The sequence below is a fragment of the Lonchura striata genome, chromosome 3 (assembly GCF_046129695.1).
Source record: "Lonchura striata isolate bLonStr1 chromosome 3, bLonStr1.mat, whole genome shotgun sequence".
In the NCBI taxonomy this organism is placed as follows: Eukaryota; Metazoa; Chordata; class Aves; order Passeriformes; family Estrildidae; genus Lonchura; species Lonchura striata.
In genome coordinates this window covers 103,288,825-103,360,913 of record NC_134605.1, presented here as the reverse complement: position 1 = coordinate 103,360,913, position 72,089 = coordinate 103,288,825, and the positions used below count along the sequence as shown (strand labels likewise).

The 72,089-nt window shown below is 39.4% G+C and overlaps 1 long non-coding RNA gene across 2 annotated transcripts; it reads left to right on the top strand.

Annotated features, from left to right (window-relative positions):
- Positions 1-17,993: 17,993 nt before the first annotated feature.
- On the top strand, positions 17,994-55,589 carry LOC110467973 (uncharacterized). Of its 2 annotated transcripts, none has more exons than XR_002464956.2 (3): positions 17,994-18,106; positions 19,726-19,816; positions 55,550-55,589. It is a non-coding gene; the product is annotated as an uncharacterized LOC110467973 (long non-coding RNA). The 2 variants fall into 2 exon arrangements; XR_013339621.1 differs by lacking the exon at positions 55,550-55,589 and adding an exon at positions 19,911-20,107.
- Positions 55,590-72,089: the final 16,500 nt, after the last annotated feature.

The window sequence follows — 72,089 nt, the reverse complement described above, 5'->3', positions numbered from 1 at the left end:
CAGAATGACTGGCAAAGCAGGCAGTGAAGCAGTCCTATTAATGGACAAAGAGGATTAATAAAAGGCTGGATTTACCCATTGTTTATGGTAACAACCTATGTTCATTCCGCTTTTCCTGTGCATCGGCTGTTTCACCACACACTTTTCCACTGAGCAGCGGAGTAAATAAAAACTGGTCATGCTGGCTGACATCGATAAAATCAAGTTCACAGGCAGATATTTCAAACCATTTATTAGCAAGGCTATAAACTACATATGCTGTTTGATTAGGATATGATGAAAAGAATTTATTAGCAGATGTGTATTCAGCTACACTGTTTTACTGGCAGCTTTATGAGATTCTCTCCTAGGCTGACAGGTGCGGCTTGCCAGCTGCCTTGTACAGCAAACAGGGGATGGAGACCATGCCATGTGCAATGATTTAATCAGTTACCATCAACTGCTGGAAAATAAACAAGCTTTTGTGCATTTCTTTCAGTCCCATGTATATTAATTGAAACCAAATATTACAAATGACACTGAAAGAGAGTATCACTGATCAGAGGAAACTTAAATTTAATAGGACACAGCCATGTAATACACAAATATAATAAAGCACAGTCATGTAATACATAAATATTTGGTTAAAAGATAGCAGAATTTTGTTAAACTTGGCAATGGGAAGTCTTTTGAAGTCTCATTTGTCAGTTTCCATTCGTGGGACAGTCAAATCCAGTCATTTGGGTCACAGCTGGCAAAAGAAAGATGATCCTCTTGGTTTATTGTTCTGATACAAAATTGTCATTACAAATTGAAAACACAGGGCAAATAAAAGAGGGCAAATGGAGAACTTGTGTGGTTACATATTTTTAACTGTTGCGTCTGGCTGTACTTTGCTTAATAGAGGTTGCAGAATTCAAGATGTCTATATCCTGGGTCTCATTACTATTGTTTAAAATTTCTATACCACTAGTTTACAATTAAAACGTTCTTTCTCAATTCAGTTCTCATATCCAATGTTTTCAGTGCTCTAAATATGTGTAACCTGAACTAATATTATTATTAAATATCTGACAGCTGCCTTGAAAAATTTTTATTTTAAATATTTGCATGTCAAAATACAGATATAGAAGACTTTTTTCCACAGCCAAATGAGAATGTTCATACAATATAAAGAAAAAGTAATATTGCTAAACTGAAGAAAGGACATTTTACAGAAAATGCTTTAACTTTCTCTTCTGCATGTTTGTGACAAAGAATTCTCATTATTACACTGTAAGGACAAGTCAAGAAGAACTGTAAAACAGACAAAAAAATTGTCAAACTGGTTGCGTAAATCATTATAGCAGTGGTTTGTTAAAAATTATGAAAATTGAAGTCATGGAAAAATTTGAAAAAAGTGAGCTTGTCTTTGAAGAATCAGTACATTCAAATTCTTTCTCTCAACCTAAGCCTATATTCAGATTTTTGTAGATTTTCTGTCCTGGTTTAGAGTCACACTGTTGTATGGAATTAGAGGTGCTAGAGAAGGAACAGCAGCAGTAACAGAAGACTTTATTCTCAGTCTGTTTTTTGATCATAATAATTTCTCTGAAGGAGATTATTTTTGTTCTTTTCTATTTTAATGAGACAGATGAGTTTCTAGTAGTGACAGCTAGGGGATCCAGAACTGTGATAATAACTGCAGGCCCCATTAAGCAGAAATATGATGTTTTATAATGGATTATGGGGTACTCATTCACTTTCATTCACTTTTTTTCTCTTCACTCTTTTTCTCTTCATGTACCTTGGTGTATTTTGTTGCTGAAGCAAAGACCACAGCTCAGTCTTTTCGAGATTTTACCAGAAGAAGTGTACCATCAAGAGCATGTGCTCTGCAACTAATTAGAAACTAAGAGTTAATACACACCTACCCTTGCAATCAGCTTCTGGTAATGCCTCAGAGAATTTGCCTTGACTAGACTTTCCCATGCAAACAGCCTCATCATATTGCTGCTCTGTATTTTCAGTGTAAAGTCTTCCTTACAACATGCAAGTGTGGAAACACTCCTTGCACCCTTCCCATGGAGAGGCTTTCTATCTTCTCCCAAGCAACACAACAGCTTCTCTACCAGCTTGGGGTCCAGGCCATGTAAGAATGGGTTCCTCTTAGAGCCTCTGAGAGAATCTATACTAGTAAAAGAAATGATAGTGTGACCCTGAAGGTAACTTAGCATGATATGGTAATCTGGCTGTACCTCCAAAATAAGGTGGCCACACTCAGACTCAGCATGGGAAATATCTTTATCCCATACATTATCCTCAAACCACACCTGGGAATCATCAGGGAGAGTGCTAGTTATCTCGAGTCAGAATCAGGCAAGGCACCATTTAACATTACAGATAATGGAGTTTTAGTGTCTGTGCCTGTGCCCTGTTTAATTTGCTGGTAAAAATGAAACCTTAGGATACAGCTAAAAAGTCTGCAGTCTGGGTCCACAACCACAACAGACTTCAGGATGTTATAAACCCATCATAGGATACATTTATATTGCATGTCAAGCTCAGGTCAGCATTCTGGATCTGAACTCTAACTTACAGACATTGCAAAAATTTACAGCCCTAAAACAAGGTTGCAATTCCCTCAATGGCAGGGGTTTAAGTCCTTCTGGTTCCTAAGGTCCAAGGTGAGCTAGCACATGATGTTCAGGTCTATTTTGCAGGCTGAAATGATCAAGCACAATTTGAGGAAATATCTCTAACTTTTTCCCAACATCTGGGCACAAGCCAGAGTTTGCAGAAATGCCCTCTCAAGGCACCAAGGAGCAGGAGGGAGTCCTGCAGGGCTGTGCCTCACTGGCAGGAGGACTGTTCACCATTATCTGCTTACCAGGTCTTACAGTATCCACTAGGACATAAATTTAAGCCTGTGTTGCGACTATTGCAGAGTGAGAATATAATCTGTAAAGTTTTCTGACTGTTCCATTTGTTTGCAACATATCAGGTGTGTCATCCACTAGACTCATTTCCCAAGCAACCTTGATCATCCTCTCTGTCCAAAAGAGAACTCTGCCATCCATGCCCTATACCCAGTTATCTCAGGCAAAGCATGACTGTCATGCCAGAGGTATTCTGTTCTGGTTTCATTAGCAAAGTGCCTCTCCCCTACCCCATATCTAAATTTCTCCTACAGGCAGACAAAGGCTGTCTCTACAGAAGCAGATGGCTGTTTTATATGCCAAAGTATGACCAAAACCTTTCCTCCGGTGGCTTTGGGATTTTTGACAGAATGCATATTCCTTAGTGTCTACATGTATAGATATTAAGAAATCACAAAACCTATATAACTGACTGTCAAACCACTCTGCTCAAATGTCTGGAGTGCAAAATATCATCTAGTTGTAATAATTGATTGAGATAAGCACATTCACTGCATCTACACAGTTGTGGTCAATATTTCTGAGATATTTCTCGTTCTCAACACCTGCATAAAACAGAAACTTATTTTTCCTTTGTGCATCTCTGCCTTCTGCTCACCTTTCTGTTTCTACAGACTGGTGTACCTCCAGATAAATGCAGCAATAATCAGGTTCTTCTGAGTCCTTTTGGGCCTTAATGATTTTCTAAATAGAATTAGTTTCATTTTTGCTCCCCAAACACATAGAAGCACCAGACAACATTTCATCTTCAGCACAAAGCCCCACCAAAATATATTCCTAAGGTTATTTATATGGTATTTTTATATGGAGAGAAGTTATCCTCTGGAACCCTGCCAAAGATATTGCACAAGTAGGCAAGGGCCTAGAAACAACTGCTAATCTCAGAGATGGCAACATACTTTCATCTCCAGGGTCTTTGTTTAAATTCCTTGTTATAGATTATATACACCTCTGAATGTACTTTTCTTAGAGTGATGAATTTAACCACCTTGAATCTTGGCTTGCAGTCTAACTTCAGGATTGCTGCAGCACACCCTAGCTACAAATACAAGTTTATTGAAAAGAAGTAATGGGATTCAGTGCTGGAACTAGCAGTAAATTTTCAACCCCAGAATTAAAACTGTCTGGTTTTGCAAAGCTGACAGATTTAACAGTAAAATCATAAAATATTTTTCAGGCTTAAAATATGCAAAAATAAATGTGGGGCAGAAAAAAAAAGAACATGACTTGAGAAAATGTTTTCTGAAAGTCTTAGCAAAAGTGTTGCCACTCTTGCAGCTAAAACTCTTTCATTTCTAAGCACATTAATTTTGTTACAGGCCAATGCTTCTGACTTTTCTCTGTCAATTTCCTCTAGATATGTTCAGTCATTACACTTTTGGTTTTGGTGTAGGTTAACAGCATGTAGACATGTATACGTTCCCAGACCCACCTATAAGATGGCATCAAGCACACTGAATGATGTGTGATGACAAAACACACTGCTTACCCTACACTAAGTTTTTCAAACACTTCTACATGTAATTAAATTCATACTGGTCACAGAAGAATTTTCTGACCATGAAAACTTGGTGGGAACTCAGATGAGTGGTAACAGATGGAGAGTGATGAGGTTTGGTGTTAACTACACATGTAAGACAAGTCCTTGATGCTCGTCACTTCTTGAAGGGCTGGGGTTTGAGTTTTGACCCAAACCAAGGCACATTGGCAAATGCTGTTCACCTTCTCAGCAGAATAGCAAAGTGTGTGTCATGTCCAAAACATTTCTCCTGGAAAGAAAGAGTTTGGGGCTGCAGTGAAGGGCAACCTGGGAATTGCTGATAAAGCAGAGGTGTTTTTCTCCTCCCAGCAAAGATGCTAGAGTTAATTTGTTGCGGTTTTGTCTGCACAAGACCTATTATATGGGCTGTAATTTCACGGGATGGAGACTGTGAACTCCCAGGTCACTTGTAAACCGATCACTCCCCAGCCTCTCCTCCTTGTGCTTTTAAGTGTTTTGAGCCTGGTAAATTGAAACCTGAAGAAACACAGAGCTCTGATCTTTGGGACCTCTAGAGCAAACCTGGACTTTTGCTGATTTGCTCTAGGAAGTAACTGCTTACTTACCCCATAATTAACACCACAAAGCTGATCCTTGGAAGATAAAGTATGGGAGGTCAGAGACAGGATCAGGGAAAAGGGTTTCATTAGAATTGCAGCCTGATTTTCTTCTCATTTGCATCAGATTGATCCTAGAACTATTTCACTAAAGTCAGAGGTGCTAACAACTATAAAATCCGTCTGGATTAGAAGCAGGTCATTACTATCACATCTAGTGGATTTTAATCCATAAATTTAGTAAAAACAGCAACAGAAATTGCTTATTAGCTACATGACTAACCACACTTTCACTCTTATCTCACAACAGAGGCTGCATTAACACTTCCTTACAAGCTCCAATTTGCATCAAGGTTTCAGGAACATAAATAAGTCTTCCAGTTGATTGACTTCCTTTAGCCAATCAACTAGGTACAGTAGCATTCATAACATTGAATAACACCATTAAACAATCTTTATATAAAATAACTTGTTTACTAGTTTTTATTTGCATTTTGCTGCTGGGAATTTAAAGTGCTATCTTATATTAAAATGAGAAGTAGGGGAAAAATAAAGACAGAAAAAAAGAGGAAAAAAAAAAAGACAAACAGGAATTAGGAAAGTCCAAGCTCTCAACTGGTAGAAATCAGAATGGCCTCATATGTCTCTCATTTCCTTTTTCATAGGTTGATTTCAGATTGACATCCAGTTTATATTAGTGAGGAATCAATGAAAATATGTGATATAATAAGTAAAAGAATCAGTTGCCACTGCTAAACTTTCATGAACAAGAACTAAATAGGTATGATATATAAATATATATATCTATATATAGATCTCATATATTTAGACATTCCTTTACAGCATCTAGTTTTAGACTCAGATTCCTGCTTTCCACACAAATGTGGTTATACCACTATTTTTTTGTTGAAAACCATTTATACCAGAAATAAAGAATCATCATTTTGAGGTTAAACAAGACTTATTTATACTACAGGACTGGATCCCACCACATTTTAAATTTACTGGATGAATAATTTATGTGTGTCCCTCATTTTGCGTCTTTGTCACATACTGTATCCCACATTCAGTCTTTGGCATGCAAAAGTTATGCATCCCAAAGACGTTTTCCTCATAAAACCGGTTGTTTACTTTTTGTACTGCAATACCACAAGCTAATGTTCTTTCTTTTTAAGAGGGTCAGGGTCTTTGGGTCTATTTTAAAATGAAAAATGAAATAGTGCAGATCAAATAACTTCAGAACATAAATCAAACCACAAGTAATCGAAAGGGCAGATTCTAATTTCTTACCCAAAATATGTGAATACTGAAGAGGGATAAACAGTCTGTTAATTTGCCTTCTTGTTTAAGTCTTTATCTCAAATGTAATTCTAATACACAGAAACTGAACTGCCAAAAATAAGTTCTGGCTTGAAAGCAAGAAGGCATCATATTGCCAGTTATGGACACAACAGTCCTGTTTTATGACTATGCCAGGGAATATTCTGGGCACTGAAATGTTATCACTTACATGGTTAACATGTAAGAATGGTCCCTGACATGGTTTTGTTAAAATCACCCAGCATTTCCCAAACAATTTCCTGGCACGGTGCAGAAGTTAATATGGGAGAATGACCAATCAGAACAGGCAGATTGAAATAGTCCACATTTTGGAAATAAAGAAAACTTAGTAATATGTAAATGTCATGACAATGCCAGCTGGCCCTATGGTTGGAGAACAGGCACTTGGACTGTTTGCTCTGTAGTATAAACTTAGCCTGTATGACTAAGACACCTCAGCACAGGAACACTGTATTTCTGGATGCCTCATCCCAGAAACCCTACCAAGTGAAAGGAAATCTGTGAAAGAAAAGAGTAACAGAAATATCCAGAAGGAGTTTTGCCCCCACATAAAACTCCACTTTAAAAACTTAGAAAGATGTGACTTTTTAAAAGCACTTAAAATTCCAGAATGTTTTGTAGCTGACTGGGGGATAAGAGTAACAGTGGGAATACCAAAACCTTGTGCATAAATTCCTGACTGCAAATAGTAGTTGACCTGTAGACATCATATGGCTTCTACACAAATATCCTTCAGCGCTGCACAATTGTTTGGGGTACATCCAGGAATTCCCAAACCAAGTGCAGACCCTCTCTCTAGGGCTTACACAGGCTAGGCAGTGGATGGGGTGCAGAAACCCCTGTGAAGTGCATGCACACTGCATAGGGCAGTGCTGTGAAAGCGCCTGGTACAGACATGATGGGACTTGTCAGAGTGCTGAACCTTGCTTTCAGTTCAGGGACTGTATAGGCCTTTGCTCTTCAGATCTTCATTGTTCTGTGCTAATTCTCTCCTGTATGGAATCATAGAACTGTTTAGCTTGAAAAGACTGGGCTCTATCTGTTGTCCACATTTCCTCTCAAGCAAGTGTTTCTCCACCTGGGGACTCCTGGTCTCCACCCAGCTTCTCTGCTGTTGAACCTCCTCAAAAGAAATTGTACCTGTAGACCAATGTTGAGGACACTTTCCTGGATATTTAGTTCACTGACAAAGTAAGCTTTCATTTTGCTAAGGTAAACAGAGAGATTTTAACTAACTCACAAGGTTAATTAGTTGGACCATTAGTAGGAAATGTGCCTCTGGAATGAGAAAAGAATGTTTGGGGTAGATACTTTCCATAAAGAAAGTAAGATGCATCTCATGCAGAGGAAGCAAGTTTAATGTAAATTAAAATAGTACCTTTTTGTTTCCCATGTAACCCTTCCTCTAGATGTTCAATACATGATCTACTAGAAAAAAGCTGATATGCAAACAACCTACATTCACCTTCCAGAAGCTGCTGGTCTCAGAACCAATTAAATCTTCAGCAGTGTGGCTGCTGCCAGTACAACTCCTAACATGGAACAATAATGAAGGCCTGTATTCTGCCATAATTCCCACAGTCAGACCATTGTCATTCATCATGGGCTTCTGAATATTTCACTAAGCAAAGGGCATGAAGCCATAATCAGGAAGGAAGGAATGTAAGAAAATTAGAGAATCTTAAAAAGAAAACTTTATGAGTGCTATAAAGTATTCAATTCGTAGGAGTTTTTTGTGGGGTTTTGTTGGTGTTTTGTTTTGAGGGGGGTTGTTTGCTTGGGGTTTTTTTTGCCTTAAGCAGAAGAATTTAATAGGAAAAAACTATGGGGGAATGGATCTATTTTAAAAATAAAGAACAGAAAACCTGTCAGATCTTGGAATCTTTGTTGCCCCTCATTTTATGAACAAAACATGAGCAATATACTGTTGAGGACAGCTAAAGAAGGAGATTGAGTGGGAATGTTACTTGATTCAAACCTTACCATTAACAAACTCTCCACTGTCAAGAATCTGTCAAGGGAGTTCCTGTATTCAAATGGACAGCAAATTAAACATATCACTAACCTCAGGGAACCTAGGGATATCAAAACAAGGGATATTTTTAGCCAATTTGGCTACTTGGGGGTGGTAAGTGTCTGGTCTCATTAAAATCTTAAAACTGCTTCTCCCAAATGTCAAAATTGTAAAGCTGTTGACTGATGCAGCTGAGATAACCCAGGCAGTAGTATCCCAGTGCTTTAGGTGACAGTGGTCTCACCATGACAGTGCAAGGGAGCTAATTTAGCTTTCAGAGAAATTAGGAATCCTTCCAAACTGGCTTAGGATACCTTCAGAATCCACCTAATTCTCTTGACCTTCTAGCTATGTACAGTAGGTGAAGAAGTCCATTGGTCTGGTCTGGAAGCTCTGCTTTTCTCTTCAGGAATGTCCTCTTTGCTTCAGGATTTTGCGGGCTGTAGAAAAACCCAGGCCCCAATTTCTAGCTGGGTAAAAACTCATGCTATGTAAATTAGAAGAAGAAGAAAAAAAAAATAAATTAAAAAAAAATGTCATATAGTCAAAACCAGCAGTGAAAATAGACATCCATGATGGGCAGGAAGCCAACAGCAATGCTAGAAAATACAGAACAGAATATGTAAAAAAGCAGCTCTGTCATTTTGGAAATGGACATGGAGAAAATACACATCTGTGTTACGAAAAATAAGGTCAGATGTGCATGTGCACGTTTTTACGTGGAAAGAGGAATTTAATTCCTTCCCTGAGTAAAGAACTTTACTCTTCCAATATTATGACTTTTCATTGCTTGCATAGGAACAGTACAGTAAAATTTACTCTGGGCTCAATACATTCCTACCTCTACCTCTCTGGTGACTTCTCCGAGTTGATGAGGAAGAACCTTTCACAAGTCACTGTGCTATTTTAAGCTCCTTTAAATTTTGGCACATAAAACAACTACAGTGATATAATAGACCAGAGGAGCTGTTACTGCTTCTGGCCCAACCATTCTCAAAGTGCAAAGAACTGAAGGTGTCTGTACCGTGAGGAGAAGAAAGTAAGCTGGAAAGTCCATTTAGGTTAGTTATAGCAATATAGTCAAGAAAGGATCTCTTAGTAATGGGGCATTTATTTGGGATTGAGAGGATGGGTGAGGAAGGAACATGTGTGCTTCTACTTCTGCTCAACTAACCCAAATAATGTCTGGCAGAGCTGAATGTGCACAGCCCACAGCAGCCAGAGCTGGCACGGTCTCGGGCTTGTCCAGAACATGAACCTAAAAAGTTTCAGATTCAGTTCAGAGTCTCAGAATGTGTGAGGAGGCTCAAAACTACCACATCTAGACTACACTTACATAAGACTATTAAATTAATTAGTCTTGCAGCACAGTACAAAGTGTAATTCAATCCTGGTGATAGACGGGGAGATTAATCACAATTTACAGCCTTGTGAAGGCAGATACGCACACACACACACAAAAGTATGCAAAAGGAAAGAAAGGAAAAGAAAAATATTCAAGCACTCAGAGACTTTAGCTCCAGTAATAATTAAATGCATTGATGACATTTTTGAAAGATAAACTATTTCTCCCTTTTTCTCAGTTTTTTGTTGATCATAAAACTGGGGTTTGACTGCTTTCAGTTTCTAAAAAAAAGGAAGAAAAAACAAATGCAGACAACTGGGACTTTTCTTTTTTAAAAGAAACCTTGATACTTAGAATAATTTCTTTTTTTTCCTGGCTTCTTTTTTAACAATTAAAAAATGTTGACAAAATGGACTTTTCCTTAAAAAAAAACCTTCAACTGAAAATTGAAGAACCTTCAGTGCTAATATAGTCTTCTAAATTAGACATGAACATTTTTACACCAGTTTTTGGTCTTTTGATTTAGTTAGGTCTGGCTTTCTTTTTTTTTCTCAGTTTTTGATCAGAAAAAATAGCTTGAATTTCAGAAAGTGAAACTCCATTATTGTCTTGAGAACTCACAAAAACCTTTGTAGGGCATCTGAGAAGTGAATGGTGCCATTTTGGGCCTTAAGCCTTTCACATGCCATTCAACAGTGAAAAAGTTATTTAAATGGCAGATCTCCTATACTGTATAGCCTGTATATGTTATTTGAAAATCATCTTCATGACTAAAATTGGCTCTGTGTGTTATTAGTTCTTACAGAAAAGGCATGAGATCAGTACATTCTTTGAAATGCTTTTAATTTGTAGAGGGTATCTATAATTTAATTTTTATTTTATGTTTTGCAATGCTGTGCTATTTCTCCATTTTGGTTGAAAATCACATCAATAATAAGAACAGCGGATTTGAATTCTCACAGTTGTTTACCGCAGTGACAGAAATCCCCTGAACACAATTATCTCCGATGAAGATTTTCATGTCCCTCACTCAAAGCCTTCCCTAAACACAATGTGTTTTGCCCTCATTTGACTGAGAGGGCCTGAGTTTCAGAGAATAGGGCTTCAACGCTTCCTGAAAGTGTGACAGCTTCAAAGTATGTCCAATGAGACCCTAGAACCACCAGTCATTTTGGAAAAATGTTGTTGCTGTTTCTCTGATCCATTGTCTTTTTCAGAGTGGCACAACTATGTTTGCTGTGCACAATTCCCAACAAACTGATTGATGTGGAAGGCAAGCCAGGAAAATCTCTGCTCCACCCCACTTTGCGTGTTCCACAGTCAAAAATGTTCAATAACTGCCCAGATGGGGAATATATTGTTTCCTTTCTGTTCCTGTACATACTCCTTCTGCAGATTGCGTTATTATTGGGTCGCTTGCAGGCTGTTGACTTCACTCTACAGCTTGTAACCCTTTGCAGAGTCTCCCACCTACCACATTGCTCTGGAAATGCCACCAGTGAGCTCCTGCCATGAAATGTTCCTGTAAATGGGAACAAAGGCAGCATATGGATCCTTTGATTCATCCATGCTATACACACACACACACACACACACACACACACATTTTTTTACCACTCGAATGAAACTCAGGAGCGGTCCCAACATTTTGTGTGCAGCCCTGGGCTGTAATGACATTTGTGCTCTATCTTGATCGTGTTCGGGTGTTATATAACCATCATCGCTCCAGCCTACGTCTTCATTCCTTCTTAGGTTACATGACCAGCACTGCGATTAGGAACAGGTTTCAAAGTATGTCCACATACTGGTAATTTATCACACACACATTACACAAATAAATAAATAATACACACATATATATCAACTTAATTGCTGCACATGTAAGTACCTGATTTCACATAATGAATACTTAAAGGAAGCCTATACCCCAATAGATATTAATTACTCTGTCTGAACTAGAGGCCCCACTTTTCTCCTAAACATGCTACATTCAGTGGGCTATTGTATTTATGCTGTCGCTCATCACTGTGCTGGCCTAAATATATTATTTGCTAAAACAAAAGCAAAAATGAAACCCTCAAAGGAGGATTTATTTTTATGAGGGATATGGAAAAGATTGGATAGTTTTGGAAAAAGACTCAAAGAAAATACCTTTTCAGGTTTCATTTGCATTGTTTTATTTAAACTGTTTTTGTGTCAAAGGATTAAGAGTATTGCAAGTATTATCATTGGAGAAAAGAAATCCTTCTGCCCAGGTATACTTCTGGATAATTTGCATAACTCTTAGTTTACACCAGTGCAGGTAAGAGATGATTATTTTTTCCTGGTAGTGGGTTTGTGCCATCACCCAGAGCTGGGGTTCTCCACAGGAGCAGACCCTTCTCCCCAGATCAATTATGCACCACCAGTAACAACAGAGGTACCAACACTTCCTCACAGGAGGAAATTCCAGCTTTTACAGGGCCACCCTCAATTTCAGAGGCATTTTGTATGATTTAGAACCACTAAAAATTTCTGGTCCTGATCACAGCAAGAAGTGGATACAGCCTTGAAGGCTGGAGGTACATTAGATACAACAGCCCTGCTTGTGTTTTGCTCCAGTAAAAGGACGCCCTTATTCTAAGTCCCAAGTAATTGCTAAACAGTTACACTTCAGAAAATTTCCATGAAAGATATATAAGTCCCCAGAGATGTTCTGGTACAGGAGTGTTAAGTGCAGCATCCTTATATTTTAAGTAGGTGATTCTTTGCTACATAAATGTCCCAGCCTGCTGCATGCACAAAGGTAAGATGACCCTCCAGAGACATTAACAGGCTTTTTACATCCTCTGTGCCTTATTCACAGGCAGGCAGCATCCTCCCTCCCCTCTCCAGCCTGGCTTTGCTTATTTGTGTTTATGGTACACAAGGCAGTAGATAAACAAAAAGGAGTTTTAGACACTTTCTGTTCTTAGCTAAACCTTTTAGTTACACATTAGGGAACAGAAGTGTGGTACGACCCTCTGTTTATTTGTGGTTCTTTTAAGTGATGTCCAGAGACCTACATTTCATGGTTGTTTGAAAGTTTATATAACAGTGGGAAGCTGTTAAACAGCAGTTTACCTTCACTTTTTTCTTTTTTTTTCATCATGTAAAGGATTTGAAATTAACACACATTCTGCCATATTATTTTAGATATTATTCAACATTCTCCAGATTTTCTCTCTAGATTGAATTTATATTTCCTGTAAGTAATGATAAGAGCATTCATGTCAACAAATCTAAAATCTATTTGGTAACTATGCACTTTAAAATAGTCCTTGAAATTTCAAAATAAGTTGCCGTTCAGCTGTCTGTAAAAAAAAAAAAAAAAAAAAAAAAGTGATTAAAAAGAAAAATGTACACTTTTCACATTCAACCTATGAACAAGATGAAAGGTACTTCCAAAAAAAATTCTTTTCTTTTTAGTTCCTTGCATTCTATTAAGTAATACGTAATTCGATCTTTTAAATTAACTGGATATGGTTTTTTTAAATGCTTACAATGTCCTTGCACGTCTCCCAGTTCCTAAAGTTTATCATGTTCAAACACCCTTAGGATCTCTCTAGCACGACAATGCATTCAGGAAATAAACTTTTTCTTTCGTATGCCTAAAATCTCCCCTTTTTTCTTTTATAATTTTACCTTAATTCTGTTTCCTTAAGAGTCAATGGTACTTTTGCTTTGCTATAGGATCCACTTATTTTACTGCCTTATATAGCAGCAGCTCCTTCCCACACAGAACATTTCTTTCATTAAAAAAAAAAACAAAGTAAAAAAAAAATTCCTAATTAAATATATAATTTATTTAGTAACCAGGTCTTTACGCAAAGTCACTTTGGGATATTGGATATGTTGTTTTCCTTCAAATCATCTTAAACCTTCAAGCTAAGAAACATAAAACAATTTCAATGTAAATCATTTAGCATATAAATTTGATTTGGACTAAGAAATAACAGTATAAAAACTGCCAAAATTTTAATGCAAAGTATTCATTTTCTTGGCTCCTTATATTAGGATGAAAGAAAACCCACTTTTTAATTATGAATTTAAGTGTTTGAAAAATAATTTTCAGCCTGAAAGACAAGCCAGTTTTGTTGTTTTTTAAATTATTTGTGTCCAGGAATTTTTCTGGGAGAACATAGATGGAATTCATAGTAAAATAAATTTAATGTAATTCCATCATTTTTTTGGAAAGCTCACATGACAGAGTCATATCCCATTAATTCACAGTGATCACTAGAAGGCCAACTGAAAACTACAGAATAATACAAACTAGAGCCAAAAAATTTAAACGGTTCACTACACAAGACCTCATTTATTTTAGGTTAAAAAAAAAAGACATGTTGTCTTCCCCATGATAACTCTGTGCAACAACTCTAACTCAAATGACCATTCTGTAATGAAAAAAATTACCTTTTAGGGTTATGAATACTCACGGTATAATGTTATGCATTTATGTTTTTTCTGAAACACTTCTGGATGCAGATTCAGATTCTGCTACAAACATGTAAAATATTCTGCACTGCAAGGCAATGACTGAAACAAAATTTCTCTTCCAAAGTTGCTGAAAACTCCATAGCTCACAAAGACAAATTGTCTTATTATCATTATTAGTGTTTGTCAAGCTATACTATATATATTCTTTCTATATATATAGAATACTCTATTCTCTAACTCTTCCTGAAAGAAAACCTTGGTGAGTGACAGAACTGCAAATCCAATCAAACATCATGAAAACTGGCCGTAATAAACTTTGTTATAGCGAAACTCCACTTAAGGGTGCAGCAAAATGAAAATCACGGAGCACGTTTATGCTTTTTCACCAAGCAAACTGCATTTACACAGCCACTTGAAACTGCTGACAGCCAAGTTTTTTAGAGAGGGAAAGAGTCACACAGAATGTCTTAATAGGTAATATGAATAATAATCAGGATTTCTGAGAATACTCCCCAGCACTGCTCTCAATAGAGTTTAATCAAAGGGACCAACTGTAACTTTTGAACATTTAACCAAAATTCTTCTTGTAGTTAAAAGACAGATGTGGTGTGAAAGCTCAAATTCACAGTTAATAACTTCCCCCTCCTCAAACACATACAATTAAAAAAAAAAAAAAAAAAAAAGATATTTAAAAGCTATAAAGCTATAAAGCCCTGTTTAGGCCAACAAGTTGTTACATTTCTTGAGCAAGGACAATTTTCTAAGTACAATCATTTCCTTCAACAAGGTAACTCATGTAAACACCATCAGGGCCGTACTGTTTGTTCTGTGCTGCCAGATGGGGGATATAAACCATGCAGAAACAATTTCAGATTTCCACCCTGATTAGTTCATCTTGAATATTTTCACAGTGTGAATCTGGAAGTCAGAAGTTTACATAATGGTTATAAATTAGAGAGAAATCCTGCTGCCAAGAAAGTCACACTCAAGCAAACAAACTGTCTCCTTCCTAACATGTTTTAGGTGTTGCTTATCAAACACACTCTCAGCTGTAGGTGGAAAAAGACCTTGAATTCCTCGTCGGCTTTTGGACTGCTGTTTTCCCACCGCGGGCTGTTTAGCCACAGCGGTGGTTTACCCGCACCGTCCCCATCCCCATCCCGTGCCCGGTGCCTGGCCCGGCGAGCGGAGCTTGCGGCAGCCTGCAGCTCCCTCCGGGGGCCAGCGGAGAGCCCGCAGCCTCCGAAACCCCCGAGGAGCTCTGAGCCATCGGCCCGGGAGAAACTTCACTGAGCAAAACATACCCCCTGCAAGTCCCCGACTCCTTCACACCAAAGAGTTTTGCTACCAGGCAGCCGAAGGGGTGACTTGCCCTGCAGCCCCGAACTCCTCTCATCCATGCTGTGCCTTCCTGAGCTTCTTCAGAGCATAGCTTTGGCTGGGTTTTACTGTCATCCCAGAACACAAGCCTCAACCCCAGCATTACTTTAGAAAAACTCAACATAATGCCAGTTCTTATTAGGCTCGATGGTGGCTGGGGTTGAAACGAAAATAAAGATCACAGTGTGCCTATAGAGTAGATAACAAATACCCAAGACACGTTTATGCAAAGGCAACTCTCAAGGCACAGGCAGATGGAGTAGGCAAAAGGTAAAGTTTACACATTCTTTCCAATTGGCTTGGCTGAGTGCTAAAGCCACTAAAGTGTTTGCTTTTATTCAGAAATCAATCTAAAATTCGTCATGTGCGAGACATACAATTGAAATTTCTAGTTATTGTAAGTACAGGGGTCAGTTCTGCCCTCTGATACATGCACAAGTTCAGCTTCCCTTTAGGATCATCAGGGTTAATGTATATACGTGTTCGGACAGAGTTTGGTATTATCTCCGTGGAGCAGCGAATAACATTAGGTCAAACAAGCCAGTTTCATTTAATACTAAGCATGTTTAAGGATAAATGTCAGAGTTCAGTTCTGCTGACTAATGATGTAAATCAGGAACCACTGAAGCCAGACACCTATTCCGATCTTATACCAAATTTGTGTTAGGATTACTCACTGAGATAAATCAGTTCTTTACCAGGAATCCATCCTACTAACCCATGAGCAGTTCATAAACTTTGCTCAGACAAGGAAATCATGCCATGCAGGTGAGTAAATTTATTTGTGTGGTTTAACTACTTGCTAAAGTTACTTTTTTATTGCTGCTGTTGAAGTATTTTCAGCTGAACATTACTTCTCTTTTTAAACAAAGTTTTGCAGGAAATACCCATATCTTTTATTTTCTCTTTTCTTTTTTTTCTCTTTTTCCTCTTTTTTTCCCCCTCTTCATTCAACCTTTCCCACCCCCATATTTTTTTCTTTTTCTTTATTTTTTTTGTCTGTCCTTCCTTTCCCCTCCCTGAGACATACTATATGAATTTTTAAAAAAAAAGAACATGTCCAACATACTTTGCAAAGTTTTCTAACCAAAAGGTTTTGACGTTTTAATGAAAACATCACAGATTTTGAGTATTTGTTTCGTTTTCCTTGTTGTTGTGGTGTTTGTTTTGTTGTGGTGGTGGTGTTTCGTTGTTATTTTTGTTAGAGCTTTTTGGTTTGTTTTTTTTTTTGTTTGTTTTTTTTTTTTTTTTTTGTTTTTTTTTTTTTTTTTTTTGCTGCTGCTGTTATTTCGAGAAGGGCAAATTTCTATTTAATTAATTTACCTGGGAAATGAAAAGAATAGGAAAGAGTTTTCCAGGGGGCAGACAAGCAGTGGAGCCCTGGAGCGCTGCAGAATCCCACCGCACTCAGCTGTGCCGCGTTCGGTTGCGCTTTGCCGGGGGCAGTGCCTGTGCTAGTAACAGAATTATCCCCCGCGCTAAAGGACTTCGAACACTTAAAGCGCGCATTAGGAAGCACAAGCGATGCTTTCAGAAGCGTTTCTCACGACCAGCAGGCTGCTGATCGGATCCTTCGCCGCGGCGTTGGCTCCCGGCGGGCGGAGCGGGCCGGGGGCTGAGGGAGCCGCGGCCGGGCGCACCTGGCGGGCGAGGCTGCGCTGCTGCGGCCGCGGCCTCGTCCTGGCCCCGCGGCTGGAGCCGCGGCAGCTGCTGCTTGGAGCGGGGCTGCTGCCCGGAGCCTGCGAGCTGCCGGCGCTGCTGCCCTGGGCCGGGCCGCGGGCCCCCGGCCCCGCTCGCCGGCTCGCTCACGAGCTTCCCCCTCACAAGCTGTGTGATGGCGCCTCCTGCCTACCGGCGCAGGGAAGCTGCCTCTGTTGGCTCGGCCGACGAGCTTTTCCCTTACCCGCCGAGCTCCTTCCAGCGCCGCGTCCCCGCGGGACAGCAGCAGTAGCGGGGCGGCCGGGGGGCTCCGGCCCTGCCCCGCACCACGGACGGCCGCGGGCTCCGGCCCTGCCCCGCACCGGGGACGACCGGGGGGCTCCGGCCCTGCCCCAAGCCAGGGACGGCCGGAGGCTCCGGCCCTGCCCCAAGCCAGGGACGGCCGGGGGGCTCCGGCCCTGCCCCACACCGCACTACGGGCGGCGGGCTCCGGCCCTGCCCCGCACCGGGGACGGCCGGGGGGCTCCGGCCCTGCCCCGCACCGGGGACGGCCGGGGGGCTCCGGCCCTGCCCCGCACCGCACTACGGCCGGGGGGCTCCGGCCCTGCCCCACACCACGGACGGCCGGAGGCTCCGGCCCTGCCCCGCACCGCACTACGGGCGGCGGGCTCCGGCCCTGCCCCAAGCCAGGGACGGCCGGGGGGCTCCGGCCCTGCCCCGCACCACCGAGGCCGCGGGCTCCAGCCCTGCTCCGCACCGGGCGCGCCCCTGAGAGCCCCGCATGAGCTCGCTCAGGCCGTGGAGGAGGATGGACAGGACCCTCAGAACGCAAAAGAGCAGGGGAAGCACACCCTGTTCTCCCCACTGTACATTGCAGACACTTTGCAGAGATCCAGAGCTCAGTGGAGATGCCAGGTGAGCTGAACTCCGTTTGCAGGCCCGCTTTAAGGTGGGTAGACGCTCTTTGCAAGGGCTCTGCCTCCTCTTGGGTTATCACCTTCTGCTCCCTGCCTGCAGACCAAAGAAAACCCCTGGCACAGGTAACAGCTGCCACCTTGGTCACTGGCCTGTGGCTAGCATCTGGCAATTTTTGAGCTTCAGCACTGTTTGTTGTCTATGGAGCATGGACAAGTCCACAAATTGGCAGCAAGGCAGTTTTCCACAGATAGTGACCACAGAAGAAGAAAGGGAAAGTCAGGCAATGATGATGTCATTCATGCCATTCTGATTCTGTTGCACACAGGTTCAGTACAGTAAAAACAAAATTAGTTTTAAAGGAGTGGTTTTTCAGAGAATAATAAGACTTCTCTAGCATATATTTTGGTACTGTTATTTGTTAATATGTGTAAGGGGATCTTCCTTCATGTCTAACTACAATTGCTTCATTTTTTTCACTACATGTCAATGTGGCTCAACCAAAACTCAGGCCAAATAAGACAGAAAATATTAAGCATGTAGATTCTGGTCTGCCATACTTAACTGTGTAAATTTCTGATTTTCCCATTGTAAAATGTTTTTTCTTGTCAATTAAATGTCTAATATTCACAGTAAGCATGATATGAAGTGTAAATATTGCAAATATAATTAAGGCTTCTATATGTGGTTTTAAACATGAGATATAAGTTGCTTGTGCTGATTTCCTCACATAATTTCTCATGGCAATACCTTCAAGTGGATGTTGAAATAACTTTAACACTGAAACAGACATTTTAATATTCACATCTAAATGTACTGAGCTGTCTGCCCATCATATACATACATGTATATATACATATAGTGAACCACCTGTGCATTTCAGCTGTGAAGAAGATGATAGCACTTCAGTCTTTCAAAACACCCCTGAGCTATGTCAAAGAACAGTCCTGGTTCCACTCAGCTATGTTTTTCAGTCCTCTGGATGATGTCTAGCTGCTTTATGAATGCTGATGGAATTGAAATGCATAGATATACCATAACTGCAAGCGTTTGGATCAGCATATAAAACAAATGTTCTCAGAATCTCCAAGACTCGCAGTCCACAAAGCTCTGCCTTTCTTTTATAAACACGATGAACTCAAGGAAGAATGTGTAAACTTTCCCTTTACACACCTTTGCCCTTATTTTCTCTTTAGTGAAGGAAGAAACTCAGCTTAAAGCAGTTATATCTGTGGTGACTATACATCTGCAGCCTTTCAAGAGACAGTTGTTCTCTCTCAAGCTCTTCCTTCAGAGCTATAAAAAACCACAGACCATGTACTAAATGTAATTTAACTGGAGGCTTTCCCTTCAAGGTGGAAGAAGATACCTGATTCTCAACAACGATACCTCCATAGCCCATCTTTCAGGTTAGGAACATGAAACTCTGGCCAAAGTGTTGTTTCTGAGTCACTTCAATGCATGCCATGCATTTGTCACATCCTGTTTCTGGATTTCACAGACAGAGGATGTCTGTCAGGATAATTCAGGTGTGAAGTCAGCTTGTGCACTGGCATTTGCATTTCAGACAATACTTACCTCTTCTTTTAACTATTTTTTTGTTCTTTCTTTTCATTCAGAGAAGTCCTGTGGGCGTGTGGCCTACAGCCAGACTGCTGCTGTTCAGGACCTGTAATGTATTCACTGCTCTCATGACCAAAAATTGAAAAGGTAAATGTTTTTCTGAGTTTCAATTAAAGTTTCTAATATGTACAACAGGGACACCAAATATTACTTACTTTTGCTTTTCTTATTTTTTTTTCAGTGATGCAATTAGTTTCATTTTCATTTAGGAAAATAAAGAAGTGGAAGTGAAAAGGAAAAAAAGTACTGTGTTTGATAATTTCTCCATTTAAATCTTGAAAAGGCTTTGACATCAGCTAGAGAATGGAGGGGTGGTTAGAACCTCTTTCCAGGACTACTGCTTGCTGGAATCAATTTTCTGGAAGACTGGTTTCATACTGCCACACCACATCAGATTACATTCTGATTATTATATCTTTTTGACATTAAGAAAGAAAAGTATTCTGCACATTTTTTTTGTATAATTTGCAAAAATATAACAGAATTTAAGAGGCTTATTGCTGAAAACCATAAAACCACAAGAGGCAGGAATATGTTCATAAGTGTATTTCAATGTGACAGCCAAAGCTTCACCAGCTTTCTCAAAGCTATTCATGTGCTTATTGGTCAGGCTAGAACTAATTGGGCTCTTTAAAAATCAAAGGTAACCACTGAAGAGAAAACCTCTTTTTTGGCTTTTAGCTTTATCTCCAGGCTAGAAAATACCATTAAATTTCTTGGTCATTAGTACTGGCTTATGATGCCTTGCCTTTATAATTCTATATTTTTCTACTAAAAAAAAAATTAATCTTGAAAGGTTTTGACCTCAATGCAAAACAAACAAAAAAGTCTTAAGCTGAAACTGAAGGATATTTTTGCCCCCCATGCACAGAAAAAAAAAAAGTAAAGGATTTGTTTTTCAAACTGAGTATGCAATATTACAAGACATAAGGAAATCTTTTCTGAAAGGCAGAAACATATGTAACTACAATTACAATGCTTATGGTACATTATGATTCTGACGTTTAATTGGAAAACTCACTATACAAGACACTTAAAACAGAATCAAAGCAGGCTTTTTTAATCAGCAACATCTATTTCAATCTTCTTCGTCAAAGATAATGTGGGCAACTCCCTGGCTGACAGCAGTGGGACCAGGTTTGTAGCTGGTAAGCCATGAGATTTGTCATAGCACTCCAGAGAAGTGGGCTGTGCTCTGATCAGACATTATATGTTGGCTCTGAGGAGGCAGGGATGCTGTCTTGAGAGACATCAGGTCTGTGGTTGCAGCTGGAAGGGAGCTGGCAAGTTTAGCTCATTTAACAGCTCCATCTCTGTGACTGCTTATGGGGGTGATTCAAGAACATCAAGATCTGCTCAAATTCCTCACCAACACCCTCCAACCACCAAAAGTGGAAGATGGGAGAGGGACCACACATAGCCACCACTCCTGCCTGTTAACAATTAGAATATGCTTGCAAAAAATTAACAATAAAATCTTAGCTGTGTCATATTTGTTCCCTCACATATGAATTATGAGGTGAGCCCTTACTTTTGTACACATTTGTGATACCACACTTCCCACACTGTAATGTAGTCTCCTTTTTGTACTTACTCAATGTAGGCTGGCTGGCAGCAAATGCTACACTTTGGGTTTTCATGGATATGTTATATGCACATAAATTAGGCATGGTGGGAGGAAGAGAGCCCGTGGATCAGGCACATTAATAAATAAGAAGTAGAAGCAAGTAATAGCTATCATATCATTCTTGTCTTCTCACAACATGCTAAAAATGGCATTGTGTGAACCACCTGCACCCTGTATGTGCTTGCATATGTGAAGGCTCCAAATGAAAATTAAACAATAACTATGGGCCACTATTGTAATCACAAGTGAACCCAGTGGGAAGAAATGGTGATGTCTGATTCCAGTTCAGAAGGCTGAATGATTTCTTTATCATAACTATATTATAATACATTAATATACTATTTAAAGGAGATACTAAAACTACATACCTACTTTTTCTAACTACCAGGTCACAACTCGTGACTTTCTCGCCAGATTGTAGACACAGGTGGATTGGATTGGCCATCAGGCTCAAACAATCCTCACTAGAATCCAATCAAGCAATCACCCCAGGTAAACAATTCTCTAAACACATTCCACATCGGAAAAACAAGGAGCAGAAATAGAAATTGTTTTCTCTTTCTTTCCTCTGTGATCCTCTATGAAAGATCCTAAAGAAGGATGTGCCTACCACAGGCCACCTCTGGGACTTTAGCAATAGCTCCTTAGGTTTCCCTGTGTCTGTCCTCAAAGTAAAGAACTGGCTGCATTTCATCCCCATGATACATCGGGCAAAAAATATTTCACAGAGTAGGAAATAGCAGCAAGAGCGAAGTTTTGTAAGCAGAGACTAAAGCAGAGGTTTCCATGTTGTCTGTGCCCCACTTGTCACAATTTGGTGTGGTGTGAGGTACCAGCATCCATCAAGCTTCAGGCAGCCAGCCACCTGTGGCCTGAAGGTTTACAAGGCTGGTCACTCTGCACTCCCTTTGTGCCCAGTGGGTGGGAGTAAGTAATTCTAGGGTACCAGGTGACTCAGCTGACAAGCAGATGTGATTGTTCCCTTCAGAACTGCACCTATTTAATCTCCATTGAGTCCAGAATGACTCCCGCAGGTTTAGGTACCTACTCAGTAAACAGAAAATTAGGAAAGAGTCCTTCCACCCCAACTAGGAAATGCAAACTAGCAAGTGAGCTTGGGTTTTTTTCTTTAAAGGCCATGGAATCATGGAATGCTTTTGGTTGGAAGAGACTAGAAAATATGCCCTCCTTGATTTGTTGCTTGTTAACAGAGAAGGTCTCATTAGTGAAGTGGTGATTCGTGGCCATTTTGGCCACAGCAACTATGAAGTGATTGTGTTCAATATCTGTTGACAGGAGGAGGAGTGCCAGCAAAACTTCTACCCTGGACACAAGGAGACAGGCTTCAGACTGTGCAGGGAATTAGTGGGTAAGGTCTCCTGGGGTCCATCAGTGCTGATAGATGGTAAGAACCACCTCCTAAGGGCACAGGAGAAGGCAATTCCTAAATGTTGGAAGGGAAGGAAATGAGGCAGAAGACTGGCTTTGCTGAGGAGGGATCTTTTGCAGCTAAGGCAAAAAAGGAAGGAACATGGTTGTGGGAATTTTAAATTCCCAGTGGAAACTGAACTTGTGTGGGATCTGCTGCTCCAGCTGTACCCCTAAGTCTATGGGGCTTGATAGGATTCCCCCTGCCACAGTGGCATTGGAACTAGCAGATGTTTGAAATCAACCTCTTACTTATTAGTTTTAATTTTTTTCCAGAACCACTACCATGAAAAATTCAGATAGAATACACTGTGGTGTTCTGACATACTTGCAGAAAGAACAAGGGTTATGATTTTAATGTGGAAGAGCCATTTTGAGGATTTTCTGTCCTGTTGGAAAGTTTTGTGAAGTGGAAGAAAAGAACTGGAATGAAAATACTGAGAAAAAGTAAACTAATACACACTGCACACATAACCATAAGAAGAAAACCTTTAGATGCTCAAAAATGTAAGTTAGTTCACCAGCTATCTTTTACTGGTATTTTTTCTTGACTTCCAGAGTAACACAGGAATTTGCCTCCGCTGACACTAGTGCTGCTTCTGAGGGCAATTTCTGCCCCAGTGGCAGTGACTGCGGTGCAGCCAGCACCAGGTGGCACTGCCAGAGCTGCTCTAGAGCAGGGACAGGGGCTTCACCAGAAACTTTTGCAAGCAGCAGAAAAATCCAGACCTAATATATTAATTCAAATTAGCATATAGGATATGGGTTTCTTGATTTTTTTTTTTTTGAGGTTTCACTTCTCTTTGTCCCTAGGATTTCCACAGTGGTGTTTGAATTAAAATGATCAAGTGGCAGAGATTTTTTGTGAAAAGTTCCTGTCAAAACTGATTTGTACGATAAAACTTAACATTAAAAATAAACTCTGGTGTGCCTTGCTAATTTATTATATATAAGAAAGGGTGCATTTATTCCTGGAATCATAGGAACCATATTATCACAGTGTTCTCTTGTCAATAAATTTTGTGGATTTAGAAGCAGCCATTTCCAAACACTATACACAGGAGTACAAATTGCTTCTGTTTCAGTGGATAAAGGCTGGAGAACAGTCAGATACAAGGTTTAACACTCTTTAGAGAGACGTCTCAGTTTTTAGAAGTATGTGAGTACATCTGTGACAATGTCATTTTCTCCTTTTGCTCATGATTTGGTATGTTTAAAAAAAAAAACACCAGCACATATGATTATAACAGGAAGGAAGGAAGGAAGGAAGGAAGGAAGGGAGGGAGGAAGGGAAGAAGGAAGGGAGGGAGGGAGGGGAGGAGGGAGGACATAAATAATTTCTTAGCTGTCACCTTCTTTCAAACTAAACTTCTGCTGCTTATTTTCTAAATTTTAAAGTGAGTCCCTTTCCACAATTTCAAGTATAAACCTGAAAAGAAATGAACTATTTCTCTGAAGGAGAAAATGTTATTGTGGCTTTTTTGATCACTGCAGTATTTTGTTGTTCATTTATGCCAAGTTGGCCACATAACTCTCAGGTACAACATCTGCATGACTTCTGCTCCAGTTCTTATGTCACCTGCCGAAGGAAAATGCTCAGACTGTCTGAGGATTGAGCAACCACTTCTTTGAAGCAGTTACCAGCACAGCTTCTGACTCCAGCCCTCTGCCAGCACACTTTCAACCAGCCTGCAGACATCAGTAGCTGGCTTTCCCCCACTCTGAGGCTTCAAATTAAATTGCTGTTGAGACTCCATGACATAAATTAAGAACAGAAAAACCAGTTTTAAGCTTACATCTCTGAAGAAATCACTAAATGAATTCTATTTTGGCAGCTTGCTGCTCACAACTCAGAAAATACGACAGCAAAGCAAATCACATGTCCAGTGTGTGTTTTATAACCCTGCACAGACTAAGCCATCTTGTAGGCACATGCTTGACTATTTTTAGTGGCTGTGCTCCTGAAAATATGGCAAAGTCCTTTAGTGTTGGCAAGTCACTAGGGGCTACTTGAAAAGTAGCAAGAGATGTCAGTTGCTGGAATTTTGACTGCAAATAATAATACCTGGATTTAAGATTTGCTGCACAGATTTGCCAAAGAGCAAATGAAGTCAGCTCTGGCAATGTGACGATCTGCTGATTGCTGCCTCCAGCCATGAAAGCACAGGATCTGACTGTGTTTTATTTTCATCACCATTGCTACAGCATCATTTTAAAGGTACACAATGGTTCGTGGGAATGCCAGTTTTCCAGGGTATCCATCTGGGAATCAAACAACTCTCCTTCAGTTCTGAGCAGGCACTGTGGTGTGTCCAGAGGACTTATAACTGACATGGCCCATTAGTCATAGAAACATCCCACTAAAATTAGCGGCAGCTTTTCATCTTTATGGGCCTCATGCCTCGGTCCATATGTAGAACATACAGAATGGATTTTTCTTTTCTTGGCATGTAACCCCGTCTTTCCGGTACTTTGGTTCCAGACCTTCATGAGCAATGCAGGTGGCTTTTGTTGTTCCACAGCTCATATTCCTGACAGTTACTGCATCTACACAATACTTCTGCATTCAGCCAGGCTGAAACATTCTCACAAACAGTTACTTAAGATTACCAGCATTAGCATGTAAATATAATAGTAATTAATAACACTTTGGCTTCTTGAAGATTTCTTGTGCTGCTCTGTTGGCCCTATTTCAACACCACCTAAAAAGCCAGCAGCAAGGTCTCTGCCCACCCCAATCTTGTTTTTAAGGCTTCTTTAGTTTGTTTTTAAGATGTGTAGCCAAAGCATGGGGATAAACTACTGTGATTTTCTCTTTGGAAGGCCAGGGTTTTCATGGTCACTTCTCATTTGGTACTGTATGTATTTATTCATCTGTTGGGTCCCAGATGGAGACAATTCAGACCTGGTTTTCAGAGGTGTTGGGCAATTAATAGCTTCCATGTGAGCCAAGGGGAGCTGTGACCATGAGGTACTGTGCTAAATATGGCTTCTAGTTTTTTGAAGAGCACATGCACAAGACACCATTTAAAAAGTGTTTAACTCGTATCTTCATTCTGAATCTAAACTTACAGCAAATAGAGACTTGAATTAACTCTGTGTTATTTATGGCATTTATGAAATGAGTAAAGGATCCAATCAAATATTTAACATCAGTAATATATTCCAGAAAGAAAATTCAAGACTTCTCAACCTTACCCTTCTACTTGAGTTTCTTTCTTGCTACCTCAACATATAGGTCAAACACCGAATAAGAATCTCCTTTTCTTAAGAAATAGTTACTCCAAAGTAGAGGTGAGGTTGTCAGTGGTGCTGTCATGGCACCATTGTTTTACCTGGCACACTGGATTTTATTTTCCAGTGCTGTAAATACGCAAATTTTCCAAAGCATTGCACATGTTTAGAAAGGCAAGAGTATACCAAGTTGCCAAGTCCCCAAGTTTATATATCCCATTTTGTAAAAATAAAATAGAATATGCAAACTGTCTGGATAAAACTCCAGGAATACTTGAAGTTTACTCATAATAAGGGCAGCACTTTTATGCCATACTGTGCAATGTATTGCAGTGTAGGCAATGGCTGTTCCAATCCAGAAATAGAAAAGGTGATTCATTTTGGTTTGGAATGAAACAGCAGCATGTCATGGTGCTGCTAATAAAAGCCTTTTGGGTTTTTCTCCCTGCAGGCCTCATTGCAATAATAGCAGTGCTTCTGTTAGCTCATTATCAACATTGCTGGCAGTGGAGGAGGCAGAATTGGTTGCACATTTAGATTATTGCTGTCATTGCAACACTTTATACTAAGACTCCTTAAACAAAGGATTTACAAGCCATCGTAGAGACAGTCCATCAATAGAAGCTGTTATAGAATCCCTTACTGCAAGGACTGATTAGCATTTTATTGACACCCTGTGAGAAAATTGCTAACTACTCATTAACTTTCTATGCAGACAAATACATTTGAGGAACATGAGGGACCATTTGGAGCATTGAATCTTGTTTCCCACTGATTACAGGTCACAACATCTTGCTAGAGAAGTTCTACACTGAGACAGCAGTTTCTGGATAAGCTACTTCATCTTTCATAGAAAACCATCTCTTTTAAACCTGAAGTTCTCAAGAATCCTTAATAACTCAATATTTAAGCTTGAAAAAGGCAGTTACTCATGTGGTTCCAGATTTCAGATATTGAATAGTCTGCTACAGCAAAGATTCTTCCACTACTACAATCTTCCCACTTGTCTCTCACTTGCCTTCTTTCACTTCATTTACATTCTTTGTTATATATAAAAGTAGAAATTGTTACTTAAGAATTAGGCTTTGGTAAAATCTGTCCTCTCTCAAAGCTAGGGATCAGTCATACTGATGTTATTGTGATCAAATGCTAACCCATACTTTCAAAAATTACATAGGCAACATCTAATGGATAGAGAAAAAGTTTAAAGGCTCTGAGGTTAGCCACAGAGAACAGAGTGAATAAGTAATGCATAGGTGCAGCTCCTTGCCACTTTCATACCATGGTAAGTTTTCTCCCCAGAGCTGTACCTGCAGAGTTGTATCCCTCGGGAGAGCCCTCTGGAAAAGGTCTCCCTCAGAGGAAGATGATGGTCAAGCTGCTTGCTATGAGTAATTTGAAATAGTGAATTAAAACCAAAACTAAGATAAAATAACAAGATAACATCACCCATGCTACACCACAAATGGAATCACTGGATTTTGGTGTTGTAGCAGGCAAGACCTCTACCCACACCACTGTTCTTCCTGTATCCATAAGGTTTGTATCATAGCCTCCCTTTCTTGCAGACCACTCTTCCTTCCACACCCCCTCATAAGCTTCCCTTTAGCAACTCTCTTGTGCTGAGCTTTTCTGAGCACACAGAGTGACTTGGCATAGAAACCCCAGGGTCCACTTCAGATTCCCTCATAAAGTAACTTGGATCATCTCTTGTTTTTCTTGAATAAATGCAACACATTCTGCCTGTTATTTGGCCAAGGTATTTTGCAAGAGTAAAGCTGGGAACTGCAGAGTGCTGGCCAGCCAGGCCACGAGCTGCGCTTAGTGCAGCAGTATTCCTCCACCAGCTGCTTCTGCTTCCCTGTAATTTGTTCAGGATTTGCACCAGGACCTCTGAGTTCACCTTCTGCAAAATAGTTATTAAGTTTTTTTTCTCTTTCTCTAAGAGAAATGTTCCTCCTCTCCCTTTTTGTTTAGAAGAGAATAATTTGCCACTGGATTGGAAACAAATTAGTACCATGTTGGCAGGGCAGCTCTGCCTGTTCCCCAGACACATTTATTGTATTTGCCAATTATTTTCAGCATGAAAATGGCAGAAAGGTAGACGTGACATCAAATATATGTAAGGAGCTCACTTAACAGAGGTAGCCCTAAAAAAGAAAGGAGACTTCATCCTCTGCAGTTATAAATGTGTTCCATTTGTTGTGGCTGCAATACGCTCCAGACATCCAAAGGCTGGTGACTTTGGAGAATTCACATTTCAAATCAATACAAGTTGCTATTTCAGTCATTAGATTTAATTTTTGCTATGTTCCTAGGAAATCTAAAGGTTCTAAAAGTCTTTCCTGATGAAGACAATTTTTGATATAAAACTAAAATATTACATAAATTGATAATAAAATTGGAGGTAGAAATAAGAATTTTTTTCACCCCATTTTAGAAAAAAAAATAAGAATGTTCAGATTTTTCACTTTGACACAATTTGGGAATAAGCCTAGTTGAATCTAATGTAAAATTGAAATGCAGAAAAAAAATTTGCAAGATCAATGAGGTATTTTAAATCAAGTAATATGTTTAATTTGATCAGAATTGAAATAACTTTTCTTTCATTTTTGTTCTGGCAAAACTAACAAAAAAGTCATTTTTGGTTGACCTGAAATGATTTTTTCCTAAGTTTAGACAGAGAGTGGAAAGATTAGTTATTTAGACAGCACTACTCCTAAATTCAAAGGTTATGCCATTTCCAGCAGCCTATCCTTCCTGCCTTAAATGAGCTTTTCATCCTTATATATATGTTTATAACAACTGATGAGAGAAATATTGAGTAATCACATAGATCACAGTCAAAGTTTCAAAATTCTTTTAACTATTTGATCTTCCTTTCTTGGAAGGGGATCTTATGTGTGTGCAACTTATTCATCATTCCAGTTTATAATTAGATCTTTCTGTTGTTTATTGTGGCCATTTGTTGTTGTTTTAAAAGTAAAAGATTTCCATAGTAATGTGCTCCATCTCCTGCATTGTGGGAGATAATTTACAGTGATGTATCTGGCCCTAAATAAGTGCAGGTTCCCTTACAGTAGGAAGAACTGTTGGAAGAAATACACTGAGTTGTCCCCAAAATAAATAAACCTTACGTTTCCATTTTGGTTCTGCCAAGTGCCATGTGATCCTGAGTACATAGGAGCAGGATGTTTGCTGACCATCCTAAAAAGATACCTAATATTTCAGTCATGCTGAATGAATCACATTTGCTCTGGTGGCCTACAGAGAAGCAAATAATATTTTTCTGATTCATCTGCTAGAAAGATATTGCTTGGAGAAGCTATTTATGAACTCAAACATGCCTAGAAATCTGTTTGTTCTTTAATTCCTTCCCCATTTTCCTACTCATAACACCTTTTCTGACTTAACCATGTGCAGCATAAGCCTCATGTCATGTGTTATAGGGTAGAAAATTTAAAATTCTAAACACACTAGTGCTCTTTGGATAACACCTACAATCATAATGAAGTGTTTCTTGGCACGCCACATGCTGTACCTTAAATCACTTTTATATTGAGCTCTGGAAGTCTTTTTCCCAGTTTCACCTCTACGCTGGTTCCTGAGGAAAGGGAGCTGGGATGCTGCAGGCAGCCCCTGTCCAGGCAGTGGCTCTGGTGGAGATGTTTGCCACCCTCAGCATCAGCAGAATTTGGTGTTGGGCTGGACTGTTCCTAAAGCCACTGCCCCATGTGGGGACAGGAGCATCAGCTCCGTTAGCAAGACTGCAGAGAGAGCAACCTCTGGCCAGAACCAAGGAAGGAGGGGTGAGGTGCACTTGGTGGCAGAAATGTCTTTTTCCAGCACAGCAGGCTCCAAGAAGAAGGATTTGTCTAGAGATTAGCCCTAAAACCACAGTTCAGCACCACTGTTAAGCACATGTCCAGCTGAGAGTAAGCAAGACACATAAATGTCAGTGGGTTTTCTCATGCTGTTAAAATGGGTATGCACTCCAGGGGCTATTTGGGAAGATTTGCAATTTTTTTAAGGACAGAGAATGTATAGACAGACTTGATAGAATAAAAGACAAGAAAACTGAAAAAGAAAAAAGTCATAACACAGAGAAGAAAATCATATAAATTTTGATAGTTAACCAAAAATTTAACAATTCTGACAGAAACCTATGGAAGATCATGTAGATTAGATACAACATGAGTTTGAAATTAATTGAAAATACTGCATGTGTCCAAAATATGTTAAAAACACCTCTGTTGGGAAGATAATAATCTTTTTTCTTGATTATGTTGGAATTAAATGTGACAGATGTGTATTTTAATTGGCCACGAATATCTTCGTGTTCAGACCTTACATTTGCTGACTGATGAACATTTTCTAAACAGTCTGATCATCTTGATGGCCATGACCACCTACAGGCCATAGTTCCTATTTAAACTAGATTTCATGTAATCTTGTCTTTATTTGAAAATTACTAAATGACAAGTTACTGGTTCTAAGAGAAAGACCTAAACTTGCATTGCAAGTCTGAGAGGAGTAGACATTATTTGATCTCATAGGTGTTACGAACACTGCTTTCTGTAGATTTATGATTGTTCATTTATCAATTATATCTGCCAGCTTATTACTATCAAACTATTAACACCTCTGGTAATTTCATAGTGTGAGAACCAACCTTCTGCAACTCTGAAGATTCTTTAAAGTTTTTCTACTCCAAAAATTTCAGCAGTTCTGGAAAAGATTGTTTCATTAATGCAACTCCAGGAATTACCAGTATCAGCTTCATGTAACTGATTTTAAACAATTAGATGTTAGTAATAGGATTGCACTACCAAGCAGCAGCAAACCATCAAGTGCTAGAGTTTAATCAGGCTCATAGTCCCCTATGCTGGGGACACAAAGAAGTCTGCAAGATTTTTTAAGGATCTAGGTGAAGAGAAGGAATATCCAGATAAAAAAGGTGTATAGAAGTGTATATTAAAAAATAACACTTACGTAATTGCCATTAAATATTAATTATTAAATATTGTCGTTACATAAAAGGAAAAATAAGATATGGCTAAGAAGGCAAGTTATATTAAAATTATTAAAATAATTTTTAAGTCTGTGAGTTAAGCAGGAATGTACACAAGCATTTAATTTCTTCCTTTGATTTCAGTGACTTCCATTAATTTCTCACAGAAATGGGCTCAAGTCACTGGTGAAGCTGCAGTGAGGTAAGCCAGGGTGCACATTTCTGGAAGCTCAGCCACTTCACCCATGGATGACCTTGTTCCACAGCCAGCATAGGTAACTTACTTGACCTTTGCTGCCAAGGCTGGACATTTGTATGTCATATGAAATGAATGTAAATCCAGGTCTACAGGCTAAAAAAAATATAAAGTTACAGAGGATTTTAAAGTATTAGACAAAATCAGTTTATATTTACTGTAGATGCTATATTTTAGGTTAAAAAAAGTCCTTAGGATTAAGATCAGAAAAGCTCCTTCACTGATTAAAATATTTTATAGACTATTTATAGAATAGTCTCCAAAAGATATTAATCACTGTGTACACTTTGGAACTTTTAACTTCCTAAAAATCAAAATAATAAGAGGCTTATCTGCAGAGAAAAATCTAGCTCAGGCCAGAAGATGCACCAGAGAGGGTAGTGTTTATCTGTGTTTACCTGTTATTTGCATCTGCTGTAACTGTGAGCAAAACACTGAATATAACCTTCATTTACTTACTTTAAGATTTTTTTTGTCTATTTTAAGGACTAATTCTAAGGCAAATATTTTCATTCTGCACATCTTCTGACTTACACTCATCTAAACTAGGGATATATTCACACAGCTTGGCACAGATAACCAAATATTATTTAGTTATTTATTATCATTGTGGCTTCAGTTTCTTCTCTGAAATGTCTTGGACTGTTTTCCTGAAAAATTATCATTTCTCACTTTATTTGTTATCCACTCATAGTTTTTGTGTGAGCTCCAGGGAGGACACATTTTTCTTCTCAAAGTTTTCAGAAAGCTCTAGCTGAAGAATCCTGTAACTGGAATAATTTTTATTGCCTTAACACTCTCTTCTTCAAGCTTTATCTCTGCAAAGAAAAGCCTAAGGTCATTCTAACAATCCAGAGGGTCCTGACCCTTTAAAAATTACCTCTGATCTTGGAGCAGAGCTTCCATGTTTCACATGAATGCAGCCTTCCTTCCCAATCTATTTTGGGGTTTTTTACAATCCCCATGTTAGCCAGGAAGTCTCTGAAGCTCAGCTCCTACCAGTATAGTTTTATACCTTATACCTTTGACAGGAACTGCTGGCATTCGCCTGCAGGAAGCTAACATATGATTTAGGAGGGGATAAAACATATACATGTTTGTTACTTGAGTTTTACAACTCTATAGGGAATGAAAATCTTTTTCACAAAGGATTTAAAACCTTGGCTTTTTTCCCCACTAGAAAATTTCCAAATTCTCTGAAGGGAAATGGCTAGATGAAATTAATTTGGGGTCAATTGAAAGGTTTCAGTCTGACCAAACCCAAAATCCTTTTAATTTTGTCTTTCGTATTTATTTTTTACATTATAATATACCGAGCAGCATAAAATATGAGATGCTATTCCTAATGCTTTAAAGAAAGTCTTGAACATATGGCCCAAATGTAACTGATACATTGATGTCTAGCTGAGTTTATGGAAACCCTAAAACAACAACTGTGGGAGATGTGAAATGAGCTATTCATCTTGACTTGTGTCCAGGAGTAATACTTAATAACAATGATATTTAAAATAGTTTATCAAGGAACATGACAAACAGAATAGGAGAAAAGGGCATGATACAGGAAAGACCAGGTATTGTAAGAGACAGCTTAATTTGGTGCCAAGAACAAACTATATTTGCTAAAACTATATTTTTATAAAGTTATAAATGTTCTTATATCCTTATATGCTTATGTGCTTTCCAAATCAAGACACACAAAATCTCCAGCAGCAGTGAAGCTCTGCTAAGGGGAAGAAGAATCTCAGGAGACAAATTTTTTGGTGCCACCAAAACCTGCACTGGTTTAATGCACAGCCACTTGCACTGAGTGGCAAAATATTTTGGTGTATCATTTGACTGAAACCTGTTACATCAGAGGAGCTTTCTATCCTCTCCATCACCATGACAACAGCATTATTGCTTCACCAGCTTGAAGGATAGGAAGGTAATCAGGAACAGTTAACATCAGCAGACCACACACCACCAGCCCAAGTGCTTTTGTTGAAGAAATTAGTGTTTGTGCAGATAACATGTAATACACTCTGACTTCTGTAAAACTGTTGACACCATCCCACATAGTGTTTTCATGTGTAGGCTGAGGAAATACCAGCTAGACAAACTGTCTTCAAGATGGGTTGAATACTGGCCAAGACACCTCATTCTAATTAGTGTCTCAGTATCAATTTGGCAGCCAGCAACAAGCAGAGCAGCCTGGGAGCTGATAGTCAGACTGGTGGTCTTCATCATCTTTTGCCATGACCTGAGAGAAAGACAGAAGCCACCCTTGTCAAATGTGTAGTAATCAAGCAGAAAAGGCAGGGTTTGACACACTCTAAAACTTTGAAACCAAAGGGACCCTGACAAATTTGGAGATTAATCTCAGAGAAATCTCACAAAATTCAGCCAGGATAAATGCAAAGGTTTATACCTGGGGCAAGCACAAGTCAGTGAGTAAGCTATCTGAACAGCAGCCTCTTTGAAAAGGACATTTGGCATTTAGGGAATCCCAGACCAATGGATATAAGGGTGTTCTAATCACAAGCACAGGAAACTGCATAATAGATCACATTAGGAGAAATGTGACCAGAGGAAGGCAAGATTAAGTTGTCCTGCCTTTAAGCAGTGGTATGGAGGCAAAGGGGCAATTTAACAGCAGACTATAACTCTTTGAAGGACACTTGTAAAGGCAATAGGACCAAACTGCTTGCAGGAGTAGGAGATGATTTAACAAAGGACAATACCAAAGTGTTGCAGCTTGGTAGGTTCACCTCGAACATCAGGATTTCTTCAGTTGGATAGTAGTGTAACACTGGAACCCACATCCACTGGAAGGTCTGTCCTCAGAGGGTTTCAAGAACCACCTAGACTTGACCTCATCTGGCCAGATCTACTGTTGTAGTAGTCTTGCTTTAATCAAGATATTATAGTAGGTGACCTTCAGAGAGGTTCCCTTATTTTCTTGATCCTCTGATTCACTATTTTTCCTCCCCTCCCCTTCAATCTATTAGGAGGGTCAAATGAAAGTTCAAAAAAAAAAATCTCTTCAGAATATGAAGACATGTAAAAATCCCTCAGTGTACTCTTTTAATATAGGCACAAACATCTTAAAGTGTAATTTGAAAATAACAGGAGGACATAGGTGTGTGAAGTGGATCGCCAAGATAATGTGACTTGTTAAACCTTTATTGCTTAAGACAATACACAGCAGACAATAGATTTCACTTGCTGCTGTGATACACTTGTCCTGTATCCTTTACAGCAATGACAATGAGCAATCTAAATCTCTTCCTCCCTTCCCCCCTTCCTTCCAGGCAAGATCTTTACTCATCAGTTCAGTATGCAAAGAATGGGAATCACCATGACTGGAATGATTTCAGCAAACTGAAGTCCTTCAGGCACTCTGTTTTGTGGGAGAAGGTAGCAGAGTACAAGTCTGGCCACAATCTGGAATTTAGGTCCAATATATTGGCTTGATCCCATCTTATTCAGAATTTGGGCATGACTACAACCTACACTGTTCTTTTCTTTGATTATAGATGTATTGAAATTCTCTGTTAAGGGGGAGAAAAAACCCAAACATGAGAGTCTGCTGAGGGGATATCATATAATTTCAACTCACTACTAGTGAAACTCCACTGATGGGACAAATGTCACCAGGATATTTACCCTAAATCAGTAATTTCCCAGAAACACAATTTCCCACAGCCCTGGGAGCAGTTCAGCATTACTTTTTAAGATACATGCAAGATAAAATTAACGTGGTGGGAAACACTACCTACATATGATTTCCCAAGTAGACAGATAATAAACACAGTGAAACAGGAACCACCAGAGAAGTTTGCTCAAACAGAGAATTGGAAGTTGTTAACACAGAGATTCTGAAAATGGGCAGTTCTGGCCTCTGGAGAGACTTTTTACAGTCTGTGTGGCCCTTGGAATATTTTCATCCAAGAGGAGTTCCCTTGGATGAGACCCTTAGAAAATATTTCCCTTTGATCTCTGGTGTATTACTTCTCTTTTGCAGCCAGCCAAAGTTTAAAACTAACTTGACTCCCCTTTGACTGATACCAGTTTTACAGTCAGATACAGAATTATGTATAGCAGGGATCAGAAAGACCCCAAGAAGCACTGCAAATAATCAAAACACTGCTCATGTTGGGCAATGGAAAAATGAAAATTTTGGATATGTCCGGAAGAGACTTGTCTCATCAGCACCAGATGCTTAGACAGACATGGGCTATGGAGAGAATCACAAATGAGTGTAGAACTCACAGTTGCACAGAAGACAATGCAACCAGATCAACTCATACCACCTGGGAATCTGGGCTCTGAAGACTGAAGTCATAACAATGGAACTAAAAATAAGTTCCCACAAACTGGCCCACTTGTCAGCGCTGTATCTTGCCTTAGTGAAGCTGGAGATCTGCTACTAATAGAGGCTTCTCTGCCCTAAATCATTTATTTTGGCAGCTCATAAAATATGGAAACTCTAACACTCAATATTCCCTACTCTCTTATGATTACTGTTCAGGGACTGACTCTTTATATCAAACAGAAACTTAAAGATTGTGGCATGTTATCAAAACCATAACGAAATCTTGTGCAAGCACAGTAATCAGAGAGGGCTATTTGTCAAGACATACTGTAGAGAAAAACAAAATCCAAATCCCACTCTAGAAACAGGAGTGCTTGCTCTGCCGAGAGATACTGTGAAAGTGAAGGGAAGCTCTTTTTTTCCTTCTTAATCAAAACTCAGTATGAAAACAAAAACCTTACCAAATAACTTTTGCTGATAAAAAAAATGTTGGCTGGAAAGGAGCAGTGCATAATTTATACAGAAATAACATTAAAAGGGGGATTGTTCACATAGATATTTCTGAGTGTGTGATCAAAAATTTTGGCCCTGGAGGGAGCTCATGTTACTGCCACTACTGGGTTGAGGCTGGATTTTACTCTCTCTGTGAGACAGTCAAAACCTGGGAAGTTGCTCAGGGAATGAAGGTGTGGGCAGATCTGATATTACTTAGGAAGTCCCTGGTGAGGGCATGCCTGTGTTTTGACCCCACCTGCTGTGAGAAGTTACCCGTTCTATCCACAAAATATCTGTAGAGGTTTAAACTTGACTCATTGCTTAATGAAGAGAAGCACTGGAGGGGGAGTTACATGCTCTGGGATCTTGTTCTGGCTGTGCTATTGATTGTGAGCCAGAGGCCTACTCAGTAAATCAGGAATAACATTATTAAGTTACTTAAATGGACTGTTGGGATGTTAATTACCCAGCACATTTGCAGTCAGTCTGCCCTTCTGAAAATTAAGCCACTTGGCTGTCTAAATGATGCTTAACTCTAAGTGCAAAGATCAAACACTTCAGCTTAAATGTCCCCATTCTCAGCTCCACAGACTTTTGTAGTACCATCATACTTTCAAATACCATCCCATTTCTAGAAGAGGAGGGCATGGTTAGGTCAGGATTATGTTTCAACCAGAGATGTGTAAAGATCTTAAAAGAAACAGTTCTATCTAGTGTTATTGTTTGCACAGTTGCACAAACACTGAATTACTGACTGTGTATGTAAATTCTGTTGAGTACAGGGCAGAAAGGGTATGTGGCTACAGGGGTATAACAGAATACTTTATTTTTGATCATAAGTACAACCTATTATTGTGGCAGAGCAATTCAAGGTTACTACCTGTCAACAAGACAGCTGGAGGCCTCTTTCACTGACAAATGTTCAGTGCAGCTGTGCTTAGGCTGTAAACATGAGCCATGGCTTTAACATCATTCTGATTTTTCTATTCCTGATAATTGCTGCTTCTGCTTCCTCAAGAGTGGTGCCCAGGTGGAATCCTGAACTTTATTCAAACCCAGAGAACAAATTAGCTCCTAGAGCTGCTTGGCCTTGTAGGCACCTAAATTCATTAATTCATCTATACCAGTTGAAAGAATTACAAGTCCTTAATTTTTGTTATGCTTAGACTCTCAGAAGTTTCTTCATTGGTGGCCAACCACAGACAGAGCTGGGCTTTTCATGTTCTTCATGGAAATGAAAAAATCCAATTTTTGCAGCAGCCTACACTCCAGTTAGGAAGTGGATATGATTATTTCCTAAGATGGCATGATGGTCTCATGGTCAGGGCACTTGCCAGAGCTGCAGTTCCATTATCTATAAGCTAAATAATTCATGACTGCAAGACTCCTATTTCTTGGATTTCAGGGTAATATGGAAAAGGTGACAACTGGAACTAGATCCTCCAGTTCCAAGAGGCGTGCATTGTAGGAAGAAAGCAATCACACCTAGAATGAAGTAATTTGTATTTTCTATTTGTCCTGCCCTTTGATACTCTTTTAGTTTTGCCAAATTTAACTATGTGATCAAGAGTAATCTGAAATATTAACATGAAAAGAGAAAATGCAAGAAGCAAATAAAAAAGAATTATGTAGGACAGCAGGTATTACAATCCACATTTTTAATACAGAGCACTGTGAACAGCAAATCTATCAATAGGAAAGGTCTTCACTTTCATTTTTCTATCTAAAAATATAAAGATTAATAGTTAGCAAAAAGGAGTATAAGAAAAGGAGAAGTAGACAAAAACCTCTTGACTTCCCTACAGAATCTTCAAAGTGATACAGCTAGAAACATCCTCCTGATCATTGTCCTAAATCCATATCTGTTCTTTTTTCCTTGATAAATAATTTATTTGTTTTACTTTTCTCCACATTAAACTCTATGACCAGTGGTTCTCTTTCTTCATATCAGCTCATGATTGTACCTTGGACATACCTTCACAGCTTACTTCATGTCTTGTTTTGTCTCCATCTGGATGCCTTACCAAAGAGCAACACTGTTTTAAGCCAAAATTCCAGACAATTTATATACAAACTAGAGGTGAAGCTGAAAGGTAAATAGATCTTTACTGTTGTTTGGGTTTCAGTTTTCTTACAGCACATGATTCACATATGTTAGGTTTATCAAAGCTCTAGGATTTGTTACAATGCTTTCTCCATGTATCCCAGGGATGCACCTAGGAGGGCTTTGAGGTAAATTGTGGACTCATTCTGCCTGACACCTATACCAGCCCCAAGTGAAGGAGATGCAGATTCAGCATGCAACTATAATTGGTGCTGCTGATTTGGAGCTGAATTGAACTGTTCAGCTGGCTTGAATCACCCGCAGAGGCACCTGTGACACTTGTTTGGCCTGCTTGTAGGTATCCACAGCATTACTGTCAGTATCTGAATCAACTTCTGCACTGTTTTTAGAATCACTGAGGAGATGAATAGAATAGAATAGAATAGAATAGAATAGAATAGAATAGAATAGAATAGAATAGAATAGAATAGAATAGAATAGAATAGAATAGAATAGAATAGAATAGAATAGAATCTCCCTTTGGAGACCCTGTCTTTCTGAACTGACTGCAAAGGAAGCCTGTGCAATTCTATGTCCAATTTTCCAGGCTCAGGTAACAGTTCTTGGATGAGGATATGAATGCATCTGGCATCAAATGGTTACACAGGTGGACCTCCATTTATAAACCTTTTGCTCAGAGCAGTTGTCTGTTGATGGCAAGTTAGAAAATATCCAAGCATTTCCTTCACCATAGTACTCAGTGCATTTTGCTGGTTATGGTAAACTTTTTAACAGTGCACTCTTCTTTCTGTGAGGTGAATGGACATTATATCACCACTTTATTAACAATTTGTGATACATAAAAGTTACTTAATACTTAGGTATTAAAACTGCAATTAAATTTCCATACTATTGAGTAACTCTCAAGAAACCATTTTAAAATATGTACATATTTATCTCTGCAAATAATTATTTCCTCCAGTGGTGCCAAATGAAATGTTATATATAAATCTGGAAATATTATTTCCCTTAAAATTTTCCTTCATAGTGTTTTATTGATCTCTTTCTTGTCACTGCACCACTATGAAATGTCTCTGTTTTTCCTTCAGCTCTCCATCAATTCCCATTTGAAAAGTCTGTAAATTCTGTCCTCCTCTAAAATCTATAGATAATTGATTCCAGGAATATGAGTCCACAGCAAACTGTGTAGCTGCAGTTCCACTTCATTTAACAATATACAGTTCTTTGTTAGGTAGAGATCAAAGAATATAATTTTATTAAGTTTTATTCACCAGATTGGAAAAGAATGGGCTTGTTTTATTAAAAAAAAAAAAAAAAAAAGGGGGGAAAGCCAAATGTTTTTCTAATAGAATATAGAGCACAAAAGGAGGTAAAACAAAACTAAAAGCAATTTATATATATCTTGAAGTAATTTTCAACCAAAAACAGCTTTAATATATACTGCATTCAAAATATTTTTATCATTACCATAGAACAGTGTCATTACCAAACAATAGTAAGGGAGAAAAAGTCTTGGGAAATGCAGAAGTAAGCAAGTATTTGCTACAATGTGTAGCTCAGGGAAGAAAAGAGTTGGATGGAAAATACAAAGCGAGGTTGCATTTAATTCCGTGTTACACTTCCATGCCTCTGACTTCATGCATTTAAACAAATTTGAGTCAAAGTCACTTTGTGTCTACCAGAACTACCAATTAACATCTGTAAGTGTTTGCAGGACCACATCTTGTCTATGTAGAGGATGCTTAAAGTATGGGAGCAGGGAAATCCCTGATGGCTCAAGCACAATGCAGGACATCACTTCTACAAACCCATGGTTCCTGTACACCTGTGTGAGGGTGGTACCTCAGTGGCACTGGGTTCAAAACACTCTGAACAATCCTAAAGGGCTTCTGTAGCTGAAATGTCTCCTTTGTTGGATTTTTTTATTCCAATTAAGAGAAAACATTTCCACAATTGTTGAAAGATCTTTACTGAAAATGTTTGAAAAACAGTTGAGATGAAGAATAAATGAAATAGAAAAATCAAAACAGGATGTCCCGGAATGTAGCTGCCAATAGCAGTTTTGTTTTGGAATGGGGAAGTTCCCATCTTTTCTTTGGTACTTTATTGCTTCTGTTTTAAGTTTTGGGAGGCCTGGGTATTTGTTTCTGCTTGAAAGCATGGTAAAGATAAAAAGCAGAGTCCAGCCTTCCTTCACTGTAAATTAAGTGGTTTTGGAATGTGCAATCATCTAAAAAAAAATTGACAGTGATGTGTACCATGGAACAGCTTAAATAATTTTGGATATTGACTCTAATAAAGTTTATTTATCTAGTTTATGATTCTGTGTGACAAAACAGCATAATCCCTGATACTCATTTATTTTATAAAGTCAGTTTTTTAGCTCTGGTTTCTTCAATATGAGGTTCATGTTCAGAGTGTGTAGAGTAAAAAATTGGACTAATTACTGTACAATAGAGCATTATAATTAGTGCAGATAACAACTGCTTGCCCAAGAGTTTTAAAACAAACAAACAACAAAACAGTAAACAAATAAATCCTGACAAAGTGCAAGCGGTTAGACAACAAATTGTTTTTTGCAATTTTGTGTTGAAAGTTCTAAGCAGTACGAAGAAAGTACACTCTTTGAAATGATAATTTTTACATTTTAAGTATCTTTGTATTGAAATTACTTCTTAAGCCATTTTTCAAATAGTCCAAAATTCAAGATCTGAATGAGTATTCAGTTTTATACAACTAATGTGTTCAAAAATAAATATTAAAGAATCTTTATTTAATTTTCTTTTAAACAAAGAAATATTCCATTTTCAGATTGAAAAATATCCAAGAAGAGGAATTTCCTTACATTCTTTTCATAGACCTCTAACCTCTTCAAAAACTCAAAGTGAACATCAAACCAAGACAAATAATTTTTTTTTTTACAAAATGTGCTGTGAAAACAAAAAAATGATGTTAACTTTCTCATAACCAGGATGAAAATTGGTTCACTAAATGCCCAGCAAAAGTAGTTGGTTTTTTTTATTCCCCAGCATCATCTAGAAAAGACAGTTTTTATAGTGTTTTGTTTAATTTTTATTTCAGACTTATTTTTGTGAAGCAGAATGTTAAGATACCTGGTTTTCGAGCATGTTTAACATCTCTATCCATTGTTGGCATTTTCCATATATCTTGTTTTTATTTTTCTCAATAAAATTGGCTGAACAACAGGATTATTTTGCCAAAACTGGAGATAACCACACTTCATTAAATTAACTAAGTCTGAGTATTTTTAAATAATGTAAGTAATCACATGTTCTATTGCAATATTGTTTGTGTGTCTCTAAAGCTAATTTTCACAGTATTCTTTGGGGTTTTTAGAGCGAAACAAACTAGAAATAGACGTCCGTATTAATTCCTCCTCATTTTAGAAATATAACAAGGAGTACTTATGTGTGCTTTAGGATCACAGTTTCTCTTGAGTTCTGTCTATAGTAAAAGAAGATAGACAGGACCCACCAGAGGAAGGCTGAACCCACAGAAGCCATATACCAAAGTAGCGTATAAAACAGAAGTGTTAACAAAAGGGAATATAGAAGAAAAAAAGAAGGAGGAAGAAAAAAAATAAAAAAAAGAAAAAAGAAGAAAAAAGAAAAAAGAAAGGAAAAAAGAAAAAATAAACACACCAAAAAATGGCATTGTTTTGTGATATAAATCTTTGGTTCATGTACTGTTTGATGATTGTGTCCTCATCCCCTCATCTCCAAGAGATTATTGCAACCTAGTTAGAGAGAGAAAAGGAAGATATATATGGGCACTGAACTGGAAATAATTCCACCAAAGAAACATGAAATTTGGCTTAGAGTCTTCAGCCTGAGGAAGATCTTACAGAAATATGTATGTATATTATGTCCCTCAAAGAAGTTGAACTTGGGGGAGATGGTCACTGTGCTTCATTTTTTTCAAGAGGGAATTTTAGCAGATGAGATAAACCCATGGCAGACTTGAAAAAAAATGTGGGGATATGTAGCAGTAAGAAATAAAATGTAAGAACTCATTGCAATGTGATGCAGGAGCAGGCTTAAGGAGATCAGACACACTCTGGCATCAAAATAATTCAAAGCCTGCTCTCAGATTTGGGGCTCTGGACTTTGTGGATGTTTGGTCTGACTTACTCTTATCCTCCTTGATTTGTATTTTCTGAATAGGTTTCTGTGGCCCACAAGGGAAGGGTATAGGAAGCTTTGACTCTGTAATGTTCAGTAATGTTTCTAAAGGTGATGAAGTCTTAAAGCACTGCCTTGCCTCACTTAGAAAATCTGTGGTGCAGCAGGACAACTCACTCCAAGTCTATAGCTAGCAACCAAAGACATCCATCATGTCTAAACAACATTTTTTAACTTACACAGCTTTTTCCTGGAGTTCAAACAATTATTCACAGCTTGGAAAGAGGGCATCTGCAGTCACTTGCAGGATTTGGTCTCCTGAATGGCCATATGAGAAACTTCAGTCAACTTGTGGGCACAAACATAATTTCAGAATTTCATGTGTATATATCTATGTTATCATATTCTTTCACTGTGAAAGCAGTAACTACTGTATGTGGTAAAATGATATATTGTTGTCCGCAAAATGTCTTTGGCAACAGGATGTTCACTAGCCTTGGAATTTTGCCTTGTATAAATATTTTTAATCTACTCCATGTAGGCATATTTTGGCTGCAAAATAAAGAGTTTTGGAGATTAATATATCCAAGCTCAGTTCTGCTTATACATACTACATACATCAAGGTTTTATTGAACTCTGCATCTAGAAACTTTGGAAAGCAGCTGTTTTATTGGGGTTTTTTTGCCTCCTTTACTCAAAGGGGGATTATGACTATATCCTATTTTTATATGTTACAAATGTAGTAATTTAATCTACAGATATATCTTCATTCTTCAGATGTAACCTTTATAAAGCATGTTCAAATTTATGGTCATTGCTTTTCCTGTAAAGAATATTATTGGCCTCTTTTCAAATGTCCACATTTTCCCAAGGACTGTTCAAATAGCTATTTACAAATGAATAAAGAATACAACAATTATCTGACAGTACCAAGCACGTTTCAGCTGAGCACCTCAATTCTCTTTTCAACTTTATTCATCCTCACCACACCCTCGGGAGGTATCTTTCACCAGCCTGTGTTATTGGCACAGCAACTGGGTCTCAGGGAAGCTGCATGCCAGTTTCAAGTCTGAGAGTCCATCAGTCAGAGGAAAAAACACAGCCCAAAGCTTCTGCTCCATCACTGCTCAGTGGAGCAGTGGGTTCTCTTGCTGGTAAAACTTCTGCAAGAAGGAAAGGCTAAGATGGTTGTTCTTCCCCACTGCACTTTGCCATTTCTTTGTCAAGAGAAATTTATACATATACCTAAGTACACACCTATATCTCGTGCAACCATTTAACAAAGTTCTGTAGGTTATCTTTCTGTGTACTGCAATGGTTGCTGGTTTTCTGAGACTGTCAGCCTTTTTCTGGAGAAGATGACAGGTAAAAGTGTGTCCCCCTCTACCTAGCCCTTGCTGCCTCAGTACAGGCAGTCCAAAGGATGGGCTCACTACAAGAAAACTAAACTGCCACTGGTGGAGGAGTGAAACAATTTAACAGAGAGAAGGGTGTTTCCCCAATTCAAATATCAATAGTTCTACCGAGAATACAGGAATAGCTTTCAGATGAACAATGGCCATTCACATCTTTGTCCAATTTCTGCCTCAATCTGGATGTGATAAGATGTCTGCAAATGCTAGTTCAAAATATAATTTAACAGCTGCCCAAAGTGCCACAGGTTTAAGTCAGACCTCATTTGAGAAAAAAATATGTTTCCCACTTCTTATAGAGCTGGAAGTTGTTGCTTGCACTGGTGGTATGTGCTTTTCTTCATGTAGCACTGTATACATTTCAAATGTAATACAAGTAATATTAATTGAAAGAGACTGTTGGATCTTTTATTTATACTCACTGCCACATGATTTTTTTCAGAACTTTGCTGGGACAATTAGTCTAGTTCTTCTGTAAGCTTATATCTCATTACAGAGGACTAGACTGTCCTCAATAGCACAGACACACATATGACTTTAACTGGAAATGAAAGGCTGACAATGACACCATCCTCTGCCTTCCAACCTGGCTCCATGGCTTGTGTGAAGTGTGAGTGTGAGAATGCAGGGCTGGGAGATGGACCCTCTTCCCTCCCACCCTCCTGCCCCAGAATTCAGCCGAGTTGTGAAAGTACCTTTCGCATGCTTTCAGCAAAGTTTTGGCTGAGCTCACATCCATGGGAGCAAAAAAGCAGGTGGAGGAGCTGCAGCAGTGACTAGAACCAGGTTTCTAGAAATGCAGAGAAATGCAGAATGAGAAACAGGGCAGAGCTGTTGCTTAGCTCATGACAGTGCCACTTGGGAATACAGTGGTAACCAAGAGATGCTGTCTTTAGAGAGGTGAGGCAGTATCTGTCCTCAACTTGACATTTCCATCACTGTTGACTTAAAATCTGTCATTTTCCATGCACATATGACCTAATATATCCACTGGCCTGGAAAAAGTAACAAGGGTAATCCATGTCACATTGGAGTGACAGATGTACACTGCAATTTTTTTCTGTGATAGAGAAAATAAACTCAATTCTTCAACTTTTCATTACAAATCTCTTTATTCATTTTCAAATCTTCTCTCACAATATGTAACTTTCTTCATCTTGTGCATATCTGTGTCCTCCTTGAAATTCAGACCTCATCACATTACTTTATCTGAGACCTTATAATTTTCAATTATCTGCCACAGGTTGTAGGACTTTCTGCTTAACTTCTTCTGAAGTGAGGCCTGCAAAAGCATCAGGCTGAGGATTAAGAAGCACAAGATTCACTGTAGACCCAGAATTACCTTCTACTCTACTGATGGGATGCAGAATCATGGAGGGGGATTGAATTTTGGATCCTACGGCAGTCTTGCAACTATACCAATTTTCACATTCAAATGAGCTGTTTGTTTACAGGACAGAGAAATATCATCTTCCCTTAAGGAACGATACTAAAATTTTTCCTATTCCCCAGAGGCTCACCCTACTCTTCCTGCATGGTTTCCCACAAGAGATGAGTGATGTGGACCATGAAATAGATGCTATTTTATGAATAGTTAGCTTCATGTGTTTACAATGTGTTAATGATAGTAAAGCATAGGAAGTCTTTAAATTAATGCTTTTGCAGAGTGAGCCACTGTGTACATAGAAACATTTTTCTTCCTGCCACTGCCCTTTTAGAACACAATTTTCCCTCTAAATAATTTCTACCATAACTTCACCATCAATAAGAGAAAACTACAGGCCTCTCCCACAGATGTGGGAAATTTCTATAGAGACCAGTCTTCATCAAAAGTAGTTTCCAAGCCTTGCCACAGAATAGCTTCTCTTTCCAAAAGGGAGGTTATAATATCATGTAACCTCATGTGACCATTGCTGGCTGATTAATGATTCTTACACACTGGAGACATTGAAAGTGCTGGTGGCAGCTCTCCTCCTTAATCTCTGCCCTTGTTCCTCCCCACCACCAGAGATGATGGAAATAATGCCATACTCCCATTGTGATATTTTGAGCTGAAAATACTTGGTCTGGCCTCACAGCCTTTCTGGATACATTCTTCCTTAGCTTGACTTTACTTACTACACCCTTCAGGATGTTATAACATTTAATCTTCCACATTTTTATTTATTATGTGACAGTGCTGGCTTTGCTCCTTTAGCTGCAAAGGATACACATTTTGTGTCCCAGGAGTCACCAGGGATTGTGTGAATGTCCCAGTAACAGAGAATGCAAATAGTACAAGATTTAAGTACAAAAATAAGGCTTAAACTCTTTAGACCTTGCTTTATACTCACAGTCCTCCAGCTTACATACCAGTGCTTGTGGCTGGAGTCTAGTAGTAAAAAATTCTAGTATTTAGTTCAACAGGAAATATTCAGAATAATATTGTCTTTTTGGTTATATATGTGTAATTGAACAGTACATTTTTCTGTGGTCTAAGTAGTCATGTTTCACATAATCTGTAATAATTAGCAAAGCCTTGTTGACCTATAGCACTCTTAGCTGCAAAGCAGAGTGTGTGAATTGCTCCTTGAGGAAAATTCACCCTTAATGTAATTCCATTAACTTCATGCCCTTGAGATTTATACTGATATCTACCACTAACATCAAAGGTCTTGGATTATTAAAGTACAGAATAAAAATTACCCTTTTCCATCCCTTAAAATTCCACCCAGGCCAGAAGGGAAATCCCCTGTGGTTTTTATTGTCCCTTCCCATAAGGATAAACAACCTTCTCTGAGAGCTCTTGTCTTTACCCATTGTGACAGTTAAATGGACACTGCTGGGTTGAAAGTAATGCTTCCAATTCTAATTCTTATTTGCACTAGAATAAATCACTAGTAGCTCCACTGCAAGAAGATGAGTTACAATGGAAAAAAAAATCAGTATAGGTGGGAAGAAAAACAGACTCTCTTTGCTATATTTATAGCAAAGGAATGAGCACTATCTGTATGTTACCTACAATCTGTCGGTCTCACAGAAATCTATTTGTTCTTAAAATCTACTTATCAGTCTTTGTGGTTTTTCCAAAAACTTACAGAGTTTACATATTTCAATTATATTTGTTTCTACTACATAGCTAAAAAATACTTTTCAGCAGTCCTGTAGTATAATAAATAACATTCTTTAAAGCAGTCATATCAGGGAAGTTTTCTATTATGAAATTAAGGATATTACTACTTTAAATAGTGGAAGACCACTACATTTTCCTGTCCCAAATAACATGTTGCTATCAAGACCTGAGGAGCTTATATGAAAGTTTGGGTAATCCATGTGCATGATCTCAGTAGCATTTCTGTGCCATCGACTATATGAGATTAAGTTGAAATTTTCTTCTGTTGGGAAGATACCTTAACTTAAAATAATTGAAAACTTCACTGTCTTTTGGAAAATTAGAAATATAGAGACACTTCATGGAAAAGAAAATTAACGTAAAAAAAATTGTTTTGCCATAATGAAGATATTGAAATTTGAGGTTTGAAATTTGCATGACCAAATAATTCTTGGAAGATCACTCTCCTAGCCTCAGACAAGGTTTCCACACTGCCCAACCCCACCAGCACCAGGGAGGTTCAGGACCTGTGGAGGCTGGGGCAGCCCTATCAACATGAGCCTTAGAAGAATAAACAGTTTCTGGTCCAACAACAACCTGTGCGGGTTGGCAGGAACATAGTAGGCTTCCAGCAGGACCCTGTTTGTATTTCATCAAAACTTCATCAGACTGACACATTCCTATGAAATACTTCTGTTTCCCCACACTGGCATTTTCCAACAAAAGGAGTGTTTGATTGCTGGCTCCCAACCAACTCTGTTCTGAAGCGATCTGTACAAGCTGGCCCATAAACAGTAACAGGTTATTTCCAGCAGTTTACACCTGACTGACACATACTCAGCTCTCTTTCACTATCCAAACTATTCCTCCAGGCGCTTTGTTTACAGACATATCCTTTGGGAAAGAGCATAATTTAGTCTCACTAAGAAAATATATCAGTGGTCACTGATCAATGTAATATACTTTAGAGACTAAACCAGATTAAAGTGAGACTATTAATACCACAAAATACCAATCAATATTTGGACTGTTTATCTATATATACGCTAAAAGTGCATTAGCAAAATAGCAACATATATACAAAGCCGCCCATTGTACCCACGCTGGTCCATTTTTCTTCAGTCTACAGCTGTGCACCTAGCCCCACTGGTTGTAAAATGCCAAAACACAGCTCCTGACAGATCACACCTGCTTCAAATAACACATCTCACCCCACACTAATCTAAAGCTATAGGCTGGTTTTAATGATTTTAAAATGCTGGTATTAACTCTTAATGCTCAACTAGTTTTTATGGAAGCAGCAGAGTGCATTTTGTCCATTTTTAATACAATCCAAATAAAACAGCTGGGAAATTGCAGTGCCAGAGAAAAGACATTCAAATCCACCATTTCCCCTATTGTAATAATAATCAGCTTGACAAAGTCAGATAGTAAAGCAGATTGTAGCACTTTGGGGCTTTTTATATATATATTTAATTATATTGTTAAGTTCCCCATTTGAAAGCAATTAAAAAAATACTTTCAGTTCAAGATTATAAAACTCCCCACTTCTGATTTCAGACTGACATTTTTATTGGTAATCTGAGTTATAACATGCTCAGGTTCATTCCTTCTTGATTGGCTGCTGAGCTTTCTGCCAGGATTTTATAGCTTTATGGGAAAGTACAGTATTTAAAACTCCTTTAAATTCATGGGCTACTCCTGCTTCTGAAAAAGCTTCTCTTGATTTCTCAGATATGCATACCAAGAGTCCATGTTTACTTAAAAACATCTGCTTCATCCTTTTTGCGTTAATATAAAAAGCTGATGTTTTCCACATTTTCCATTGACTGTCCCTGGAGGTGTTTAAGGAAAGACTGGATGCAGCAATCGGCGGTATGGTCTAGTTGACATGGTGGTGCTCAGTCAAAGATTGGACTCAATACATTCAGAGTCTTTTGCCACCTAATTGATTCTATGATTCTGGAATTCTGCCCTCTTCTCAAACTATGAGACCGTTTCATTGGGGCTAAACCTGGCTCCCCCTCTATCTCACCACAGCCAGTGCAGGTCTGGGGTGAGATGGGGTGAAAAATGGGCACGCAGAGGAAGGGCTGGCGTGCCACAGTAGTGTACACCAGTCCCTTTGACTGAGGTTGTAGCTACAGCTTGGTGTGAGCAAAGGGTGGGCAGGCGATCGCGGTGCCTGGGCCTGTTGTTGGTTTCCCAGATGAGAATAAAAGCAGCACAAAGATCACTAGAAGAAACACAGACACCAGAATTTTTCTTTTTGCAGTTTTACAGGGAAACTCAGATCACATAATGCTAGCAAGTGCAAAGAGCTGCTCTTTGTTACAAAGACAGGGACAAAAAAAGCACATTGAAATTGTCTAATTTTTGTTATATGGTTATGCAGCATTTCAGTTCTCCTAAAATTCCGTTCTGAGCTAATTCCAAGTTACAATTGGGTCTTTTGTTGTTCATTCTGCTTTTCTTTATTCTTTATTTTCTTTATTCTTTTGCACACCAACCTCTTGTTCACCTAGGAGGCAGGGGTTAGTGCGAGTGAAAGGGAAAGAGGATGCAGGGCTGGCCCACATCCCTGGGACTGCAGACGATGCCCAGGAGCTCTGATGGTGATGAAGCAGCTCTGTGGGGAGATGCCAGCATGGAACCAAGGACATCAGTGTGCCATCTCCTGAGAGAGTGGTGCTCCCTCAGCATCTGCAACAGAAATTGGTAAAGCTTTGGCCCAAGACTGCACAGCCATTCCTCCTCTGTACCAGAGGATGCCCAGATAAAGTTATAGTCAGGATATTCTTAGGAGAATGAATTGGGTACAGTCTGTAGTGAGGCCATCCCTGTGTCAGGCACTTGGCACTGCTTCTGGTAAATACTGAGTGGCTACTGATGATAGATGTTACTGCAGAGTGGTGAATAGACCAAGTGAGTTTTGCAGAAGCTAAACCTCTTTCAACAAATGAGAATCATCACACCAGACTTTTGAAATATGCTTTTGATGCCAGTTAGCCAGAGACTGCTACCTTGTACTTGTTCACACCAGCAGGCTGAACCTCAGCAATGATTTTTATGCCACATAAATGCAAGTTTGTTTTTCCAGACCTTTTTAAGAAGGCAAAAATTCACAGCTAAGTATCCCCCAAACTTAACACTGTACTTACTGAAGGAACATGGGGTGTATGAAAACATAACAGTAAGAAGCTGTTTATATTCTATAATATTGTAACTCAGCTTTTGTCATAAATCTCTCTCTTTGATTGCACATACCTCCAGCATGAACTCATGCTCCTTTTGATTTTCCTCTTTATTACCCTTAGCCAACTGAGTGATGTGTGAGTTCCTGTCATGGTGCTGACTCTATTACAAAGTGCAAAGGTAATTTACATTATGGGGCTGGCAGGGCAACCAATAGCACTGTGCCTGGGAGGTGTGCAGCTCCAACAAGCCTCTCTCTTTTATGGGTAATGGGGAGCAATATTTTTTTAAAAAACAAACTATAAATTTCTGTGCATAGTCAGAAGCAAGTCCTTGGGGTGGGAAAGCAGATTTACACTTAGCCCACTGGTAGCTTCGTGAGGAGTCAGCATCTTCATTGGAGTGAAAAGCCCCAAGAGCAGAGCCTGAGCCACCCCCTCACTGGCTGAATTCCTTTGGCTCATCGTGGGGGAATCAGAGGAGTGGGGAAAAACAGAAAATCCATGTTTCTTTGTTCAAGAGGTTGACTGTAAACCGAGACTCCCTGGAGTCAGAGCTGCAGTTTTCCCAACTCCATAGCCTGTACTACATGGAAATTTTAATTCAGTTTGGGTATAAACAAAACTTCACTCTATGAGTTCAGGCAGGGGCAGAAGCTCACCCAGGAGCATAGCCTGAGTGAACGGGGTCAATCTTCAGAGAGCCAGGAGGAAGCAAATACTTTCCAGGTGGCACTCAGTAGATATTCACAGTATCAGTGGAAGCAACTAATTTCAGAGGCCAGTCACCCTACACTCTCTTTATAGCCATTAAGGAGAGATAGGCACCTCAAAAAGCAGTTTAGAAAACCCTATTTAGGCTCTTACTGTGATCAGTGCTTTGAAGAAAGCTTGCCTTTGCCCGTGGTGCATAAACCTTCCTCCTAGCTGAGATAGGAGCCCACAGTTGGCCTGCACCCATCTGCTGCCCTTCACCTGTGCCACTGCAAGCCTGGAAAATCCAAACCTCCCTGCGGCTGAGGACACATCAACCACATCCCAGGCTCTCAGACAAATAGGGATGGTAACACACACTCCAATGTTTGTCAGTTTTGATTCAAAATGCTGCAGGATACACTCCAATGCCCCAGATTCTATAAGCCCTAGAAAAATATCATTTCATGGTGAAAGGTCATTTTAAAAAGAAAACCTGTCCCAGGCCCTCTTCTGACAAAATCAACATTCTGAACCCAAACTTTGCACTCAGAGAAATATCTTATTGCTCTGTTTATGCAGATCAATGGGAAGGGAGGAAACCTCCCCATCTTCATGTACATCTCTTGGATTTACATGTGATAGTTCTGCTTTACTTTTTAAGAAGTTCAGCAATATAAAAGGCTACAGTGATACACAGGAGCCTTCAAGTCACTTTTGTACCACATAGGAAAAAGAATTTTCCTGCATCTTCTTCAGGTTACTCATGGGCACACTGTTTTCATGCTCCAGTGAGAATGTTTAAATGTTGTAAACCATTCATTAGAATAGCTCTTCCTGCAGTGTTTGACAACATTCTAATATTAGAAATTGGCTCCTACCTCCTATTTCAATTATATGTGAGTTGCATGACCAGGTAATTTTTTGAAATAGACTTCAGCACCCATCAAACTCAAATTCCGGTGTTTATTGAACTTCAGAGCAATGTGTTGAATTGCAATGGTGGCCGTGTATCTTTACTCATGGATGTGCTGCACAGCTTCCCCAGATGCATTTCTTAGTAATTTTTCATGCAACACAATTCAATATAGTTTCCTCTACTGGCTTTTAGTGCACAACTTAATTCAAGTACTTTCAAAAAGGGGTTTATTTTAAGCCAGGGATATTAGGACTGGGAACCATTCCATAAAAGTATAATTTTCTACCCCTCCCTTAGCAGAAATGGAAAAGAAATATGCTCTGCATAATTTTAAGAGAGCCTCAGCATTAATACAATAGAAACCAGTGTAGCCTCTCTATATATACACTCACACCAAACATTTCTACAGGACTTGTTTTTGCAGCAGTAGCTTAACTCCAAAGCCATATAAATCTACCTTGTTTGTAAAACTACTGTAGGGCAATGCAACACAGGCCAAATCTTTATTCCACTGACATCCATAAGACTGATAGCAGCAGAAGAAAGCAACACTCCCATATGTTTATTATATCATATTTTATGTAGCTGTCATGCTCCACTAGCTTTGCACCAAGCTGAAGTCTGACCTTCATCTCAGTATGAATGTGCAGGGCAGAGTGACTGCATGTAGGCTGCTTAATTCACCAGCCTTCCCTGGGTGTTGCATTATCTCCCCCTGGAGCATGTTCTACATCTGCTTTAAGGGTGTGTTTACACTGGAGTGAGTGTAGTGTGAGTAGACATTCCTTAGTAAGCATTTTAAGGAGTATCTGAGGATTGTTTGCAGCACAGCTGTGATAGCACAGACCTCAGCACTGGGGTGCCCCATATTTGCTCAGTTTTAGGGCTAGTCTGCCTGAGCCCAAAACTGCTGGCCAGGACAATCTCTCCTAAGTCCGGAGAACTTGGAGTTAGTAGGTCCACTCATGCTCGTGTTCTCTCATCCTGTGCACAGAACAAGGTGGTGAGATTGCAGAACACAGAGCATAAGCACAAGCATCCCACTGCAAGCAGACACCATGTACTAAATATATTAATTAAATATTGAATTCTAGACAGCCAGAATTAAAATGCATAAACAGTCACTCATCCCTAGGCAGCCTGGACTAAGAGAATGGTCTGTTTGCCTTTCATATTGAGATCAGCCTGAGCTCTTAAGATAAGTATTTGGGAGAGTTGTAATGTTAAAGAAGCATAAGGTCATGCTTTAAAATGGGGTACTTCAGTGTGAATATCTACTGATCAATTTATGGTTGCTTTGACTGTTGTTCATGTCATTTATATTCCCTTGGCACTTGGAGCATCCCTCAATAATCCAGGCAAGACAGAGTGACCTGAACAAAATCAAGTCTGTTCAACAACATGCAGAATGCAGACTTAGATTCTAAGCTGGCACATTTCTCTGCATTGTTCTGCTTTACTCTTAATGTGATGTTCTACTAAAATAATTTCTGTGTCCTCCTGTCCTATGGGGATAGCTCACTCACACATTCCTGCATTCCTATGTTTGTTCATTCTCTGTTAAGTTTATGAACTGTGAATTAGAGTTTGCATCATTTTTTTCTAACCTTTTAATCTGTGTTTCAGCAATTGTACACAGGAGAAGACCTCATGTGATAGAGTCTATCTTTTATCTTCCAACTCTTCTCAAGGTCCAGCCAGGCCTCCCAGACTGAATTCTTATTGACACTATTTGAAATTATATTGGCTATTCTGAGAAAACTGCACAAAAGGCACCGTAGATGATTTGAGGACACTGCCCCTCTGAAGGCACTTCCTTAAGAAAATATCAAGTGTCTATTTAAGCATTTGCATCAAGTATTGCCAAGACAACCAGTGCTATCATGATCCTTTAAACATGCTATTAAATTGGACCTGAGACATTTGCAATCTGGTTTGTTGGAGGCTGCTGAATAAGCTGGTTTATTTCTGAATACCTTGATTTCTTCACCAGTGGAACAGGGATAAAATCAATTTCCCCCGTAAGTATTTTGAGATCCATTAATGAATAAAGATATCTACAGAAAAAAGTTTTATAAGGAATTATACTTAAAATCTTTATGATATCCTTTTGACAAGTCCACCTGTGTTCAAAATATGCTCTACTGGAGGAAATAAAATTGTGGCTCAAGTTTTTGTATAAATTTTATAAATCTAAGCATTCAAATTTTTTTTGTCTGTATCTTAATTTTCCTTAAAGAGGAAGATTTCATTATTTGAACTTTTACAGTTGAACCCTTTGAAAACTAACTTAATTAGTAACAGTGTAGCTCTGTTGTATGGAGGAGAATTCTGGCTGTACCTTTAATACTTGTAATAATTTTTTTTTATGTATCATAACAGCTCCAAACAGTAAGCAGCACATTGCTATAGCTGGCTATTTATTACACCTACTGTAGAAAAGGAACCAAGTCTCTATTACTTTTTTATTCATATAGATGTTCCTATAAACCAGATAGTTAAGTGATGTATTTATTTTGGTTTCTAGCCAAGCAGAAATATTTAAACCCAGCTTTTGGAAGCAAGAATTATCTAATCACTCGCTAGCTTTTATAATAAAACATTTATCATGGAACATTAATCCATTAGTACTTATTTTCCATCCCATCCTTTCACTAGCACCTTGCTTTGAACAAGGTTGAGTTTGGCTGTGATTTTTCCTTTTATCATATATCATAGTTACATGATGGGACACACCAACATTGAATTCAGAAAAAAATCTTGCACTTTGCTTGAACTTGGCACCCAGATGTTCTGCTTGTGCTTCCACTGCTAACAAAGTAGTGCATGTGTGAGTTCTGAAATAAGTCTTTCATTGTAATGTACCAGGGTTTCATGGATGTGAGGAGGCATGTGGAAACAGCTAAGAATAATAACCTGCTAAAGAGAAACCTGTGTTTAACTAGCTTTGTTTTTTCACAGCTTTAATTTGCATAGCACATCACCAAACTGCCACACTTAAGCTCTCTGGCATTAAAGGCAAAAATTAAATGCTTCAGGGGGATTTTCTGCTTTATTTTGTTTTGTTTTGCCAAATTAGAGATTAAAGGTAACCCCTGACTAAAAAGTGCAGTCCCTGACTCTGTGATGACACATCACCTATGGTGCAGTGTGGCTGATCAAAGGTTGGGCTTCCTCGGGCTCTTGCCGGACCTGGATTTTCAAAGCCACTGCTCAACAGAGTGTCAGCTCAGGACCTGAGGTGACATCTCCTCTTACAGCACAAAGCTGATGAGAGGAAGGGGAGCACTCAGGGAACTCCACAGTCTCATTCTGTTTTCTTCAGCTCCCCCTGAAAAGAGGGAAATAAACAAAGAAAATGAAGGTGAGAAAATAATGAAAGAACAGGTAGGAAGGTCCTTGAGGAACAAAAACCAGAATGTCTGTGCAACTCAGAAGTCTGCTTATCTATGGCCTTTGTGTGCTGCTTTTCCAAGCAGCAGTTGGATGCCCAGGTAGGTAGGCAGGTAGGTACCTCTGGAGAACACAACAGCTGGATCTCTCCTCCCCATTCCCCAGAGTGTGCTGGGACCAGGAACAGAGCTCAGGCTGCAAAACTCAGCTGAACCCAAGATCATTCACACATCTGAAACACTGCACAACATTGATGCCGTGTGCCCCCAGACAGGGTTCTGCAGGATGGTGTCAAAGAGAGGCTGCTGCATTTGTTTCCCATTTCTATTAAGAAATGTTCCATTTGTGAGCCAAAAAACCCACCATTTTTTGTAGATGCATTACAGAATGTATGAAACATCAGAGCCAAATTCTGTGAACTCTGGGTGTAATCTTTACTGCTGGAGTAGATCCTTTGCAACCCATAGGTGTAATAAATACTATGTCAAGCTTTTACAGAACAAGAGCCAAACTATTATTAATTGTAGCATTGGAAGACCCTGATTCACTCCACCTCTCTTTGCAGATTTAACTGAGGCCTGTGTCAAGGGCTGGTTTTAGCAGGCTGCAACCAAGGAAGATGAGTGACTTGAGAGACCACAGTGATTCGTGAGGCTTGGGTAAGTCAAAATGCACACACAGAAACAAACTGTCCACTGGAGAAAATTACTCCTGGGAAACTGGGAATAAAGAAGGAGAGGATTTTGAAGACCATGCATTATTTTATTATTCAGATATAAAATTTCCTTGCTGGTTGTTAAAATATAGATGAGAGCATTGTGGACTCTGTGGTCCCCAGAGGAAAGTGCCTGTCACCCTATTACCCTGTGAGGGCTTAAGGTGTCACAGTAACAGAATACAGATACAGGAGTAGTTCTTTGTACATTTCAGGCTAATCTCCATTACAAGTCTCCCTATGATTTTGGAAGAGAATAAATTTGTTTCTTTTCACTGCAGGTTTTTAATCCTCAGATCATTAATGTGCATCCTACACTTGTACTTCTCATAGAGTTTCTGTGGACATTAGAAAAAATTTTGTGTGCAAAGACATGCAATGCAGATTCAGAGAAAGCAAGCTGAGCAGAAGTCCCTAAAAAACCACTTTAAAAATTGTGTTTAGTGTCCAAGCATTTAAAAGAATACAACAATATGGTCATGGTTGGAACATGAAAAGTCAACTCCTCAATAAAGTTACATTTTCTTGACTTATTCCAATAATTCTTTCTTACTAATTTATGTGGAAGTTTTATCTTTGCAATACAGGACACATATATACACAAGACTATGTCCCTATACTTCTAAAAATAGGCCTGTCCTTTCAGATTACTTGTATTTTCAGTAGTCTAATGTTTATATTTAAAATACCTTTCCTTTTTTTATGTATGCTTCACTTTTTTATTAGAAAAAGCTCTTCAGATTTTTTTTAACATAGGTAATTTAAAGTTATATTAAAAATTATGTGGATTAAATATCCAGATATTACTATTAACAGAAAAAAAATATTTTCTTTCTTCCCACTGGGAAAACAGTTACTGCCTTTTCAAACCAAGTTACCAGATCAAAAATCTGGGAATTTCTGTCATTAAAATGGTATTACCTCATTTTTTAAGTTCATTAAGTGCAGGTGTGTGTAAATGATCTGATGGAATTCCCTCAGCACCTGCTGAGCCAAAGCTTAGTTCACCACTTGTGTCAAAATTAGTAGCATCAGGAACACTCTAACTTTTGAAGCTGGGGGCTGTTCCAATGGGCTGCTCCAGAAGCCAGGAAGATGTAATGAAGTCAAATTCAAATCACCTTTCTTCTTCTGTAATCAGATTTACTTGTATAAATAACAACATGGGAAATACTATGTTGTGAAATATTATACAATAAATATGAAACGATGGAGTGCAATACAATAAATAGACCTAGCATTATTGAAGAGTTATGAAACCCAGAATTTAATTTTTTTACCAGTTGCTGATATTGGAACACTATTAGGAAAATCTCTTTTGACAGGGTCATCATATCTTTGATGAGCCTCCTGACCTCTCGATGCTTTCCTGCAGGACATTCCTGCATGGTACAGAATGTCTCGCCAGCCCGGCTGCGTCTGGCCCCGGCGGAGGCTCCGGCGCTGTCCCGCTCGGCCGCAGGGCAGACACGGAGCGGCCGCCCCGAGGCTGTGCCCAGCCTGGGGCGGGGCGGGGATCGCTGCGCCTGGGGAGCGCAGCGGGGACAGAGCACGGGAAACCGAGCCACGGGAATGGGGGAAGGACACTCGGCTGACTCTCCGAAGAGTTAATCCCGAAGTGAGGCAGAGCAAGTGACACATCTGAACCTGAAGGGGCTGCTTTTAGGGGATGGGGAGAACGCGGGGAGGACACAAGCCTTGAGCAACAGGAGGCATCAGGGGAGGGGTGCAGGGTAAGGGCTCCCCAAGAGACGCCAACATGGGGAGGGAGCAAACCCTACAATCCAATTCTGCTTTGAGGAAGGGATGAGAGACAGGGAACAATCCAGAACCAAAGGAGTGGGATGTCTTTGACAGACAGGGGAAAGACAAGGGAACAAGGGAGGTATGCAGGTGGATTGACATGTGGGTTGACATAGATTTTGCCGGGGAAAACTGTGGTAAACAACTCAGGACTAAACCATTAGGGAAGCCAAATGGGGTACAGAGACGGAACCATTACAAACTTATAACAAGGAATATCAAAACATACTACAGAAGAACCAACTGTAAAATAACAGACTACCACACAATTGTCCTGAGAGATATTTATTATACATAAGAGACAATTCAGAGGGTCCTTGACAGGCTTGAGGGTTGAGCCCGTGTGAACCTCATAAAGTTCAACAAGGCCAAATGCAACGTCCTGTAGCTGGGTCAAGGCAATCACAAGGACAAGTACAGGCTGGGTGGAGAATGGATTGAGAGCAGCCCTGGGGAAAAGGACTTGAGAATGATAGTGGACAAAAAGCTCAGTATGACTTGGCAATGGATAGTCACAGCCCGGAAAGCCGTGGAGATCAGGAGAGGTGCCTGAAGACTAAAAGAAAGCAATTGTCACCCCACCCTTTAAAAAAAAGCAGAGAGGAGAATCCAGGGAACTGCCTGCCAGCCAGCCTCACCTCAATCCCTGTAAAGGTGATGGAACACGTCATTTTGGAGGCCAGCTCTATCTGCATGGATGATAAGAAGGTGATCAGGAGTCATCATCATGGATTCACTAAACATGGAATCATGCTTGACCAATCTTACTGCCTTCTAAGATGAAACAAGTGCCTGAAAGGATGAAGGGAGAACAACAGATATTGTCTACCTCAATTTCAGCAACACTTTCAGTACTGTGTCTCACAACATCCTTATGGGCAAACTGAGGAGGGGAGTGAGGTGGATTAAGATGGATTGAGAACAGGCTGAACAGCAGATCCCAGAAGGTCACAATCAGTGGCACAGGGTCCAGTTGGAGATTCGATACTTGGCCCAGCATTGTTTAGCTCATTCATCAATTGCTTGGATAAAGGGGCAGAGGCTGCCTCAGAAATTTCCCCAATGACAGAAAGCCAGGAGGAGTGGCCAGTATCTCAGACGGCTGTGGTACTCTTCAGGGGGACTGTGGCAAGTTGAAGAGATGGGCAGAGAAGAGCAATCTGAAATTCAGGAAAGGTAAATGCAAGGTGCTGCATGTGGAGAAGAATAACCCCAGGCACCATTACAGGCTGGGGGCCAACCTGCTGGAAAGCATCTCTGTGAAGGTGACCAAGTACTGGAACAGATGGCCCAGAGGTTGTGGAGTCTCCCTCACTGGAGATACTCAAGAACCAGCTGGACACAATCCTGTGCCATGAGCTCTGGGATGACCCTGCTTGAGCAGGAAGGTTGGACCAGATGACTGTGGTCCCTTCCAACCCGACCCATTCTGTGATTCTGCGATTCTGTGTCCTGGGCTGCATTAAAAGTAACATGTCTAGCAGGTAAAGGAAAAGGATTTCCCCCCCTACTCTAATCTTGTGAGACCCCACCTGGAATACTGTGCTCAGCTGTGAGGCTCCCAACATAAGAAGGACATGGACCTGTTGGAGCAAGTCCAGAAGAGGTCACAAAGATGATCAGAGAACTGGAAAACTTCTACTATGAAGATAGGCTATTGAGCCTAAAGAACAGGAGCTTACAATGGAGCTGGAGAGGGATTTTTTAAAAGGACCTTTTGGAATATGACGAGAGGTACTGGCTTAAAACTGAAAGAAAGTAGGTTTAGATTAGATGTTAGGAAGGAATTCTTTACTGTGAGGGTGGTGAGGCACTGGAACAGGCTGTCCAGAGAAACTGTGGATGCTCCAGCCCCAGAATTGTTCAAGACCAGGTTGAATGAGGCTTTGAGCAACCTGATCTACTGAAAGGTGTCCCTGCCCATGGCAGGGGGGTTGGATCTGGATGATTCTGAAGGGCCCTTAAAGCCCAAATGATTCTGAGATACACAGGCACATTGGAGAAACAGACCCATTTACAGCTGACCTTCACCATGTACAAAGGGGAGGCTTATGATTATGCAGGACTGGCGTCCTACTCATAATCTTTATAAAAGAGAAACTTAACCTTCCAGGACATATGAGCACAGTGACAAGATCTCAGTGTCTTCTGAATAACAATTCAAATGCACACATTTGATTATCTTTTTGCACTCATTAATTTACAGAAAACTTTACAGAGGGGCAGATGTTTGCAAAAAATACCCCTTATCACATTCTTCTTATGACAGGGTTGAATACGGAGCAAAGCAACTATTGTAGTTAAGGTAGGTCTCAGTCTTCCAAGAAAATTTAAATATATTTTATTTCTGTGAATTCCCAAATACAGGAAAGGTAACTCCTTTGGGATTTATCCTTTATTAGACTACCGAATGTGACTACAATCCCAGGAAATTCTGCATACTTCTGTCTGTATGTACTTAAAGACATTATGGGACTTCTTATATGGGGGGTACTGTTAGCACTGTTTAAATATGGAAAAAAAATCTCTCCACTTAAAAATAAGCTGCATGGAAAAAACAATCAAAATTGCCTAAGCAATACTATCACATAATTAGATTGCCTGGCATAAGCTTAATACATGAAATGTCCTCAGTTCTCATGCCATTCTCTGTCTTGATTAAGGAAGGAACTAAAAGACCAGACTTTTTCCATTGCTAAATTTTCCATTGTGAAATTTGACATGTTCATGACTGCAGAAGCTCTGTTAATCAATAAATCACTAGACAACTTTGATTAATTAACTAGTCAACAACTCATAAGACAGTTCAGTCAGAACATCTGCATTTCCTTTTGTCCTATGTGATTTTTTAGTGAAGTAAAATGTGGCTGTTTCTTTCCCAGACTGTTTGCTTTAAATGTTCTATGGAAGAATTATGGATTATTTGTGCATCAGTAGCAGCTAACAGCCTCTTCTAAGCTCTAGGCTTAATTTGTGTTTTATATGATCCCACTTTAAGAGGCAAGGCTGGGGGTAGAAAGAGATGCAAAGTAATTCCAGGGGTGCTCACCCGTACCCCCTCACAAGCCTGGAGGCAAAGCCTGCACCAGAGCTGGATGTGTGGAGCCCTCCCACAGCACCCTGCCAGCCACGCTGCTGTCCTCCAAGGAAACACAGAATGGTCTGCTCTAAGCAAACAGCATTGTTTTCAAAGACAATTTGCCAGCGTGAGCTTTCCTGTAAAAGGAACCATCTTATTATCACTCTGGGTGGGATGTCATCCTCCAACAGGATGTCTCCCATGGAGCCATCTAACCTGCACTCCAGTTTTGGGTGCTGAATGCTGTCATCCTCCAAAGTCAGTCCAGCCATTCTGCAGGGTATTCAGGGGGTAGAGGATGGCAGCAAGAAATGAAGAGGCACATGTTAAAGGTGATGGCATGTTCTCCTCTGGAGTAACCTAATATTTGGATGTGTGTTGGTCAACAGAAAACAATTATGACTGTGCACAGGGCTTCGGTCACAGGTTCTAGGTTCGGTCACACTTGGTTGTCACTTGGATGCCTGTCACAGGAAATGGATCCTGCAGAAGGAGACATAGGAACTTAAAAAATATAAACTTAATGTGAATTCATACCCATGTTCCTATTAAGCTCCATCAGATTTCAAGTATTCTTTTCTACATTTCAAGAATGCAGAAAAGAAATACATTATTTACTATTACTGACATATACAATTTGCTATGCTGATTAGGCTCTTCAGTTACTTTGTGTTTTTTGCTTTATTTGAGATTTAATGCTCTGTCTCACCCAGCTGACATTTCCAGGCTCCCCTGATTAAGGGAGCACTGAAAACCTTCCTCCCACTCGCAAGCCCAGCAGAGACCTCTGAGCCACGCTTGGCTGCCCCTGCACAGAACAGGTCCTAAAACCTCTGTAGGACTGCACCATGTTCTGGTTTATTTAAATATGTGAATTCCTGCCTCAACGCTTATTTCCTTACAGTGGTTCCAATTCATCTGTATGTCTCCCACTGTTTCCATCACTGCTCCTCGTGATAAGTCCTCTCCTCCATTTCTGTTGTTCTCCCTCACAAATCCTTGTTGCAAAAGAGGGTGAGAAAAATATCAAATGTTTGGATTACTGCTAGACAGAAATCCCAGTATTTCAGGCAGATCTGTTGCTGATCTTTTTAATTCTGACAAAAAAGGCATGAGTCTCCCTATCATTTTCCAGAACATATGAGAAGCAAATTGGAGACCCGGGTGTCTTCCCCCAGGGCACAAGTAGTAATACAGTTTGGTAGTCATTACTCAGAGCACCATTTGAGACTTTGATTTCAAATACATGATAGCTCAGTTTCCATCTAAAGCAGCCAAAAAACAAGCAAACCAGAAAACATTACCCATGATCCTTTATCTTAATCCTTTCTTTTCTTTTTTTTTTACTTGCCTCAGAAACAAAAAGCAGAGGTTGCAGAGCAATATATTGAAAAAGCTGAAACATACCAACCTTTGAAGAATCACATACAAAATACTATTTTAAATCAAAAGTATGTGTGTTGCACTTTGGACCAGGTTGCCAGCTGATGTAAAACAGCTCAGCTCCTTTAATCATATGGGGTTATGCCAATTTACATCAGCTGAGGATCTGTCTAATAGTAATATGTGAAGCAGGGCTTCACCACATACTGTACTGAATGTTGGAAAACATCCTGTACTTAAATGCATGCAGCTCTTTAACTTGGAGTATGAGACTGGCCACATTGTTTGACATAAGGGTTAGTTTTCAGATAGTGAAATTTCAGTTGCCAGGTGCCAGAGGCAATTTATCAGACACTCATAAAATAAAGATCAAAAAGCCCATCAGTCTCCCACTGCATCTGGGATCTAGGAAGGAACACTTACAGCCCCCTATCCTTTAAACAGCTCTCACTTAAAGAGCTCACTGTTTATAATAACAAGAAAAGGAGAAAGGGGTCAGGTCAAAACCAGCTGAACAGCAGGTGGTGTTATAAAGTTTTTTTTCCACAGTTTAAACTTTTGTGAAATAGTGGTTCAAATGTACTCATACAACCCTGTTTCATATTTTTAATTTGTATTTTTAGATAATTTTGGCAATTAGAATACAAGTCACAGATGACTTTTTTTCATGTGATGTTTACTCAAAATATGTTACAAAAATAATCCTGAATGATCTCCTTTCATGCTTCCCTTTTGACTGAAAGCCCTTGCTACACACTACTGAACTCAGCTTTTAGATCCAGAAACAAAATTCCTCCAAAGTTCAAAGGGGTTTCCGAGCTGTGTTCCCGTTCATAACCAGCTTAGCTGGAATGGTGCAAGATGAGAAGTTTGGATTCAGATCTGAACTGTACTATTATTTAATTTTTAATGAGCACTCACACTCAGTCTTGGCTGAAGTCAGAGACGTGAACCTTGCCTTCTGAAATGTTTCAATGTCGAGGCTCTGGCATTGCCCTCAGGTCTCCTTAGTGGGGTGGAAGAAGCATCTCTCCACCTCCAAACAATGTGTGACATTCTGATTTGAGTCCATCTCTTATGACTTCATTCCTCAAAGACAAAACAGCCAGACACTATCAGGAATTCTCTATCAAGAATTAGCCACACATGTTCAGACTTGTTATCAAAAACTCCCATAAGAAACCCCTCAAATGAGATGAATATAAGATACTTTGCTATTGCAGAAGAGTCAGTGAGTGTCACATGAAAGCTTCATCTCTAGTCAGCAACTGACCATGACAACCTGACAAATTTGAAACAGTAATTAAAATATACCATTACCCCTGAGGACATAGGATCGTAGGAAATCTGCCCCTGATACACTAAAAAATTCTATGAAGTACAGAGCACACACAGCCCCCAGAGGCATTGGAAGGCACTAGACACACTGGAGCAGAGGGAATGTAATTTGTCTTGACTAATTTTAATCCCTTAATTTAGGTACCTGCCGAGGTTCTAAGCATAGCAAAAAGAAAGAAGGAGATATCTCAGTTATTATCCTAATTGCTGTACAACTCAGATAGTCTGCATCATCCTCCAGAGGTGCTTTCCTCCACCAGTCAAGCTTGGGAGCCCTGGCTCCCACACAAAACCCCTAAATTTGATCCTTACTGCAGGCAATGTGACTGACGTCACTGATAAAGGCATTATTTTCTGCAGTGTGTGCTGTTTGCTCATGCATCCATTCAGAAGTGTTCTCCTCTTGTTGCTCTTACCTCCACACGTCTAAGGGCTTCTCCACCACAGCTTTGATTAATGACTAGTTGTTGGGAACAGCAGTGTCTCCAAGTTCACAAACCCAGTGCTCATCATTTTTCAAAAATATAAATGTTTGTCAACAGTTACTGCACAGAGGTAATAAAAATCCATGGGAAAGAAGCGGTGTGCCTTGGATACAAAAAGTATGACTATCATTAGTATTATTTGCTGGCAAATGTGATTTTTGTAATAGTGACCACAATATTGTTACCATACATCAGCATTCACAGAAACTAGTACCCCCTAATTTTCTTACTGCTATCAGGCTTCCCAAACACCTTGTCCCAGAAATCATTTTTCTATTCCAAAGCATGAGTCAGGTCTCCCATCTGCTTTGGACATCCATTCAAAAAAGCTTACTTGGCCTTAATCCCAGTCACTGAATCCTGTGTGGTATCCAGCATAGTGTATGCATTATTTTCAAATGCTGTAATATTGTTATCTTTGCTTTATAACTGTGATCCCTTAGAGCTTTCCTTTGTATTTCCAGCATTCATTTCCCAGGCAAGTTTTATAAAAATGTAATGAGGTGCTATTATTAAAGCCTATTAACTTATGCAGGCTTGTTGCCTGATGAGAACTCAAATTTTATTTTCCCTAAGCAGCAGGCCAGATTGCAATCAAGCAGTTTCTCCAGTGAGTATCCCAACAAATTCATCACCCTCTTTCTTAGTGTGAGATAATGCCACAGTAGAGACCAGGCCAAAACTTTCATTTTTCAGAGTTACAACAAAGGCATATTTACTCTTTTCACTGTAATGGCTGTAGTAAGGTAGTTCTTTCCTTCTTTGTAGCTTCTTCTCCTGTTTTCCAACTTTCATCCCAGAAATTAGACTGAGATATTTATTAACTGTGCTGAGCTCATGGGTTTCAATTAAGATTTCTACATACCTGAATAATTTCTATAACTTACCTCTTCTAGCAAGACTAGCATTAGGCTTGTGCAGCACGTGTAGGCACAAGACCACACAAGGCAGGAGGCTTTGCATTCCGGGTCCCCATCTCCAGAGAACAGCAAGGGCTGCCAAATTGGTTTCGATGGGCCCCAGCTCCTCCTGCAGCTGTCAGGGCCCTCCCACGCACTGACAAAGAGAGATTTTCCCACCCTCCTCTGACCTCCAGAGATGTGCCCAGTGTGGAAACCTGCTGAAAGCACCAAGGTGTTAGGCAGTTCTGCTTAAAAGGGCTGGAGGAGGAGAAAGACCTTGCAATGAAAGCACAAGGTTGTTTGGCTTCAGTTCCTAGTCCTGTTGCTTGACTGACCTTACACATTTTACTCCCTCTAATATTCTGGTTTGACTTTCTGTTTCATAAAACATGAGAAGAGAACTTCTAGCTGTGATTCATGGAAAAGCACAGCCATCAAACTGTGCTCAGGTTATTAGTGAACTTTGTAAAGATAGGGCAAAACTTTTAAAAAAAAAAGGGAGGAGGGGAGTTTTTCAATATAGACTACAAAACACAAAGACCAGATTCATTACAAGATAATGTTATACATTTAAAAAACATTAATAATTCAGCAGCTTGGATATATGATTCTGCTTTTCTAAAAAAATTATATTTCCTGCATGCTGGGCTCCTGAATATCAAAAGAAACCCCAACATCTTCTGGCACTGCATATATCTCATGAGATTCCTTAATTGATTCACTTGTGAGTATCCAAAACGTACAGATTTTTGGAAAGCTACTTTCATTGAATTGGGATTATTCCTAAATTTCCTTGGCACTCATCTGGTGATATCTGAGGTAATTTAACAAGTATTTCACAAATGCCAGGCCTAAGACAAAATGCTACTTCAAGTTGTCTCCATGGATAGGTTGAGTGAAGATAGATAGTGGGATGGCTGAGCAAGATTTTCATGGCAGACCCTTCAGCAAAGGATGCAGATAATGGTATATTCCTAGCAGGGAAGTCACTTTTAAAAAGGTTTCTATATTTTCTGTTCAGTCTGCTGGGGGAAAATGTAGTTTCTTCCAAGGCATCTGCTGAAACTCCATCTCCCTAGTTGTAGTTTTAGGCAAACAGAGCAGTGAATGGGACTTCCTTTAGAGCAGGCACAGGTTACTGAGGCAGGAGAGACCACACCTTCCATTACCAAAGACAAGCTGACCTCATTTTATCTGAGGCCTTTCTATGGCACCAAAGAGAACCACTTCACACATCAGTCTTCTACATCCATTCTTGAACTTGGCTCTGCTAAGAAGCCAATCCTGAACAGAACAAAATCTTCAGCATATCAAATTTACATCTTCCTCTATAGATTTTCTGTATACTAAAGCCAGAAGAGATTACTATGGTCATTTAATCTGTTGTGTAATACACCACTTAGATTTGTCTTCATAATATATTTTACAATAATATACCGGCTTTTAAAGCAATTAATTTCTAATTATACACTTTCAAACTCCATGTTTCCTTATCTAAGCTGTTATAAACTTTCATTAATTATAGTTAAGATCAAGTTTCACATGATAATAACTTGGAGGAGTATGATTTAAAACAGAACTTGTGAAATTACCACTTCTATGTATGTTGGTGTGTAGCTAGACAGCAAATATATGCCTCCATATAAAAATTGACATACCTATTTCTGATGTGAGCCCTGTCATTAAATACAGTCAATTATTCCTTTTTACTATTCAAAATTCCAATTCCTTCCAGTGCAACTCAGGTTCAGTTCTTGGCTGCTTCTTTATGCTTGCTCTATGATTTTCTCAAATCTAGCTTTTCCACTCATTAAAGTCACAACTAAATTCTCCTTTCCCTCCTGTCTCTCTGCTCCCAAATCCTTTCACCAGCATGTCTGATATGTCTTATCAAATCAGAAGCAAGCTCCTTACTCACGTCAACCAAAGCTCTGGAATACGGCTCCCCCCTACCTCTGCAGCCTTCCCTCTGCCCATTCCCACGGTCTCTCTCCAAGCACTTCCCAAGCCTTCAGCCTATCTGCTCCAGTTGGCTCTTTTCCTGCTCTCTGTGGTCCTCAGGAGCTGCCAGCTGGCCTGCTCTTCCATCTTCCTCAGAAAATTAGATACTTTTGCTGTCCCCACTACCTAATGTGGAGTCAGGATCATGTAACCTCACCTTCAAAAGGAGAGCCCTAAATTAATCCTTTTTCTCTTGCCTTGCTGTTGACACCTTTTCTGGGGCCACTCCAGTAAAAGGATATCAAAAAGTTGTATATGGTTCTTAGCAAAGGTGTAATGAGCTGGCTTGTGGACATGAGCTGCTGGATGGAATCTAAATTCCTTGATGGTTTTATGAGCGTGTCACCAAACACTGATTTGGCTGCAGTTCCAAATCTTCATTGTTTGTTTGGGAGGCGAAGCATCTTAGTTGCATGCAAAGATGGTGAAAAAACAATCGAGAACTGTCATTAAAAAGAGAAGAATTTGCTAAAATTCTTGCCAGAAAAAATATTTAATTTGCAAAAGAAAAAAAAAAAAAAAGCTCTCTTTCTCCTCCAGTATTTAAAAGTCATAACTGGCCATGCAGTTTTGTTGCAATGTCTTAGACAGCCACTGATTCTTCACTTTGGAGTGTTAATACCTAGTTTACAAATTGCCAAGTGTTGAACTACTAATGATATGGTTATTTAATGTTTCTAGACAAAGGGAATTACTTTTCTCATATGTTATGAGAACTAATCATCATGGGAACAAAAGGAAAAGTTGGCTACTGAACCAGAGGAACTAACAGATCCATTACTTTCCTGGAAACATTTCCTTTTAGTTGGCTAATGTGCATCATGAGCTAACGATAATGCTGCACATGACTGCATGGAAAGGATGACCTTTTTCTGTCTATTCTCTGAGAAGACAGACACAATCTATCTCCATTTCAGACAGCACACAGCACATTAGTATGTTTTAGTGTCTATTTACACTAGAACTGGGTGCTAGGACAGCTCAGTAATTTCCAAGTCACAGATGGTTCATGTCTGGGCCATTCAACATACAGCCTGCACCCATTTTTATGGACATAGCCACACATGAAAAGCTCAGTTCTTTGAATCTTTCTTATCCTTTTTGATTATATAGCCAGGAGAGTTGTTGCCTTAGAAGACTTATTTTCAAACTGCCTTCTGGGAGTGAATTTGATTTCATTTGGCAGATGAAAATAAAAATAAATTAATATCCACTTCCCCCTGTGCCTTTCTCCCAAATGGTGTTTTGAACCTGTGTTATTTTTATTTCCTCTATTCTGACAGAGGTGGCTAATTCTTACTCTTCTCAGCTTCATCTTATTTTTGACACCCATGATATGATTGAGGGGTCAAAGAACCCAGCTCAGCCTTTTTTGTTTTCAATCAGTGGGGAAAAAATTGTCTCATTCTATAATTGTGTCCTCTTCCTTCTTTCATTCCTTCCCTCCACAAACACAAAAAGAGAAGAGGAGAAATATCTGGTAGCAACACAAGACAGGATTGGAAAATTGCTATATGAATATCACCATGTCCTGTAAGGCTTAAATAGCTATGTCTTGCAGAGGAAAGTACTCCTGCCAAAATAATTTTTACACCCTCATGCCTCTTAGTATGAAACTGTTCCATTGAGGAGAAAGGAAGATTTTTTTTTTCAATGTACTTTAATATTATAATGGTGCTGAAATTCCCCCCTTTAATCACACAAGTCTCACAAATATGTTGTCACGCCAGACCCTTCTGATGTTTGAAAATTTGCTTTGTTCCTCAGGCTGTTAAACATCTTTTACAGCAGGACCTGTGAAATCTAAGGCTGAAGTAGCATACATGTTTCATAAAGAAATATATTTCAGAGACAGCATTACACAGGAGGATAATTAAATAGGGTTCCTGAATTCCTCTGTGTGTGGGGCAGGGTTGCACTTGTCTTTGCATGCCAGAAAATATCTAAGATGAAGCATGGGACAGTTAGTTTTTAGATTATGCCAAATTCTGTATAGAAAAAAGAGATATGGGTTAGGTACTATGTGAAAAGCTGAAGGCTTTACTCTCTGGTTTGGTCCCTGATTTAAAGCAGTCAGGTTTCTTTCTGGAAACACAGAAAATTTTATTATACTTGTTGATTGACTGCCTCTGGCCCAAGACAGTAAATGAAGCACAGTTACTCTTGGATTAAACCCAGTTTCACCATTACTGATTGATCTTCCAAAGAGAAATCAGCACGAAAGGCTCGTCGCCTGCTACTGCTTGGCAGAGAGGAGACAGCAGTGTCAGGATGGGACCACTGTGTCAGGAAGGCAAAAACAGACTTCTGAGAGCATCTCAGAATTAATGTCACTTTTGCAATTCACCTGTGGTGTTACATGCTTTACAGCTGGGAATGCTTCATTAATACCAGGCAGTGTTTAAAAATAAGTTTGCCAAGCTTTTTTTTTGTTTTTCTTTTAAGCCTAGAGCCAGCAAAGAAACTGCTTTCTAGACAACAGAGATAGCTTAACTTCAGCACATGTACTAATGCTGATAGTGTTGAAGAAGAAACATATCTCTGATAAGGACTGAGCAGAGGCTGCACAGCAGATAAGGAAATTATTTTTTAAAATAAAGCCAGAGGAAAATGGAATAAAGATAAAAAGACTTTATAGTTGGGGTTTTTTTTCAAGTGACCAAAATCTTCCAGATTAGTACAAAATCAACAGGACTGCCTCTTTAAGGAACAAAGTAATCTTGAGACTTGTTTATCAAACAAAATATTCTAAGAATCTGCTTTAATTAAGAACATTACTTCTATCTTTTACCTTGTGCAATCTTCTATTTGGCACAGCTTTAGTAACAAGTGGCAGATATTTAAACAAATGAGATTTTAGCCATGGAAGAGTGACGATATCTATCCATTTGGTTTGTTTAGAGTCCATTCACACCTTGAGTGATATCTATAGGTCTTGCACAGACGTAGCAAGGCACATGCATGCTTTACTTTGTGTTGTTGGCTGTCTCCTCCATAGGAGTGCGTTGATATTGCAGGGCACCAGCAGAAGCCTGATTACACAATGCCACTCTCTCCCCCTTCTGGCAGAGTACACTCTCTCTCCCCTTGCAGGAAGAGCAAGGCAGGATTTAGCCCCAACAGTGATAAACAGCTGCAGAATTGTCCCTTCTTACATGACACAAATCACAATTTCTGGGTTATTGAGGAGTTAATTCCTATTAATTCTTCCTTCTTTTTCTCCCTTAGACTTCCTCTCAGAGGCAGGTTTGCATGGGACTGGCACACCTGGGCAGTCCCATGTGTCTTCCCACTTTTGCACTGTGGGAGAAGAGTCCTGGAGTTCTGTACATCAGAAAAGCAGAGATTTAGCAATGACATTCCAAGCATACATCCTCATTTAAAGCAGCTACCTAGTTAATTCAGTAGTTAAACTTCAAGTGCTGTTTTGGAGAAAAGCGTGGGAACTGAGATTTGCTAGATGTGCCCCAAAGGAGAATTTGTCTGGTTTTAGATTGTGAAATACTCCAGCTTCTGGTATTGTTGTTCCTTTTTATTTCTCAAAGTAAACACATATTGCTACTCTGATGTGTCTGGTCCTTCAAATGTTAACACACAAGAGTAAACTTTTATGGTTTCACAGATCAAAGGGTTTTACAAAATTAAGAACATGCATAAAGTATTTGCAAGATCAGGAATGCAATCAACTGTACCCAAAATAAAAATTCAGAGAAATTAGAGAAAACTTTGTAGAAATTTTCTTCCTCTTGAATTCAAACAAATACATCAGAATTGCCTGAAGCTGAATACGAAACTTTGCAGTTTCAATCTTCTTCATGAAATCTCTGTCTTAGGCAAAGAATAAACAACTTACAGAAAATGAAATTCTGGTTCTGGCTCTGCAATCTAAATGCCTGTGCTTAACTTTATGAACAAAACCTTTGATGTCTGTGGGTTTACTCTATAATGGTTTGTCACACACTGGATCTGGGGGACTTTTTATGGCTTGGCATACTTAGGTGTACTTTTTTTGCAGAACGCTAAAAGGAATCATTGGTCTTATATGTGTTAGTTTAGCTTTTATTCCAGGGGATTTTTTAAATACCTGGATTTTGTTGAGCAATCCATAATATAAAAGTTCTTCCTTGCAGTTGAAAAACACACCTTCTTCAACCCTAGCTGCTGTATTTCACATGCATATAATATTGCTATCAGCTGCTTATTGACTTAAAAAATATTTGATTTCTCCCTCTCTCTCCTACTTAGCAAGATTAAAGGCTTAGATGTTCTGTTATATCATACCATATGTTAAGAGGAAAGACTAATTTTGGCTGCCTACAACATTCCAAACCCTATTTAAATATTATTAGCTAAAAGCTCAACTTGTATAAATGCTTAAATCTGCAGATGTAAAGCTTTGTTTAACAAAGTCCTGTAAGGAACAAAATCTGCAATTTACTGCTTTTGAAAAGTCTGCCATGCTCTAGGGAGATGTACTGTTTCTTGGTGGAGCCCTGGCAGGACTCTCTGAGGTATTCACAGGATCTGTTCACACCCACTGAATTGCACTTAGGAAAATGTCTGTGGAACTCCCCTCACCACATCATTATGATGGTTATAAAGCTCCAAATTAAAGCAAATTTCTACTTCTCTCTTGCTTAGCTCACTGACAACTACAAGCAAATGCTTCAATTTTTTTCTGTATTCTGCTCCCCTTGCTGTTAAATGAGGCCTTGAGTGAGGGTTTCCTTTCTGGTGAGGGAGTATCACACCATGCAAGCACAGGGATGAGAGTGAGCAGAACTGCTGACATCAGCCTGCTGCCAAAAGCTCATGGGCTGGAAGGTCAGCCAGTGATAAAATGCTAAGGGGAGATGATCACATCCTCATCAATTGGAAGACTTCAGTAACTTTTTAGAGTGCATTCTCAGACAGCTGCTAGGATTAAACTTATAGGCACTAAGTTAAGGATTGATGGTTCTCTAATGAATGTAGATTCAGAAAATCTCTGTTCTTATGGAATTTGGGGGCAGTAGGCAAGGAGAATCAACTGCTCTGGATTTAGTGAGCGGATGTGTTTCAGTCTCAAATGTCAGATTGTTCCTTGAAGAAATCAGATAAATATTTTTTTCCATCCTGATGAATAACTTCAAGCGTTCTTCTGTTTATTTGCTTGTTTTCTGTTTAGGTAGTGGGTTTTTGTTTTGGATTGTTTGGTCTGGTGCATTTCTCCTCCCTCTGCGACATTGTACATTGGAAACCTTGGGAAAGAACAGCACTCTGAGAGGATAAAAAGGATTCCCTTGGCCAGCTGGACCTTCTTTATGAAGATTAAGGCATGGATGAAATAATGCAACCATAACCTCTAGTATTGAGTGTAGTGAGACACAAAGATCTAAATTCACATATATTGGTATTGC